Consider the following 72,089-nt stretch of genomic DNA (forward strand, 5'->3'; position numbering starts at 1 on the left):
TCTCCCCCTTCTTTCTGCCCATCGCCTCCTTCCCTTCTCTCTGTCCAATACCTCCTGCCCCTACTCTGTCCATCTTCCCCTCTCTTGCTCTCTGTCCATCTCTTCTGCCTACCTCCCTCTCCATGCCCTCCTTCCCCCACACTGTCTGTCACCTCCTGTCCACCATCCATCTCCTTCTTCCAACTTCCCCATACACATTCCAATCCTACCCACTCTCTCTCCATTACCTTCTCTTCTACTCACTGTCTACCCCCTCTCAGTCCACCATCTCCCTCCTCCTCTCTTCCTGTCCCTCAAACCCTCCTCCTGTTAGTCTCAGTCTCTCACCCCTGTCTACCTCCTCATCACCCTCTCTATCCAGTTCCTCCTCTTCCTCCTCCTCCTATCTCCTACACCTGTCTCTATCTGTCCAGTTCCTACTCCCATCTCTGTCCATCTCCTCCTCTGGGTTGTGAATGGGGCAAATATGAGAAGGACGCTGACGTGAGGGCCGAAGGAGGTACAACTGTGGTGTCACCGCCAGACACCACACTTGCTAGGTGGTAGCCTTTAAATCGGCCGCGGTCCGCTAGTATACGACGGACCCGCGTGTCGCCACTGTCAGTGATTGCAGACCGAGCGCCGCCACACGGCAGGTCTAGAGAGACTTCCCAGCACTCGCCCCAGTTGTACAGCCGACTTTGCTAGGATGGTTCACTGACAAATTACGCTCTCATTTGCCAAGACGATAGTTAGCATAGCCTTCAGCTACGTCATTTGCTACGACCTAGCAAGGCGCCATTATCATTTGCTATTTATCTTGTGATGCATGTACCGTCAGACCGATGTTCACGAATTATGAATTAAAGTTAAGTATTCCATCAGCTACGTACTTTATTTGCTACTATAAATTCCCTTAATGTTCCAGACCTCACGCCAGCCTGCATGAGCTTAACGTGTGCCTTTCGGCTACCAATCATAGTGGCTTGGCTGTCTTGCCAAGTCACAACAACAACAATAAAGAGAACAGGAGGAGTTATACAGACAGGGCGCTGTATGTATAACTACTCATGTTCTCTTTCTTGTAGTACTTCCTTTGGACATCCCCTCACTGTCCTTCTCATATTTCCTCAATTCACATCCCATACTCTGCTCCTCTGTCCATCCATCTTCTCCTCTCGATCTCTCTTTCCATTTCCTTGGCCTACTTCCCTCTTTCTGTGTTCTCTTCATCCTCTCTCGGTCAGTGTACCTCTCCCTTTTATCCATCTAACCCCTTATCCCTTTTCACCTCCTAGCTCCCGTTTTCATCTTCTAACTGCTGCCTATACTTCTCTTCCCCTCTTCCTCTCCTTCTCTCTGCCAATGCCCTCCTCCAACCTATTTGTTCATCTTCTCCTCACTTTCTATCAATCCCTCCCCTCTCCCTGGTCTATCTCGTCCTTTCACTGTGACATTTTCCCCTCCCCCATTTCACTGTCTATCACCTCCTCCTGTCTTTGTACCTCTCATCTCTCGGTACAACTCCTCCTCCTCCATCTCAATGTCCATCTCATCCTTCCCCCTTTTTCTGTCCACCTCTCCCTGTCCATCTACAGCCCCAGCTCTCTCGGTCCATATCTTCCTCCTCTCCCTACCTCTGTCCATCATCTTCTCACTCTCACTCAGTCCATCTCTCTCTACCCTCCCTCCGCCCAACACCTCCTCCTCCTATGCTCTGTGCATCTCCTCCTCCTACCTCTCTCTTTCCATGCCCTCCTTCCCTCTCACTGTCCATTTACTCCCCACCTCCATCCATCTCCTCTTGCTCGTCCCCAGCTCTCTGTCCATCCCCTCCTCCATTCTCTCCCGATCCATCACCCCATCCCTCCTCTGTCTCTCCATTGACCCCTCCTTCTTCTCTATCTGCCTATCTCAATTTCTAGCCCTAACTCTAGATCTCTTCCTCCACCTCTGTCCAGATCCTTCTCTTCTCCACCCTCGTCCAACTTCTGCTCTTACCTCTGTCCATCTCCCACACCCAACACTGACTGTCTGTCTTCTCCTCCCCTCTTTCACGTCAATGCAGTGAGAAGACTGATGACAAAAGAAAAAAAGAGAAACTCCTATACCTCCTCCAATCTCTGTTCATCTACTCCTCCTCTTTCTCTTTCCATCTTCTGCTTTCCTATCTCTCTGAACATCACTGCCACCCCCATATCTTTCCCCTCCTGCTCGCCATCTCTCTGTCCAATTTCTCCTCCTCCTCCTCTGTCCATCTCTTCCTCCTCTCTCTCTGACCATCTCTTCTTTCATCTTCCCGCTTTCTCTCTCCTTCTCCCTCCTTTCTTTCTGTCGATCAAACCATTCCTCTACCTTCCTGTTCATATCATTTTTCCACTTCTATCTGCCTATCTCCTCCTCACTCCCTCTGTCCTGTTCCTCCTCCTCTACCCCCCCCCCCCCTTTCTCTCTCTGCCTATCTCCTACACCCCCTATATATGCTTTATGTATGGTTCACCATACAAGAACAAACTGCATTCTTCCTAGACTCTCCATACACCACGAGCTTGTCGGCTTTTTCTGCACTGTTAGATCCCATCGTCCACTCAGGACCTACAGCTTGGACTGTTACACGATAACTGTTGGACTGTCACACAATAACTGACTAGCAGGTCGCAGTGCACTCAAGGAAAGCACAAGCACACTGTAAGCAAACATAACAACATATCTAGCAAGTACGCAGGTTGAAAGACACAAAGGATTGTCGATGTGGAAACTTTTCAAAATACAATATCCCGTAAACGACTCGCTCTAGAATGCTGCAACAAACACTAGTGACATTCTAATTCACGCTACATTTAGTCTGTTTATGCAACACATATCCACAGAAGAAGCAGGTTTTGTTGACAGAAAAGGAACACAGGAACACATACTGAGCATACAAGAATTAATCGAGAAATCGCGAGAGCTCTGTGTTTCTGTCTTCATCTACGTCCTTGACTGTAGGAAAGCCTTGGACTGTGTTGTCTGGGAAAAGTTGTGGTAAGTTCTTTCAGAATTTGGTGTTCCAGCACACTTGACAGCACTGAACATAAGTCTACACCTCGCAGCGGTGAAGACAAGTGCTGACAAGTCTGATTTCTTCAGTGTATCAAAAGTTGTCAGACAGGGTTGTGTTCTATCTCCCAAGCCGTACAACATCTGTGCAGAATATTTCATTAGTAATGCTCTTGATGGTTGGACTAAAGGTTTCCCAAATGGTGGTAGAACTATTAACAACCTCCGATCTGATGATGACGTGCTGATAGCCAGCAGCCAAGATGGACTTGCTGAGCTATTGAAAATGTAAAGGACATTGGTCTGTCATATGGACTGGACCTCGGTCTCAGCAAGCCCAAACTTACAATGACTTTCCGAGGAGTACATGTTCAACTATAGGTCAATTAAAGGAAATGGAAGTTGTGCATTATTTCATATATATTGGGTCAACCATCTGCGACATGGGAAGATATAAGATGAGATAAGAAGACACGTCACACAGGGCGAGTGGCTATGAAGAAGCTCACCAAGATCTGGCAGGGCAGAGCGAGAATGAACAACACAAAGTTTCGGTTTTTTGAAACATTCATGTTTTCCGTCTTCTATTATGGATGCAGTACGTGGACCCTTAAAGCCAGAGACAAACAGCGCATCAATGCATTTAAGCTTTGGTGCTGGCGCAGGATGGTGAGCATATAATTGACTGCAGGAACAGGAGAAGTGTCCATTATTGAGCTTCTAAATACCTCCACGCGCATTTATTCTCGTGTCAGCCAATAAATTCTCCAGTTCTTTGCTCATATTGTGAGAATATATGGAGAAAATATGGAGAAATATAGTGGAAAGGAAGATCGAGGGCAAGAGACCGAAAGGAAAACCAGTGAAGAGGTAAACTGATCACATTTTGGGTCTGCCTCTTCAGCAGGTTCTAAGATATGCTGGTAACTATCCATGACGGAGACTCTTGGTTCAGGAGGTCATGACGCTCAGCAACGAGCGCAACAAGTTGGGATAAATGACAATAGGCAGTGCTCGATTTAAAAACGTGCGAATTTGCACAAAGAATACGCTTTCTAGGTATTATTACAGTCTGTTAATTGGCTAACAGTACGAGCCCCTGACTACTAATCCATTCCATGAAAAGTACACATCAATAGCACTTGCCATTTTCTCAATATTTGCGGTGCGAGTTTTGGATGATTACCACTGTATATGTCCATCTTGACTCACCTCACTCTACTGGTTCCATACAACTACTTGTGGCACATACATAACACGCCATTACGTCAACGGTGGATGGTCACATGGCCTCCTGGTACCAGTTCTGTACCATTAACAGCCCACAGAGTGCCCAGTGTTCAAGCAGGTTCTCCCAACCCTTTCACAATTACACAATTACTAGTATATGGGAAGCAGAATGATAACGATCCAAATCTGAGTATATATATATTGGCCATTAAAATTGCTATACCACGAAGATGACGTGCTACAGACGCGAAATTTAACCGACTGGAAGAAGATGCTGTGATATACAAATGGTTAGCTTTTTAAAGCATTCACACAAGGTTGGCGCTGGTGGCGACATCTGCAACGTGCAGACATGAGGAAAGTTTCCAACCGATTTCTCATACACAAACAGCAGTTTACCGGCGTTTCCTGGTGAAACGTTGTTGTGATGCCTCGTGTAAGGACGAGAAATGCGTACCATCACGTTTCCGACTTTGATAAAGGTCAGATTGTAGCCTGTCGCGATTGCGATTTATCATACAGCGACATTGCTTCTCGAGTTGGTCGAGATCTAATGACTGTTAGCAGAATATGGAATCGGTGGGTTCAGGAGGGTAATACGGAGCGCCCTGCTGGATCCCAACGACCTCGTATCGCTAGCAGTCGAGATGACAAGCATCTTATCCGCATGGCTGTAACGGATCGTGCAGCCACGTCTCGATCCCTGAGTCAACAGATGGAGACCTTTGCACGAACAGTTCGACGACGTTTGCAGCAGCATGGACTATCAGCTCGGAGACCATGGCTGCGGTTACCCTTGACGCTGCATCACAGACAGGAGCGCCTGCGATGGTGTACTCAACGACGAACCTGGGTGCACGAATGGCAAGACGCCATTTTTTCGGATGAATCCAGGTTCTGTTTACAGCATCATGATGGTCGCATCCGTGTTTGGCGACATCGCGGTGAACGCACATAGGAAGCGTGTATTCGTCATCGCCATACTGGCGTATCACCCTGCGTGATGGTATGGGGTGCCATTGGTTACACGTCTCGGTCACCTCTTGTTCGCATTGACGGCACTTTGAACAGTGGACGTTACATTTCAGATGTGTTACGAGCCGTGGCTCTACCCATCATTCGATCCCTGGGAAATCCTACATTTCAGCAGGATAATGCACGACCGCATGTTGCAGGTCCTGTACGGGCCTTTCTGGATACAGAAAATGTTCGACTGCTGCCCTGACCAGCATGTTCTGCAGATCTCTCACCAACAGAAAACTTCTGGCCAATGGTGGCCGAGCAACTGGCTCGTCACAATACGCTAGTCACTACTCATCATGAACTGTGGTATCGCGTTAAAGCTGTATGGGCAGCTGTACCTGTACACGCCATCCAAGCTGTGTTTGACTCCACGCCCAGGAGTATCAAGTCCCTTTTTACGGCCACAGGTGGTTCTTCTGGTACTGATATCTCAGGATCTATGCACCGAAATTACATGAAAATGTAATCACATGTCAGTTCTAGTATAATATATTTGTCCAATGAATACCCGTTTATCATCTGCATTTCTTCTTGGTGTAGCAATTTTATTGTGCAGTAGTTTATATATATATATATATATATATATATATATATATATATATATATATATATATATATATATATATATATATTGGGTGGGGGAATAAAGAAACTGGTATAGGCATGATATTCAAGTATAGAGATATGTTAACAGGCATTACATGGCGCTGCGTTCGGCAACACCTATATAAGACTAAAAGTATCTGGCGCAGCTGTTAGATCTGTTACTGCTGCTACAATGGCAAGTTATCAGGATTTAATTGAGTTTGAACGTGGTGTCATAGTTGTCGCCATCTCTTAGGCAGCGATGAAGTGGGGATTTTCCTGTACGACCATTTCACGAGTGTACCGTGAATATCAGGAATCCGGTAAAACATCAAATCTCCGACATCGCTGCGGCCGGTAAGAGATCCTATAAGAACGGGAACAGGGATGACGGAAGACAATCGTTCAACGTGACAGAAGTGCAACCGTTTCGCAAATTGCTGCAGATTTCAATGCTGGGCCATCAACAAGTGTCAGCGTATGAATCATTCAACGAAACATCTTCGATATGGGCTTTCGGAGCCGAAGGCGGGCTCGTGTACCCTTGTTTAGTGCACGACACAAAGGTTTAAGCCTAGCCCGAGCCCATCAACACCAACATTGGACTGTTAATGACTGGAAACATGTTGCCTGGTCGGACGAGTCTCGTTTCAAATTGTATCGAGCGAATTGACCTATATGGGTATGGAGACAACATCATGAATCCATGGGCCTTGCATATCAGTATGGGACTGTTTATGTTGGTGGAGGCTCCGTAATGGTGTTGGGCGTGCGCAGATGGAGTGATAGGTGATCCCTGATATGTCTAGATACGACTCTGACAGACGACACGTACGTAAGCTTACTGTCTGATCACCTGCATCCATTCATGTCCATTGTGCATTCCGGCGTGGGTAATTCCAACAGGACAATGCGACACTCCACAAGTCCAGAATTGCTACACAGCGACTCCAGAAACTCCCTTTTGAGTTTAAACACTTCATATGGCCACCAAACTTCCCAGACATGAACATAATTGAGCATATTAGATGCCTTGCAACGTGCTGTTCAGAGGAGATCTCCAGCCCCTCGTACTCTTACGGATTCATGGACAGCTCTGCAGGTTTCCTGGTGTCGGTTCACTCAAGCACTCAAGCACTCAAGGACTACTTCAGACATTAGTCGAGTCCATGGCACGTCGTGTTGCGACTCTTCTGCGTGCTCGTGGAGGCTTAAACTAAGTTGGGCTGGTGTAACAGGTTCTTTGGCTCTTATATATATATATATATATATATATATATATATGGTGGTCCACTGATCGTGACCGGGCAAAATACCTCACGCAATAAGCGTAAAACGAAAAAACTACAAAAAAACGTGTAGTACGTAAAGAAATATGAATGTTTTACTTGGAAATCTTTCTTCGCTTTGTGATAGATGGCGATGTAATAGTCACAATCATATGGCTCACAATTTTAGACGAACAGTTGGTAAGTTAGGTTTTTAAATTAAAATACAGAACGTAGGTACTTTTGAATATTTTATTTCGATTGTTCCAATGTGATACATGCATCTTTGTGAACTTGTCATTTCTGAGAACGCATGGTGTTACAGCGTGATAACCTGTAAATACCACATTAATGCAACAAATGCTCAAAATGATGTCCGTGAACCTCAATGCATTTGCCAATACGTGTAACGACATTCTTCTCAACAGCGAGTAGTTCGCCTTCCGCAATGTTCGCACATGCATTGACAATGCGCTGACGCATGTTGTCACGCGTTGTCGGTGCATCACGATAGTAAATATCCTTCAACTTTCCCCACAGAAAGAAATCCGAGGACTTCAGATGCGGTGATCGTGCGGGCCATAGTATGGTGCTTCGACGACTAATCCACCTGATATGCTTTTAAATACCGCTTCAACCGCACGCGAGCTATGAGCCGGACATCCATCATGTTGGAAGTACATCGCCATTCTGTCATGCAGTGAAACGTCTTGTAGTAACATCGGTAGAACATTACGTAGAAAATCAGCATAAATTGCACCATTTAGATTGCCATCGATAAAATGGGTGCCAATTATCCTTTCTCCCATAATGCCGTACCATACATTAACCCGCCAGGGTCGCTGATGTTCCACTTGTCGCAGCAATCGTGGATTTTCCGTTGCCGAGTAGTGCATATTACGCAGGTTTACGTTGCCGCTGTTGGTGAATGACGATTCGTCGCTAAATAGAATGCGTGTAAACAATCTGTCATCGTTCCGTAATTTCTCTTGTGCCCAGTGGCAGAACTGTACACGACGTTCAGAGTCGTCGCAATGCAATTCCTGGTGCATAGAAATATGGTACGGGTGCAATCGATGTTTATGTAGCATTCTCAACACCGACGTTTTTGAGATTCCCGATTCTCGCGTAATTTGTCTGCTACTGATGTGCGGATTATCCGAGACAGCAGCTAAACCACCTACTTGGGCATCATCATTTGTTGCAGGTCGTGACTGACGTTTCACATGTGGTAAACGATCCATTTTAACACGGGTAATGTATCACGACGCATATACCGTCCGCACTGACGGAATGTTACGTGATACCACCTACTTAATACGTTTTCGACTATTACAGCGCCATCTATCACAAAGCGAAAAATGTGGTCCAACTAAAACATTCATATATCTTTACGTACTACACGAATATGTAATTAAAAATGGGGGTTCCTATTTAAAAAAAGGCAGTTGATATCCGTTTGACCTATGGCAGCACCATCTAGCGGTCCAACCAAAGCGCCATCTGGTTTACTCCTTCAAGCTATACGAGTTTCGTTCTTTGTTGTTTTTTTTCGTTTGATGCTTATTTCGTGAGATATTTGGCCCGGTCACTATGAATGGACCACATATAGAGTATTGGTGAAAGGGTTGAAACAATCTACTTGAACACTGGACTCCGTAGGTGGTGTAGAACTGGTAGTAGGCGGTCACGTGACCCTCCGCCATTGACGTAAACTATGGCACTGGAGGGGTATGAATGTGCCAGTAGTTGTATGGAAGCAGCGGAGTAAGGTATTTCTACATGGAGAGCTGAGAGTATATGGTAGAAAGGTGCTACCGTATTTAGTCGTGCCTGCGACGACGCCGTGAACGAAATGATTTGTTGGTGTATGAACGCCGACTATCCAACTTGCCGAGAAGTAATGGAGTTACTGTCGGTGTTATACACTCCTGGAAATTGAAATAAGAACACCGTGAATTCATTGTCCCAGGAAGGGGAAACTTTATTGACACATTCCTGGGGTCAGATACATCACATGATCACACTGACAGAACCACAGGCACATAGACACAGGCAACAGAGCATGCACAATGTCGGCACTAGTACAGTGTATATCCACCTTTCGCAGCAATGCAGGCTGCTATTCTCCCATGGAGACGATCGTAGAGATGCTGGATGTAGTCCTGTGGAACGGCTTGCCATGCCATTTCCACCTGGCGCCTCAGTTGGACCAGCGTTCGTGCTGGACGTGCAGACCGCGTGAGACGACGCTTCATCCAGTCCCAAACATGCTCAATGGGGGACAGATCCGGAGATCTTGCTGGCCAGGGTAGTTGACTTACACCTTCTAGACCACGTTGGGTGGCACGGGATACATGCGGACGTGCATTGTCCTGTTGGAACAGCAAGTTCCCTTGCCGGTCTAGGAATGGTAGAACGATGGGTTCGATGACGGTTTGGATGTACCGTGCACTATTCAGTGTCCTCTCGACGATCACCAGTGGTGTACGGCCAGTGTAGGAGATCGCTCCCCACACCATGATGCCGGGTGTTGGCCCTGTGTGCCTCGGTCGTATGCAGTCCTGATTGTGGCGCTCACCTGCATGGCGCCAAACACGCATATGACCATCATTGGCACCAAGGCAGAAGCGACTCTCATCGCTGAAGACGACACGTCTCCATTCGTCCCTCCATTCACGCCTGTCGCGACACCACTGGAGGCGGGCTGCACGATGTTGGGGCGTGAGCGGAAGACGGCCTAACGGTGTGCGGGACCGTAGCCCAGCTTCATGGAGACGGTTGCGAATGGTCCTCGCCGATACCCCAGGAGCAACAGTGTCCCTAATTTGCTGGGAAGTGGCGGTGCGGTCCCCTACGGCACTGCGTAGGATCCTACGGTCTTGGCGTGCATCCGTGCGTCGCTGCGGTCCGGTCCCAGGTCGACGGGCACGTGCACCTTCCGCCGACCACTGGCGACAACATCGATGTACTGTGGAGACCTCACGCCCCACGTGTTGAGCAATTCGGCGGTACGTCCACCCGGCCTCCCGCATGCCCACTATACGCCCTCGCTCAAAGTCCGTCAACTGCACATACGGTTCACGTCCACGCTGTCGCGGCATGCTACCAGTGTTAAAGACTGCGATGGAGCTCCGTATGCCACGGCAAACTGGCTGACACTGACGGCGGCGGTGCACAAATGCTGCGCAGCTAGCGCCATTCGACGGCCAACACCGCGGTTCGTGGTGTGTCCGCTGTGCCGTGCGTGTGATCATTGCTTGTACAGCCCTCTCGCAGTGTCCGGAGCAAGTATGGTGGGTCTGACACACCGGTGTCAATGTGTTCTTTTTTCCATTTCCAGGAGTGTATAACAGGGCGTAAAACAACAAATGGATACGAGTGTCACTCCATGGCGATGATAGTTGGTATCAGAGCCGACAGGTAGTGCTGTTGTCAGTGAACGGATGTACATCTCAATTACTTTCTGAAAAAACGTAGAGAAGGAAGCTGCACACTAAGGGCATTAACCCCTTAACCTGCAACCACGTATGAGACTCGTCGTCCGGTATTCGGGTCAGATGTAATTAGAACAAGCCTCGCCTGTGGTACGTCGGTCGGGTAAAGTTTGCACGAAGAATAAATAACGCAGTGAAACAACATGGGACTGCAAGAGATGCAAAGTTCCATTACAACAGGCCTATGTTCCGAACGATAATTGAAGATTACGGACTTGTGTTGTTGCTTTTCGTAAGAGTTCTAATTATGTGAATTGTGAGTGTTTTCAGGAGTTAGAGATGAATGGTATTGTTTTATACTACATTGTATTGATTGATAATAAATATTTTGTGGTATTTCTAACACACTTATTTCATGAGCTTGTGATTACGTATCGAATGGCCCACAGAGTTAAAAGAGCTGGATCTTGTAGATGTACTTATATTCCGGAAGTAGTGCGCGATTTGTACAACGTCGGATCGTTTTTCGAGCCGTGGAATGACGCGAAGGCCGTTGGCACTAATATCGTAGGTTAAGGAGTTACGTACCATGCCGTATCGTATATCGCGGGGTAGCCCATGAAGCTGTACATCTTGTATGGATCAAAGAACATAGAAACTGGACATTATTTGACAATAAGTACAAGAGGGGGATAAAAATCTGGAAACACCAGAAGCAAAACACATTTCCTTGCCTAATACGTTGTAGAAAAACCTTTGGTATTCAAAACCACCTCAATTCGTCTCGGAATGGGTAAACAACGGTTTTGTATGGTTTTAAAGGGAGTCTTATACAGTACCAGGAGACTACTGGTGTGTTTAGGTAACGATAGTGGAGGTGGGTAGCAATGATACACCCTTCTCTCCAAAGTACACCACAAAGTTTCAGTAATATAGATATCTGGTGACTGCTGTGGCCATGGGAGGTACAACGATTCATCTTCTTTCTCACGAAACCAGTCCTGGATGATGATAACTGTGTGAACACGGACTGTGTCGTTTGGAGACACAGAATCACCGTTGGGGAACAAACATTGTACTATGGGACATGACCCTTGGCAGTAATGCGACCTTGCACTGTAGCCATGCGGCTCATACAGTACCACGATATGACTGGCCAAACCATCACCGAACCCCGGCTATGTTTCACTCTTGCAACGAAAACCTGGCCCGAAGTTGAACACAATGTGAAACAAGACTCATCCCACTACATTACTTTCGTCCATTGTTCCATATCCTTTCGTCACGACGATATCCTGTTACGGTCATTTGCATTAATGATTCGTGGTTTTCGAATTCCAACTCGTCCTGCAATTTCCTGCTTATGGTGTTGTCTTCGTGTTGTTTTGGTGTTGATAGCGTTCACGAGTGCAACATTCAGCTCTGCAGTGACTTTTGCAACTGTCATCCTGTTATTTTTCATCACAGCCCTCTCCAACGACCGCTTGTGACGATCACTCAAGAAACACTTTCGTCCGGGTGATGATTTTCCGCTTTCCCTGTACGCGGTATACACTATGTGATCAAAAGTATCCGGACACCTGGCTAAAAATGAATTATAAGTTCGTGGTGCCCTCCATCAGTAATGCTGGAATTCAGTACTGTGTTAGTCCACCCTTACCTTGATGACAGCTTCCACTCTCGCAGGCATACGTTCAATCAGGTTCTGGAACGTTTCTTGGGGAATGGGAGCCCATTCTTCACGGAGTGCTGCACTGAGGAGAGGGGTCGACGTCGGTCGGCGAGGCCTGGCACGAAGTCGGCGTTCCAAAACATCTTGAACGTGTTGTACAGGTCAGGACTCGGTGCAGGCCAGTCCATGACAGGGAATTTATTGTTGTGTAACCATTCCACACAGGCCGTCCATTATGAGCAGGTGCTCGGTAGTGTTGAAACATGCAATCGCCATTCCCGAATTGCTGTTGGATAGTGGAAAGCAAGAAGGTTCTTAAAACATCAACGTAGGCCAGTGCTATGATAGTGACACGCAGGACAAAAAGGGGTGAAAGCCCCGTGCATGAAAAACACGACCACACCACAACACCACCGCCTCAGAATTTTACTGTTGGCACTACACACGCTGGCACATGACGTTCACTGGGCGTTCACCATACCTTCACCATGTCATCGGATCGCCACCGTAGTAGTCAGTCCACACGACGTTTTCCTACTGTTCAGTCGTCCAATTTTTACGCTTCTTACAAGAAGCGAGACGTCGTTTGGCATTTACCAGCGTGATGTGTGGCTTACGAGCAGCAGCTCGACCACGAAATCCACCTCTCGCCTAACTGTCATAGTACTTGCAGATGATCCTGAAGCAGTTTGGAATTCCTGTGTGATGGTCTGGATAGATGTCTGCCTATTACGCTTTACGACCCTCTTCGACAGTCGGCGGTCTCTGTTATTCAACAGACGAGGTCGGGCTGTACGCTTTTGTGTTGCTCGTGTCCCTTCACGTTTGCACTTCACTGTTACATCGGAAACAAGGGAGTAGGGATGTTTAGGAATATGGAAACCTCGCGTACATCCGTATGACTCAAGTCACTGCAAATCACCTGACCACGATCGAAGTCCGTGAGTTCCGCGGAGCACCCCAATCTGCTCTGCTCATGTCGGGCGATCTGCCCAATTGGTTTGAAGAACATTGTGGACAGTTCGTGCAAGTGATTTGGCCAAATCACTTGCTCCAACTGTCCACAATGTTCTTCAAACCAATTGGGAACAATTGTGGCCCAGAGACATGGCGCATCGTTCTTTGAATGGTTCAAATGGTTCAAATGGCTCTGAGCACTATGGGACTTAACATCTATGGTCATCAGTCCCCTAGAACTTAGAACTACGTATACCTAACTAACCTAAGGACATCACACAACACCCAGCCATCACGAGGCAGAGAAAATCCCTGACCCCGCCGGGAATCGAACCCGGGAACCCTGGCGTGGGAAGCGAGAACGCTACCGCACGACCACGAGCTGCGGGCTTCTTTGAATGGCTGCGAGTGGTCTCCAAGTAGCCGAACATAACCTTTTACAGTCAATGATTGGTTCTCTTGGACCATTCCATGCAAACACAGCCAACACCATTATGGAGCGACCACCAGCTTGCACTGTGCCTTTTGACAACTTGGATGAATGGCTTCGTGGGGTCTGCGCCACGGTCGAAACCTACCATCAGCTCTTACTAACTGAAATCCGGAATCATCTGACGAGGCCACGGTTTTCCAGTCTCCAATGACTACTGAGGTCGCTGATATGGAGTACCTGGCAGTAGGTGGCGGCACTGTGCACCTAATACGAAAAACGTATGTCTCTGGGGGTGTCCGGATGCTTGTGATCACATAGTGTATATCTCCGATACGGCACCTTTACACCAAAAATTGCGGCTACCTTTGGTAGTGAAGCACGTGCCATCGAAGCACCAAGAATTTGGCCTGGTTCGAATTCACTTAGCTGCGACATAATGCACTCACTACTACGCAGTACACTGACCTGACCACGTCTTACACTTGCGAAGTACTGAGGCCATTGCAGACGCGCCGTTCATGGTAAATCAGCAGGCTTGGCTAGCATCTGTATCTATGTTCAACCATGCGCTCCTCTCGGTGTTTTTGTATTTTTGGCCAGCGCTTCTGTGCAGTGTGGTCCAAAGTGTCGCGATTTTATCTCTTTTCAGACGATGGGAGGCATCGAGTGCATCGCTGAATAGCAAGACTGTTTAATTGTGTGGAGCTTGTACTTCGGGCATGAGATGGTGCTGTCATGTGTAGGTGGTCTTTCTCGACCTCCGGTTTAGGCTAGTGATTCAGGTTACGTGAACATGAACCAGGATGTTTATTTCAGCACGCTCGCTGAACAAGCGTCGGTGTTTCGACTTCATGATAAGTTTGCCGTGGACACATCCGTCTTCCAAGTTGTCAGTGGCTGTTTTCACAGAGTTGCACGCTTACGTCCGTGTTTTGACGGTCACTCAGGCACCATGTCGCACCTCGACTAGCCCATTAAATCATCCGATCTTCGTTTCATAGAAGACTGGCTCCAAACACTATGGGACTTAACATCTGAGGTCATCAGTCCCCTAGACTTAGGACTACTTAAACCTAACTAACCTAAGGACAACACACACGTCCATGCCCGAGGCAGGATTCGAACCTGCGACCGTAGCAGCCGCGTGGATCCGGACTGAAGCGCCTAGAACCGCTCGACCACAACGGCCAGCACAGAAAATGTCTGGGAGTGTCTGGAACAGTGGATGAAACGGAGCAGTCAACATATTCCTAGTTTGGTAGTTCTGTAGGGTCTAATTATCAATGAGTAGCTCCCGTCACATATGGAACACATAAAGAACCTTGTGGGCTGTCTTCCTTCCCGAATTGAGGTCATTATAAACGCGAGAGTCGGTGATGTGCAGTATTAGGGTGATGTGACCACGTGCGTGTGCTTTAATATTAATAAGTGACCATTAAAATTACAACAAAAAGAAGGACGCAAATAATGAAAATTTTGTCATTGTGCGTTTAGAGCAGAATAGGGAGGAAACATGATTGTATCTCTGGGTGTGTTGGCGGTATTCAGGATGCGAAATTCAGCACAAAGAGCTGCCATTTCTGTCAGCAACAATTGTTCACTGTACAGTTTGTGAGGCTCCTCCTCTTTCTAACACCACTGTGATTAAAATGCATAATTCGCTCTCTTAAGCAGCAACGTGCACTGACGTGACATGGCACTGTGAAAGCTAGTGGTCGCTCCATAATGGTATTGGCTGTGTTTGTATGGAATGGTCAAAGAGAACCGATGATTGACTGTAAATGGTTATGTTCGGCCACTTGGAGACCACTCGCAGCCATTCAAAGAACGATGCGATGTATATGGACATATACAGGCGGCAGTACCGCGTACACACGGTATAAAAGAACATTGCATTGGCAGAGCTCTCATGTATACTCAGGTGATCCGTGTGGGAAGGTATCAGTCGTGATTTTGGCCACACAACTAGAAGTAACTGTCTCTGAATGTGGAATGGTAGTTGGAGCTCGACACATGAGACATTACATTTCGGAAATCGTTTTGGAATTCAATATTCCGAGATCCACGGTGTCAAGAGTGTGCCGAGAATACCGAATTTCAGGCGTTACCCTCCCACCACAGACAAGGTAGTGTCCGACAGTTTGCCTTCAACGACCGACAGCAGCGGCGTTTCTGTGGAGTAGTCAGAACTAAGAGACAACCAAAACTGCGTGAAATAACCGCAAAAATCAATGTGGGACGAGTGACGAACGTATCTGTTAGGACAAAGCGGCGATATTAGGCTTAAATGGGCTACTGTAGCAGACGACTGACGCGAGTGCTTTTGCTAGCAGCACGACAGCACCCGCAGCGGCTCTCCTGGCCTTGTGACCACATCGGTTGGACCCTAGACGACTGGAAAACCGTAGCCTCGTCAGATGATTCCGGATTTCAGTTGCTATGAGCTGATCGTAGGGTTCGAGTGTGTCGCAGACCCAACGGAGCCATTGATCCAAGTTGTCAAGAGGCACTGTGCAAGCTGGTGGTCGCTCCATAATGGTGTTGGCTGTGTTTGCATGGAATGGTCCAAGACAACCAATCACTGACTGTAAAAGGTTATGTTCGGCTACTTGGAGACCACTCGCAGCCATTCAAAGAACGATGCGCCATGTCGCTGGGCCACAATTGTTCCCAGTTGGTTTGAAGAACATTGGCCAAATCACTTGCACGAACTGTCCACAATGTTCTTCAAACCAATTGGGCAGACCGCCCGACATGAATCCCATCGGACATTTATGAGACACAACCGAAACGTCAGTTCGTGCACAAAAATCCTCCACTGGCTACACTTTCGCAGTTACGGACGGCTGTATAGGCGGCATGACTCAATATCTCTGCAGGGGAGTTCCAACGACTAATTGACTCCAGTTCGCGTCGTGTTTCTGCATCACGGAGGGAAAAAGGAAGTCCGACACGATACTGAGATGTATCCCATCGCTTTCGGCACCTCAGTGTAGTTCGGTACTGTGGAGAGAAGGGTGCAGTTCCCACGGCTGGAGCGCAGGCTCCTACCCGGGCAACGCCACATGGAACTGAAAGCATGCCAATGGGGTGGAGAGACCCATGAAAGAAAATCTAACTTCGTGATTACAAACTGCTACCGTTATTATATTAAATGGTAACACTTTAGCGCCTTTTTTGATATAATACACCACTGGACAGTAAACTTGCTACATCAAGAAGAAATGCAGATGATAAACGGGTAATCATTGGACAAATCTATTATACTAGAACGCCAGCTGGAGTGGCCGAGCGGTTAAAGGCGCTACAGTCTGGAACTGCACGACCGCTACGGTCGCAGGTTCGAATCCTGCCTCGGGCATGGATGTGTGTGATGTCCTTAGGTTAGTTAGGTTTAAGTAGTTCTAAGTTCTAGGGGACTTATGACCACAGCAGTTGAGTCCCATAGTGCTCAGAGCCATTTGAACCATTTTATACTAGAACTGACATGTAATTACATTTTCACGCAATTTGGGTGCACAGATCCTGACAAATCAGTACCCAGAACAACCACCTCTGCCCGTAATAACGGCCTTGATACGCCTGGGCATTCAGTCAGACAGAGCTTGGATGGCGTGTACAGGTACAGCTGCCCATGCAGCTTCAACACGATACCACAGTTCATCATGAATAGTGACTGGCGTATTGTGACGAGCCAGTTGCTCGGCCACCATTGACAAGACGTTTTCGATTGGTGAGAGATCTGGAGAATGTGCTGGCCAGGGCAGCTGTCGAACATTTGCTGTATCCAGAAAGGCCCGTACAGGACTGCAACATGCGGTAATGCATTGTCCTGCTGAAATGTAGGGTTTCACAGGGATCGAATGAAGGGTAGAGCCACGGGTCGTAACACATCTGAAATGTAACGTCCACTGTTCAAAGTACCGTCAATGCGAACAAGAGGTGACCGAGACGTGTAACCAATGGCACCCCACACTATCACGCCGGGTGATACGCCAGTATGGCGATGACGAATACACGCTTCCAATGTGCAATCACCACGATGTCGCCAAATACGCATGCGACCATCATGGTGCTCTTAACAGAACCTGGATTCATCCGAAAAAATGATGTTTTGCCATTCGTGCACCCAGGTACGTCGTCGAGTACACCATCGCAGGCGCTCCTGTCTGTGATGCAGCGTCAAGGGTAACCGCAGCCGTGGTCTCCGAGCTGACAGTCCATGCTGCTGGAAACGTCGTCGAACTGTTCGTGCAGATGGTTGTTGTCTTGCAAACATCCCAATCTGTTGACTCTGATATCGAGACGTGGCTGCACTATCCGTTACAGCCATGCGGATAAGATGCCTGTCATCTCGACTGCTAGTGATACGAGGCCCTTGGTATCCAGCACGGCGTTCCGTATTACCCTCCTGAACCCACCGATTCCATATTCTGCTAACAGTCATTGGATCTCGACCAACGCGAGCAGCAGCGATACGATAAACCGCAATCGCGACAGGCTACAATCTGACCTTTATCAAAGTCGGAAACGTGATGGTACGCATTTCTCCTCCTTACACGAGGCATCACAACAACGTTTCACCAGGCAACGCCGGTCATCTGCTGTTTGTGTATGAGAAATCGGTTGGGAACTTACCTCATGTCAGCACGTTGTAGGTGTCGCCACCTTCGCCATCCTTGTGTGAATGCTCTGAAAAGCTAATAACTTGGATATCACAGCATCTTCTTCCTGTCGCTTAAATTTCGCGTCTGTAGCACGTCATCTTCGTGGTGTAGCAATTTTAATGGCCAGTAGTGTAAGTGCCAGGTGCAGTCTTCAAGCCATTTCAGTTTTACTGTCGTAAATGAACTATGAAATAAACTCTATTACGAAAAAAATGACGTTAACATTCTGCCGACAATCTACGAATAATTCCGAAGTCATACGAAGTGTACTAGAGCCTGGTGTTGATCACCAGGAATTTCAGTCGGCGTTAGGATGCAATCCAAACCTGTTCTCTGCATCACCAATGCTCTTGAGTTTTTGCAATATTTGAGATTAATTGTATCAAACACAGTCACTGTGTGTCATTTTATGGTGTTTGTCAACAAATGCACCGTAGTCGAATCCCGGGGTATTGTTTAAAGTAGATTACCTAGCCGCCAACACAATCGTAGCGACATAGGTAACCAGCTTGCATCATGAGTGTAACCAACCCCTTAATTTCGTGTATACAACTGAAATCCAAAAATCACACCAGTTCTACGCACCGGAGGAAGACGCCGTGTGAACTCGTTGGATTTTAGAATCAATAAATACAAAAATACTTTAAACGATTCCAGTATGCTACGAAAGTTGTTACCAGGGACTGGTGGCTAGGCTGAGAAATTTTTACGAAGATTTAGTACCGTCAGGGAATTCTGCAAGTTCAGACACGGTTTGACATATTGTTCATGGCTGTAGCAGTTTTGGTTTACCAGTAGCGTAATTTAAAGTGTTTTTGTATTTATTGATTCTAAAATCCTACGAGTTCACACAGCGTCTTGCTCCGGTGCGTAGAACTGGTGTGATTTTTGGATTTCAGTTGTATACAGGAAATTAAGGGGTTGGTTACATCCATGATGCACAACGGTAATTAGGTAGATAATATCGGAGTGGGTGTTATTCATTATTATGTTGGATGGAAGGTTATCTAGAAGAGGTGCAATGCATTTTACAAGTTTTAGCAGGCTACCGGAATGCCATATATCATATTCGAAATGGCTGCTATTAATTTAGAACAGATATTTCTCACACTGTAACACGTAAAACAAAAGCCTGTTCATTACACCTTTAGTAAGATGTTCTGTTTTGGACATTATAGTACTTTCTTAAATTCATTTTGTGAAGGCATGAAGAAGAATTGTAATGATGAATCTTATTCCTTATACAACATCTTTGAACTACTCTTCTCACATATTGTTCTAAGTGGAGTTTCAGATTGTCAGCATTTTTATTTTCCGTTTTCATCGTATCATTTTCCTACTTAACTTACTCTCCGAATAATTTAAAGTCTTTTGTATGATTGCCGTTGATCACAAAGTCCGTGGACGCTATATAAAAGATGCGTCCATTACGCCTCTAAGGCTGAGCTTACCCAAAATTTCCGGATTAATTCGTCCTGACTGAATTTAATCGGATCTGATTTCGTAGCCTGGTAAACGGTTTCAAATATTTTATGTTTGAACGCCAGTGTTATAGCGCATCATTCCTCTAGCTTTGCAACCAATAGTAGCTCGGAACTCGGTGCTTCTTACGAGTATGCGCAGTAAGCCTGTTTGTTTCACGTGCCGAACTGTGGTGTCTAGAGCGTGGATACGGTTTGTAAAAGCTGGCGTATGATTTGTTTCTACTCCTCGCCAGCGTACTGAAACACAGCTTGGAATGATAAGTCATTCGGCAGTTCCCCAACAGATAGCACTACTTCGCATCGTCTAGCACGCTAGCAGCAAGCCAGGCCGAATGAGAAACCATTAACTCTTAATTTAAATGTTTACTTGAAACACAAAAAAGGCATTCATAATTCATAGAAAATAAATGTGAATGTACAATTGGATGCTGTATATACCTCATGTATTTTCATTGCTCCTCAGATTAAAATTTAGTAGCCTTGCTTATTTCAAATGTTGCTAGTTCTGAAACGTGTCTGTAGGTTTTCATATCAACAATATTAGACGTGCTTATGGTGAAACCTGGAACATTAATTCTGTAGTTAAAATGTATTAAGTAGTGACAATGATTAACTGATTGTGAACTATATTTCGGTGAGCCTGTCACGTGTGAGGTGACATCGACAATTTGTCTAATATTGAAATCGTTATCTTGTAACGCATGGTATTGCTGACTACCTCAAACTACCATGGACATATTTATTTCGTCACTAGATCCACTGAATTTTTAATAGAGAACCCTGCATTCTTCTCTCATCTTTCTTTGAAAGATAAACTCCTGGTGAAAGAACGAAAGCCGACGGAAAGTCTGTCTATTAAAAAATCTTATAGAAAATTTCCAAACACAATGGTACAACTCAAAACCGTGATTAAGTGGCAGGGTTGTAAAGATCGAACTTTTCTTGTTATTATTGTGTGCTATTTGTAACAGGTAATGACGGTTTTTAATGGCGTAAGTGGGGAGTAGGCGAAGAGAGAATTCAAAATTTCCTTTTGAAAGCGAAAAAGTACGAATGTTCCATTTCACATATTGTAGCAGGTGTTAACATACAAGCAGCTAGGTACAGTAAGAACTGAACATGCTCTTTCAGAAGCAACACGCCTGAAGGCTTGATCGAAACAAGTATTATGAAGAGACTTATTTCGAGTATATGCTTTTTAGCACGGCAAGAGTTAACTTTTCGAGGTCATGACGAATCTGAGGTGTTAGCAAATACAGGAAATTATTTAGAACTATGGGATTTCTTAGCAGGAGGCAACCAGTACATGAAAGATCATTTAGCATTCGATGGAGTATCTAAAGGCACTTCCTCTGACACACAGAATGAATTAATAGCTTGAGATACGGATGTTGCTAAAGAACAAATTTCAAGTGAAATTAAAAATGGTTCTTTTATATCAATACAAGCCGACGAAGCAACGGATGTCTCAACTAGAAGTCAAATGAGTGCAATTTTTCGTTTCTCAAATAACGAATCAGGAGACACGCAAGAGTAGTGTTTTACGATGTATACAAAGACAGGAGTGCATAAGGCTTCGCCACTGTTTTGTTGCAAGTGCAAAGCAGTTGGAACATTGATAAAAACAAATCAACTTCGCGAACATATGACAGCAGTAGTGCAATGGCAGAGAAAAATTATGGTGCCCATTTTGTGAAACAAGCATATCCTCATGCCCTCTTTATCTACTGCTATGCACATCAGTTGAAATTTATCCTCCTCTATGCTTGTAAAAAAATTACGCACGTAATAATTTGTGTGGACAATCTATCAGGATTTCTCGCATTTTTATCCGTTCCAATAAAAGAAGTGAACTTCTGAGGGAAAGGGCATATAAACTACCAAGTCCTTGTGAAACAAGATGGAATTTTCATTCACGCACTGTACAGACTATTTCCTCACTAAATAGACCTGAGAGCACCATTTAACGATGTGATAAACAAAAAAGGATTGGATGATAATTCTTTACATCAATCAATTCGACTAAATAGTATACTGGATAATCAAACTTTTCTTTTTCTACTGCAGCAGTACAATTCAGTTTTCCAGGATACAAGTATCTCGTTTGACATCTTACAAAGTAAAACTGTGCACATAAAACGCTGTAAGCTCGAAATTGAAAACTGCATTAAGGCTGTTGAAAAACTAAGATGTCAGGAAATCATTCTGAAATCCTTAGTGGAAGCTAAGAGGCTTATAAATCCAGCAGGAGTATCCGGAATTAATTTTAACGAAGCAAAATCAAGTATTCGGAAACTGAGAAGGCTACCATTCGAATAATTGACACAGTAGCAGTAAACATGGTAACTAGATTCCAGTTTAGTGAAACAGCTTTTTCAGATCTTGTAAATGAGGAAAAGTTCTCAGGTTGTAGCAGACCAAACAATGTCCCGATACATGAAATTGAGAAACTATTTAAGATATATCCTTTCTTTGGCAGTGAAAAACTGAAAGGACAACTTACGTTTATTTACAGCAGTGAGAATAAACGTCTACGGCCTCAAAACCTCCTTAAATCCATTATAAACAATGAATTAGAAAACGTCTTCTCTGAATGTATGAAATTACTGTCGTTTTTCTTGCAATTCCAGCAACCACTGCGTCTTGCGAAAGGAGCATGAATACATGAAAAGGCGTTGAAACCTATCTTAGCAACACAATGCCAAATACAGACTGTCAAACTTGGCGATTTTGCCTGCAGAGAAGAGGACTTTGAAATTTTCAACCAAACGGCAGTACTCAATATCTTATATTATCGATGTTTACTCCCAGCGAAAGGACAGGAGGATAGAACTAAATTATAAAAATAAGTTTCCTTTAATTTACGTCTATGGTCAAGATCTTTTCTGTTTAACAGATTACCGGTTTCGGTCTTTAATGACCAGCATCAGATCTGTCTCACAAAACAAAGTCCTTATGAGACAGATCTGATGATGGACAGTAAAGAGCGAAGCCGGTAATGTGTTAAACAGAAATGTTGTGACCATAGACGTAAATTAAAGGAAACTTATTACATATACGGGTCACTGTGTTTTTTTCGCGACGATGTCGCAGCTTGTGTAATTTATAAAAAGATGTAACGGTGAGTTACTATATGTTACATTTTTTATCAATATGTAGCTGTTTAATATTTTTATGCATTCATTTATAACAATTTCTGTAGAGTTTCAGTCCTATTAGAAATGTATAATTAAGTTACTTTTGCAGTGTTTCTATTTTACAAGTTTTTGTTATAATGTTTTTTTCTTTTTTTTCGAAATTCGTAATTCGCAGCCTTCCCTACAAAAAAATTCCACGCTTCGCCACTGGGGTCGACGCCTTTATAAATACGTGTGGGAATATGTATGATAAATGTCACAATTGCAACAATGCCAATCTGGAGAATTTGTACTCGACTGAGTAGTCCAGCTTTGTATTTTAAAATAGAGATCCTTATATAATAAGGTAATATGTCCACGAAGTGATAGCGACAGGTGCACGTGCCATGGATACTCACAAAAATCAATGCTGAGATGCGACAGGACTCATTGAAACCAACCATCCCAATAGTGAAATGCAAGGCGACTCACCGAAATCAAGCATCCCAATCTAGAGAGCCAAGGAGACTTACAGATATCAGGCATCCCAATGGGAACAGAAGGCCATATCATCCACATCATTCTTTCTGGATCACACTGAAAATAGTTTCTAACCAGACATTGAAATGGCTAATGATATTGTGTTGTACAATGAAATTTCAAACACTAAAGTAAATTTTGAACATTAATCGCTAGAAAGCACAAGTTTACATTTACGAGGAGCGTTTGAAAAGTCCGTGCAAAAATAAAAACTATTTACGTGTTTGGCGTAAATCTCTTTTATTTTTCGACACAGTCTCCTGTTAGACTTATACACTTCGTCCAACGCTGTTCTAATTTGTTCATCCCTTCCGAATCATAGGAATTGTCCAAGTCTGCAAAATAAATATTAGTTGCTACAATCACCTCATCGTTTGAATAAAATCTTTGTCCCGCCAGCCATTTCTTCAAATTGGGGAAGAAATAGCAGTCTGAGAGAGCCATGTCTGGAGAATAGTGGGATGTGAAACGAGTTGGAATCCTATTTCCATTAATTTTGTGACCAAAACTGTTGAGGTGTGTGCTGTTGCATTGTGTGATGGAAAAGGACTTTTTTGCGGTCCAATTGTCGGCGTAGTTTTATCCTTTTCCAGAAAGTTGATGAGGATTATCCCTTGCGAATCCCAAAAGACGGTCGCCATAACCTTTCCGGCCTAGTGAATGGCCCTCGTCTTTCTTGGTGCAGATTATCCATTGGTAACCCAGTGTTTGGATTGTTCTTTGGTCTCAGCAGTATAGTAAAGTATCCATGTTTCATCCACAGTGACGAAACGACGCTTAAAGTCCTGCGGATTCTTCCTGAACAGCTGCAAACCATCCTTGCAACACTTCACACTATTCCGTTTTTGGTCAAGCGTGAGCAATCGCGGAACCCACCTTGCGGATAGCTTTCTCATGTCCAAATGTTCATGCAAAATATTATGTATCCGTTCATTCGAAATGCCCACAGCACTAGCAATCTCACGCACATTAACTCTTCTGTCATCCATCACCACATCATGGATTTTATCTATCATTTCTGGAGTCGTAACGTCCACAGGGCATCACTTGTGCCCATATGGCACAGGGCATCAAAAAAATGGTTCAAATGGCTCTGAGAACTATGGGACTTAATATCTATGGTCATCAGTCCCCTAGAACTTAGAACTACTTAAACCTAACTAACCTAAGGACATCCCGAGGCAGGATTCGAACCTGCGACCGTTGCGGTCACGCGGTTCCAGACTGAAGCGCCTAGAACCGCACGGCCACTACGGCCGGCCCACAGGGCATCACTTGTGCCCATATGGCCACCCCGAAAATTTTCAAACCACTTATAAACTGCTCTGATCGAAGGTGCAGAGTCACCGAAATGTTTATCAAGCTTCTCTTTACTCTCCTGAGGCGTTTTGCCTTTCAGAAAGTAATGTTTAGTCAACACACGAAATTCTTTTTCGTCCATTTTTTGACAATCACTTGACTTCCTTGATTCACACGAATGCCAAACACACAGAAATAGACCAATATGGCTGAAACTTGGTGTACGTTCTTTCCAAAGATGCTACTAACTAAACACGACCTCGATACGCGCCGGTGGTGCCATCTCTAAGACTTTGCACGGACTTTTCAAATGCCTTTCGTACATCCTAAATGAAATGTAGAATCAAACGCTTCAGCTCTTAATTATAAAAAATGGAACAAATGTTTTTTGTTGATTGCAGTGCCATCTATTGCAATTGGAAAACATTGGAGAGGGCAAGAAAGCTGTCAGCTGCATCAGGACATTATACGGAGTCAGCGGCGATGAGTGAAAATGTGTACTGGACCGGGATTCGAACATGGGGTCTTCTACTTACTAGGCAGCTGTGCTGACCACTGTACCGTCCGTGACCCAGCATTATAGCAGTTGCTATAGTGCTGGACCACTGCGTGGGCTATCTCGCCATGCTTCACAGCTGATCCACATACCTATCGAGCGCCACCTATCTGCAGCCCCTATCCATTTCCTCCATATTCGCCCTCTGAGATTTCCTCAGTAGGTCGGACGCATCTGTGCATCTGCACTGAAGGAGATGTATCCATTGCCCAGCTAGGCCCATCAGAATATATGAATGCATAGTGTCTGTTCTTTTGGACATGTCCAAAGGAACAGACACCACACATTCATATAACACTGGTTGGAGTAAATTGTATGCATTTTTGATGAAGAATCGGAATGTGCAATAGAAAAGTTGTTTTTCATCTGAAAATTCAAAGTTGACCCAGCCCATGCAGAAGGGGTGGTCAGGAGGTGGCCCGTTGTGGCACAGACAGGGGTCCCTTTACTAGTATTAGCTTTTCACTGAGAACACTTTATTTGCATCATGTGTTGGTTTCAAAGTATCGAGTTTTCTCAACTAAAAGCAAACACCCTGGACCTACAGAGTTTAATGGGTGTAAGTGCAGACATTTTCATATGTGGTACCTAAACACGTAAACACATCATTGCGTTAGTTGTTTTTTCTCTATGTTGAACAGTCTTCCCACAAAAACGTCACAAACTTTATGACCTGATGCTTTCTGCAGGCTGTAACTACGCCTGTCACTATAGACGAATCGTTTTGCGGTCATGTGTCCACACTTTACACCTGACCTGCTACCTAGGGGAAAATAAGCATTAATGGATTCCTCTTACCATATGTACTTGACAGTAATAATCAACCTATAAACATACAACTTGTAAAAGCTATAATTATCAGACTGCAAATTATGTAAATATTGATGGAATGGTGTTCACTACACCATCATCAGTCACTGCACTTCTACCTGTTCCGTCCTGTGGTCATAGCTACAAATGACTGCAGGATGTTGATCATGAGATCTAATTAATGAGAATGCCCAACCATAAGAAGAGGTTTTCCTGAGACAAGCAATATCCATCTTCCACACTGTGTGTTATGCCATGAGTTTTTAGATCAGCAGCACCATTAAACTACATTATTTTTTAAATAAACAAACAAATATAGCAGTTGCTGTAAAGTCAATATGGCTAATATGTTGTGAATCTAAGACCCAAATAAAGATGGCTTTAGTAGACATACACCTTGTTTGTAAGAGAGCTCAGCACCAACTTCCCATTTGTTTGAAGTGGTTCTCCTTCGAAAGGGAATTAGTTAAGGTGACACTTCCGTGTAAAATGAATTTGAAACTGCATTGTTGTTGGCTGAATGTCAAATTCAAATATAAACAAGTGGATTCAGTCTTAAATGGTATTTCTGTCAGAATGCAAGTCTTTTAGTTTGCAATCATTATTTACAAGTGTTAGAATTAAATAGATTTGCAAGAAGAAGTTCATAGAGCTGACATTTATAAAAAATAAAAGTACAATTTGTTGTGTCTAGACAAGACAGCCTAGACACAATGAGAGGAAGCCGAAAGGCACGCGTTTAGCAGGCAAGAGATAGGTCTGTAACAAGATACGTAATGAATGCTATAAAGAAAAGTATGTAGCTTCTGTAATACTTAACTTTAATCCATCCTTTTGGTACATCTGGAGATTGTGGCGATACAAGTGAGACTCTTTAGATACATGCAATGTTACTAATGGCGCCTTGCTAGGTCGTAGCCATTGACTTAGCTGAAGGCTATCCTAACTATTGGCTCGGCTAATGAGCAATGCTTTGTCCGTGTAGTCGCTAGCAAAGTCGTCCGTACAACTGGGGCGAGTGCTATCCCGTATCTCGAGACCTGCCTTGTGGTGGCGCTCGGTCTGCGATCACACAGTGGCGACACGCGGGTCCGACATGTACTAATGGACCGCGGCCGATTTAAAACTACCACCTAGCAAGTGTGGTGTCTGGCGGTGACACCACACAATTTTCCTGTAAAATTAAAAAAAAAATTAGCTAATTTATGATGCATGTCATGCACTTTCATTTTTCGTACATTGATGATGTGTGTTTGTGAGGGTATTAATGTGTTAATTTGGCTATATTAATTAATTAAATATTACTGCCTGTATCTCCAGAATGCTGGTGTTAGAATGGACCCATTACTTTTTTGTGGTTGCAATAACCGCCATGAAACCCATATTAAGTTGCCCATGAAGAATATTTATTTATTAGTAAACGGTTTTGGACTGATCCGATGGTGGACAAACAGTCCGAAACCGGTCGTCAATAAATAATTGTTTACCCTGTGTAACTCTAGACGGATTTCATAACAGTTATTGTAATTAAGTATTAATTAAAAATAGCCTTTTGATTTATTCATACACCTGTACCAAGGTAGTTTGATAGCCCGTGTCATGTGCAGTAAGACACTCGCTCTATGATGCAATCAGAATCATGAAATATCAGCAATGGAAGTCCCTGCCTATCACATTAATAAAGCCCACTCCCACAAAGGTTATTATGTCACTATAAACTACGAATAGTTCTGTCTTACGGAAAAGACAATGTAATTTGGTGTGTACACGAAGCAGAGAATTGAATGCATACATTGAGTTCGCTCACAATTCACAGATATCCACGTGAGTAAATATTACTGGGCTTGTATGCTATCAGAACAACCAGAAAACTTCAAGTATAATCAAATATTGCTGGAAGCATATGTTAATTACTTTCGCAATTTAACTGCAGCATTACTTAAATTTCCGTTACAAGTCAAGTAAAGTCCATTCTTCAGGAGACTGTTATCGACTTTGAACACACATTCGATCTATTACGTGTGCAGGTCAACAGTTAACTGCTACTCCCTTGCAAATAATTTTTCTCGGGGGCAGGAAGACAGTACACTGTGTTCAGCAGAATACCGAGGGTGGGAGAATATCTGCCCGGGAGTGCTGTGTGGATGACGGCAGGCTTCACGGCGAATGTCCGGCGCAACACGGCTCTCGCCCACGGCCGGAAATTAAAAAGTCTGGCGCCAGTGCCGGCGGTGGCCGCCATGAGCGCTGGCGTCGCCCTCTCCGAGGCTTTGTCTCTCAGTTCCGCCTCTCGTCACTCGCGGCCAGCGCTTAAGCGGACGTCGGCCTTCGTTCATTAACTGCAGTCTGGCTTTCTGGCAAACAACAGCGAATAAATGTTTCAATCCTATCCCCACACGAGGCCGTAAATTTGACGTACAACAAAAGACCGGACGTTCTCTCGTAGCACTAAAGGTAGAACAATGAACGAACCTCGACAAACCCCGGAACGTTTCCTTTTATGTGGTTAGCGATGGATTTATCTTGTTTCATAAGTACTCCTTTTTCTTTTTTTTTCTTTTTGTAAACGACCACAAACTCTTGGTTTCTGCTCATACTGACTGGAAATTTTTTCGTCGCTCACGAGGAATTCTGGTGACGGAACTCGACTCGAAATGAAAACGGTGGAGAAACGCGTCTAGTTGTTTACCGATATTCACCAGTAACAGTAACTAGTGCAAACAGCTACATAAAGCGCTTCTTCTGTGTGTAGTATGATTGCACCCAAGAGAGCAATATCATAAATGATGTACAGGTTGTCATCATTGAGCCGGCCGCGGTGACCGAGCGGTTCTAGACGCTTCAGTCCGGAACCGTGCGACTGCTACGGTCGCAGGTTTGAATCCTGCCTCGGGCATGGATGTGTGTGATCTCATTAGGTTAGTTAGGTTTAAGTAGTTCTAAGTTTTAGGGGACTGATGACCTCAGATGTTAAGTCCCATAGTGCTCAGAGCCATTTGAACCATTTGTCATCATTGTGGATTCTCGACTCGACTCGAAATGAAAATGGTGGAGAAACACGTGTAGTTGTTTACCGACATTCACCAGAAACAGTAACCAGTGGAAACAGCTACATAAAGCGCTTCTTCTGTGTGAAGTATGGTTGCACCCAAGAGGACAATATCATAAATAATGCACAGTTTGCGATCATTGTGGATTCTGTAACGCAACAACTGGGTAAAAAATTTAAGTGGCAGTTAAATACATGATGAAGAAAATAGCGATTGTTTCATCTATACTGTACTACATCGGATAAGTCCAGGAGAATTGGAATACTTTTTTCCTCAGCATAAAATTTGTTAGACTTTTAACTTTTTTGACTTCTGGTGGCATGTTTCTATAGTCTCATGTAAATTTAGGTAGAATGCATTACTGAGGCACTGCCACTTAAAACACAAGAAGTATGATAAAACGGAAATATACATTAGTGGCCCATTTCAAGCACTGGTGTGTGGGTGAGATGGACCAGCGCGCAGGAGGAAACGGACCATATAAAACATGACTATACACGAAGAACAGGGTGAATTACTATTACGTGTATGTACGTGTGGCTGGAGTAACATTTCTTAAACCAAGTTTGTTTGATCAGCTGCTGTCCAGTAACATCTATGTTTTAGATGTGCCCTGATTTGCCAAACAAGTCGTTTCCGTGCGTCACAGTTTTAAGAAGTCTGGAATACTCTTTAATAGTTGCTTGGTTCACCCCTTTGGCTCGAGCGACTAAAACGCCTTCCGTCTTTCTTATAACGAAGTTTGATTACGTTTAAGAAATGAATTTACCCAGTAGTAATCGGCTTTTTTTTATTGATTAGTGAAAGTATGTGGTATATTTAGCCTTTCTGTATATTCAGATGCCTTACATCTTAATCTTAATTTCTCCGTCTTAATATGATCAATGAGGTTCGGTTCATTCTGAATCTCCAGTGGATGGTGAGGTCCCATATTATCCTTAGAATAGTTTTTTTTTTAATACTACGGTCTTCCATTTAGCGTGGTTTTAGAAACACAGAAAGCTGTAGCTGCAGCATGAACACCCACGAAATTACTCCGCACAGCATTCGTAGCCTTCATCAACCCATCTTTAATCCATGTGCCTCGCCCACTAGATCCGGTCCTTTTGTGATTAGTTTACATTACTTTTAGAAAGAAAGCCAACTATGAAAAAGACTTGTTATTCAATTCATTTTCAGAATACAAATTAATTTTTCGTGATCATCTAAGTTTTATTTAATTCTGGTCCTTATCTTGCTCATTACAACAAGATGGTCCATCTCTCCCAACTGTATGGGAAAGGTACGACTTCTGTCTGCAGGTAGTGAACTCGGTGGTCCTTATGGGTCAGTCTCGTGCCTACATATGTTAGTCAAGCTCGCAATAAAAAAAGGAATGCATCAATATCGTACAAAATAAGTCTTCATACTAACATTAAGTAACCACACGATAAAACATCTCGGCTTACCTGAACAGGGAAAGTGGTATTTTTCCAAAACTAACGTGAATATAATAGCAACACCACGTTCGTCGGCAAAGGAGTTAAGTTGCAAATAGTGAGGACTGCTCTCTATAGGCGCATTTGTGAAATACGCCTCTGGTCCGTCTCACTCTATGGACCAACTCTTCCAGACTTACCCCATGCAAATAAGGCGAGCTTGAAATTGAGTTTAGGAGAGTTTCGGGTTGCTGTGACTGAAAAGAGGAAGTATCGTGCATTGAGATCGAAATGTGTGCAAATACACCTCAGATATGCGCAATCCTTAAGTGAAGTCTACACGACTAAACAGCAGACAGTAGGACAGTTCTTCGATGCTCTAATGGTTATCGTTGTTTTCGTGCATAGGGGCCGACGCGAGACCAGAAAAGCTGTCAACATTAACGGATTAACAAAGAGTAAGACATGGAACAGATGTATCCGAAGATCACTGAAATGCTAAGAGCTTTTTGACATCACAGGAATTTAACCGAAGTGAGCATTCCTTACTCCTTCCAAGTTATTCAAACAAGAGATTTATCTCTGCACGGAAGAATCTTCACTGCCTAACTCACAAACCGGGGATTGGACGTCAGTACCTTACTGAAACAAAAATTCGACACTGAAGGAGAAAATATATTGTCGCTATCGACGAAAAGTTGGTTCTACACTTGTAGCTGAAACTGAAATAACAGCCTAACGGATGCAAAAGTCCAGTTTCCCCAAGATGAGACTACGTTCAACGAACTTAGTCAAAGGTCGAACAAGTCACAGTCTTTGTTTTCTTTCATCATGGAATCGCGATAGCACATGAAGTGACGCGAGAGTTACTGCAGTTTAGTATAGTGACCGAGTCCACAAATTTGGCAAAAAACTACGCAAAACATGACATTATTTCGGTGTTGGGCCACTCTCTCTGCATGACCATGCTGGCATGGACAGCGAAAATGTACACTACTGGCCGTTAAAATCGATACACCAAGAAGAAATGCAGATGATAAACGGGTATTCATTGGACAGATCTATTATACTAGAACTGACATCTGACTACATTTTCACGCAATTTGGGTGCATAGATCCTGAGAAATCAGTACCCAGAACAACCACCTCTGGCCGTAATAACGGCCTTGATACGCCTGGGGATTGAGTCAAACAGAGCTTGGATGGCGTGTAGCCGGCCGGGTTGGTAGAGCGGTTCTAGGCGTTACAGTCTGGAACCACGCGACCGCTACGGTCGCAGGTTCGAATCCTGCATCGGGCATGGATGTGTGTGATGCCCTTAGGTTAGTTAGGTTTAAGTAGTTCTAAGTTCTAGGGGACTGATGACCTCAGTAGGTAAGTCCTATAGTGCTCAGAGCCATTTGAACAATTTTTCTCATACACAAACAGCAGCTGACCGGCGTTGCCTGGTGAAACGTTGTTGTGATGCCCCGTGTAAGGAGGAGAAATGCGTACCATCACGTTTCCGAATTTGATACAGGTGGGATTGTAGCCTATCGCGATTGCGGTTTATCGTATCCCGACATTGCTGCTCGCGTTGGTCGAGTTCCAATGACTGTTAGCAGAATATGGAATCAGTGGGTTCAGGAGAGTAATACGGAATGCCGTGCTGGATCTCAACGGCCTCGTATCACTAGCAGTCGAGGTGACAGGCATCTTATCCGCATGGCTGTAACGGATCGTGCAGCCACGTCTCGATCCCTGAGTCAACAGACGGGGACGTTTGCAAGACAACAACCATCTGCACGAACAGTTCGACGACGTTTGCAGCTGCATGGACTATCAGCTCGGAGGCCATGGCTGAGGTTACCGTTGACGCTGCATCACAGACAGGAGCGCCTGCGATGGTGTACTCAACGACGAACCTGGGTGCACGAATGGCAAAACGTCATTTTTTCGGATAAATCCAGGTTCTGTTTAAGCACCATGATGGTCGCATCCGTGTTTGGCGACATGGCGGTGAACGCATACTGGAAGCGTGTATTCGCCATCGCCATACTGGCGTATCACCCGGCGTGATGGTATGGGGTGCCATTGGTTACACGTCTCTGTCACCTCTTGTTCGCATTGACGGTACTTTGAACAGTGGACGTTACATTTCAGATGTGTTACGACCCGTGGCTCTACCCTTCATTCGATCCTCAACCCTACATTTGAGCAGGATGATGCACGACCGCATGTTACAGGTCCTGTACGGGCCTTTCTGGATACAGCAAATGTTCGACTGCTGCCCTGACCAGCACATTCTCCAGATCTCTCACCAACTGAAAACGTCTGATCAATGGTGGCCGAGCAACTGGCTCGTCACAATGCGCCAGTCACTACTCTTGATGAACTGTGGTATTGTGTTGAAGCTGCATGTGCAGTTGTACCTGTACACACCATCCAAGCTCTGTTTGACTCAATGCCCAGGCGTATCAAGGCCGTTATTACGGCCAGAGGTGGTTCTTCTGGGTACTGATTTCTCAGGATCTATGCACCCAAACTGCGTGCAAATGTAATCACATGTCGGTTCTAGTATAATATATTCGTCCAATGAATACCCGTTTATCATCTGCATTTCTTCTTGATGTCTCAATTTTAATGTCCAGTAGTGTAGGTCACCTCTGCAGATTTCCGTTCCATTCAGTTAATTTCTTTATGGTACATCGTCTCGTATTTTTTTTTCTTTTGCCTTCGGTGTGGCTTCCACTGTCGCTTCCAAAATTTTCTTTACCAGGCCTTTGTGTCTTAGTATATGCCCAGTCTGTTTATTTCTCGCTGCTGTTTCATATATCTGGTTTCAACCCCCCCCCCCCCCCCCCTGCCCACTCTCCGAATCCTCAACGCACTTCTTTGTAGGTAACTGTGTTCCCCCTACCCTTCTCATGAATTCCAGCTAATGGCGGAAGCTTTGAGACAAAATCATGCAGCTCAGAAATCTAGTAGTGGCACAAAGGTAGCTGTAGGCACAATAAGCGAGTCTACGGCCATGCTATCGTCATGTATGTTGTTATCCGTCGACGGGGGCGGCGGCATCGGAATTGAATCCGTAGCTTGTGGAACGAGTGTGTCGTCATCGCCCTGTATTGGAGGACGGAGCCGCGACCCAACAGTGGATGTCGGCTGTCGTGGTGAAGTGGTAGCTGTCGTGAGGGCTGCTGCATAAGTCACAGGAAGCAGCGTCGGCTGCGATGGCGGCTCCGCGTCAGCCAGCGGCAGTTGAGTGATTCGACGTTGGATACATTCTGATCTGAGGTGTCCCTCCTTCCCACAACCAGAGCAGGTCTTCGGTTGCCCATCGTAGATGACGATGGCACGGCAGCCACCGATATTCAGATATGAAGGTACATGTCTTTTAAGTTCTATTCGGACCTGGCGGACTCCATTCAGCACAGGATATGGAATTTCGTCCATTTTTCCGCAATATGATCACGGACCGTGCCGTAGGGGCGCAGCGCTGTCACGACGTCCTCCGCCGGTAATTCGAAAGGAAGTTCGAAAATTCTGATCGTGCGAAGTCCTATGCCAGAATAATCGACGTGCACAGTCCCCACATTGCCATCAGCATGGCAGAAACGGAGGCCCTGTTTCGTGTCCCGAAGGATCCGTTCACATGTTGCGTCGTTGATGATCTTGACATATACGATACTACTCACAGTGGACAAGTAAATGCCGAGAATGTCAGTCGCCGGGATTTTAACTTCTTCTCGTAGAAACCGTAGTGCTTTGGGCCGTGCAAATTCGTTGCGGAACGTAAATTTGAGCGTCGATTTTCTGTATTGGTGCGCCATGGTGATCTATATGCTGAGTACGGCACGCGCGAAAAGGCCGAGTACGATGTAAACAACACAAGCGTTCGCTCCGCGGCAGGAACGCAAACAGCGCGTCCTCACCGCAGCACAGCCAAAGGCCAACTATACCATCTGAGCTACCGAAGCACGACGCACGCCCCGTCTTCACAGCCTTACTTCTGCCAGTACCTCGTCTCCTACCTTCCAAACTTTACAGAAGCTCTCCTGCGAACCTTGCAGAACTAGCACTCCTGAAAGAAAAGAATATTGCGGAGACATGGCTAAGCCACAGCCTGGGGGATGTTTCCAGAATGAGGTTTTCACTCTGCAGCGGAGTGTGCGCTGATATGAAGTTTCCGCAGGAGAGCTTCTGTAAGGTTTGGAAAGTAGGAGACGAGGTACTGCCAGAAGTAAGGCTGTGAGTACCGGGTGTAAGTTGTGCTTCGGTAGCTCAGTTGGTAGAGCACTTGCCTGCAAAAGGCAAAGGTCCCGAGTTCGAGTCTCGGTCGGGCACACAGTTTTAATCTGCCAGGAAGTTTCATATCAGCGCACACTCTGCTGCAGAGTGAAAATCTCATTCTGGAGTAATAATAATAATTTTACAAATAGTATTCCGCTTACTATCACTACTTTATATGCAGCAATAGAGTTCCAAAGAAGAAAAGTGGATTTTCTTAACTTTCATTGTTACTGAAAGTGGTAAGTGTCGTACAACACAACTGACTAAGAAAGAGGAGAACTGCAAAACAAATTTCAGTCTGAGGATTTGAAACATTCGTCTCGCAAAGAGGTGAGGCGTTTTTTGCAGTAAGATCTTAGTTCTGCAACGGTACTTCTATACAGCCAGTCAGATAGTCAGACCGACGACAGAACTGAACCACTGCTTAACAAGTGTTTTTGTAAGTGACTTTATTCATGAATGAATTACTCTTCCGTCAGTATCTCCCACTGAATCTCACTCGATCATTTACTTTTCCTGTACTGAAGAGCCAAAGAAACTGGCACACTTCCCTAATATCGTACAGGGCCCCGCGAGCACGGAGAATTGCCGTAACACGACGTGGCATGGACTCGACTAATGTCTGAAGTAGTGCTGGAGGGAACTGACACCATGAATCTTGCAGGGCTGTCCATAAATTCGTAAGAGTACGAGGCGCTGGGCATCTCTTCTCAACAGCGCGTTGCAAGACATCCCAGTTATGCTAAATAATGTTCATTTCTGGGGAGTCTCGTAGCCAGCGGAAGTATTTAATCTGAGAAGAGTTTTCCTGGAGCCACTCTGTAGCAATTCTGGACATGTGGTGTGTCGCATTGTCCTGCTGGAATTGCCAAGTTCGTCGGAATGCACAATGGACAAGAATGGATGCAGGTGATCGGATATGATCCTTACGTACTTGTCACCTGTCAGTGTCGTATCCAGACGTATCAGACATATTACTCCAATTGCACGCAATTACAGAGCCTCCACCAAATTCAACAGTCCCCGGCTGACAAGCAGGGACCATGGATTAATGAGGTGTCTCCACACCCGTACACGTCCATTCTCTCGACGCAATTTGAAACGAGATTCGTTCGACCAGGCAACAAGTTTCCAGTCATTAACTGACGAATGTCGCTGTTGACAGGCCCAGGAGAGGCGTAAAGCTCTGTGTCGCGAAGTCATCAAGGGTACACGAGTGGGCCTTCGGCTCCGAGAGACCATATCGATGATGTTTCATTGAATGGTTCGCAAGCTGACACTTGATATCCCAGCATTGAAATCTGCAGCAATTTGCCGAAGGGCTGCACTTCTGCCACGCTGAACGATTATCTTCAGTCGACCTTAGACCGATTCTCGCATAATCTTTTTCCGGCACAACGATGTCGGAGATTTGATGTTTTACCGGATTCCTGATATTCACGATACGTTCGTGAAATGTTCTTACGGGAAAATCCCCACTTCATCGCTACATCGGAGACCCTGTGTCTCATCGCTCGTGCGCCGACTATAACAACACATTCAATCACACTTATATGTTGATAACCTGCCATTGTGGCAGCAGTAACCGATCTAACAACTGCTCCAGACACTTGTTGCCTTATAAAGGCGTTGCCGACCGCAGAGCCGTATTCGGTTCGTTTACATATCTCTCTGTTTGAATAAATGTGCCTATACCAGTATGTTTGGCGCTTTAGTGTAGTTTTATATTGCCATTCCTCTTTAAATCGCTCAAGACGATTAGTGTGAAGTATTTACTAGCTGCTACTGTTTATAAAGATTTATCGCGAATAGCATTATAGAACAGTAATGGGTATCAAAATATCCACGGGTGTACTGCCGGTCTACAGTGTCCAACGGGCACAATATTTCGGCGATCACACATGTCGCCATCATCAGGTGAATTGACGGACTGAGCTCCTGTGAACGTGCCGGCACGGAGATCCGTACGCTATGGCTGCTCAGGAGGAACTGTGTTCGGTCGCGGAGGCGGCCGATTTAAATACTCTCCGCCCGCGGCGCGCTCACTCCGCCGTCCGCGCCCCGCACCACGGTCGCGCGGTGGAACAGATTGCGACGGCGTCTGAGATGACGTCGGTGTGATGGCTCTGTCCGCCGTGGTCGTCACAACTATACATTTGCTCGATTTACTCTTGATTATCCCAATCGCTGGTTCCCAAGCCTTGCTAACATTATAGCCACAGTCACGGTTTATGAGGTCGTCATTGGTGCGAATTTCGATGGCTATAATCTTAGTAAGGCTTGGGAACCAGCGATTGGGTTAATCAAGAGTAAATCGAGCAAATGTATAGTTGTGACGACCACGGCGGACAGAGCTATCACACCGACGTCATCTCAGACGCCGTCGCAATCTGTTCCACCGCGCGACCGTGGCGCGGGGCGCGGACGGCGGAGTGAGCGCGCCGCGGGCGGAGGGTATTTAAATCGGCCGCCGCCGCGACCGAACGCAGTTCCTCCTGAGCAGCCATAGTCTGCGGATCTCCGTGCCGGCACGTTCACAGGAGCTCAGTCCGTCAGTTAACCCGATGATGGCGACATGTATGATCGCCGAAATATTGTGCCCGTTGGACACTGTAGACCGGCAGTACACCCCTGGACATTTTGATTGTCAAATACGCCGGGAGAAACTCAAGAATCAGTAATGGATATCCTTACTTATTTATGTACAATACGTGAGATTTATTTGCGATCGGGGATAACAGCTAGCTCCTGGGCCAATAATCGATCCCTCATAGAACATTCTCCATTTCACTGCAGTTTTCTGGCGTTGCAACCTTGCTATAGACAACAGAACCGTTGCAAAAAGTCTCCTCGATCTTTCGACGTTATCCATTAAACAATTTACTTTAACAGTAACGACCCTTCAACACTCGCTTCGAGTGCTTTCAAAATTACTGTTACATCTGTCGATTTTGTCTAGTTAAGAACGACGTGTTGAATTCTGTCTGCTAGGAAGTACAGAATCCAGATAACAGTCTTGTTCGATACTCCATTCACCAAACGACAGTACTTGTCTGTGCAGAATTGTTTCCAGAGGCAAGGAACATGGTTTTAAACTGGACACCTCTGTCTATGCTGCTATGGATTTTAAATGTCATCACACAAACTGCGACTTTCGAATTGTATAGTGCTGTATCTACAAACAACTAGTGAGTATTAAGTTATAAGGTGGATAATTATGTGTACTTTTAGATCCAGCAGGCTTACTTCTGGAAAAAGCACATTTGTTCCATCAGCTGTGCAATTTTATATATATTCTGTACCGGTTTGGATTGTTACAGTCATCTTCAGGGAGAAAACTTTAACGTAGGAAAAACCGAATATTGAGTATACACAAGTATCATAGCAAATGGAGGAACTGAAGGTCATTTTTAACCATAATTCTTACACATTGTACATCAATCGTTCAACCATACGTTTCCGACATATGTATGAGCCATATAAGTGCAGAAAATATGTAATTGTCGTAATACTCTGTCTTAACACAATCCATATACACAAACTGTGTCTTGGTAGAACCACAGTAGTGCACAATTTGTGGTAACTCCAGATTTATATATGCTTATGTGGGCGTCGTTAAGACAGTCTGTTATAAAAATTATATATGTTCTGTATTTCTATGGCTCATATGTAACGAGAATGTATGGTTGATCCATTGATGTACACAATGTGTAAGTATTAAGGTTTAAAAATAACCTTTTTTAATTTCTCCGATAGCTACGATGCTTGTGTATAGCCTTTTTTTATTTTTGTGCTTTACAGTTTTCACCTTTATTGTAACAATCGAACCCAGTAGGGAATAAACATAAAACTGTACAGCTGATGACACAATTTCTTTTTCCAAAATCAGCTAAATTTCGATTACGCGATAAGTCACACAAATCTGAGGGCTGTAAATTCAACTAAATACTTAGGGATTATAATTACAAATAACCTAAATTTGAACCATCACATAGATAATATTGTGGGTAAAGCAAACCAAAGAGTGCGATTCATCGGTAGAACACTTAGAAGGTGCAACAGTTCTACCGAAGAGACTGCTTACACTACGATTGTCTGCCCTATTCTGGAGTATTGCTGTGCGGTGTGGGATCCGCATTAGGTGGGACTGACGGATGACATCGAAAAAGTACAAAGAAGGGCAGCTCGTTTTGTATTATCACAAAATAGGGGAGATAGTGTCACAGACATGATACGTGAATTGGAGTGGCAGTCATTAAAACAAAGGCGTTTCTCGTTGCGACGGGATCTTCTCTTGAAATTTCAATCACTAGTTTTCTCCTCCGATTGCGAAAACACTCTGTTGGCACCCACCTACATAGGGAGAAATGATCATTTCGATAAAATAAGAGAAATCAGGGCTCGCACAGAAAAATTTAAGTGCTCGTTTTTCCCGCGTGCCGTTCGAGAGTGGAATGGTAGAGAGACAGCTTGAAGGTGGTTCATTGAACCGTATGCCAGGCAGTTGTAGATCATTACCTACGAAAACATTTACTTCTGTAATTATTTTTGGTTTACTCACTTATTACTCTATCAGAGTGCACTGACCTCTCGAGAGAGCAATCAAGTCTTGGTGCTGCCACTACTAGATTTCTGACCTGCATGATTTTGTCTCAAAGCTTCCTCCATTAGCTGGAATTCATGAGAAGGGTAGGGGGAACACAGTTACCTACAAAGAAGTGCGTTGACGATTCGGAGAGGGGGCAGGGGGGGGGGGGTTTGAAACCAGATATATGGAACAGCAGCGAGAAATAAACAGACTGGGCATATACTAAGACACAAAGGACTGGCAAAGAAAAACTTGGAAGCGACAGTGGAAGCCACACCGAAGGCAAAAGAAAAAAAAATACGAGACGATGTACCATAAAGAAATTAACTGAATGGAACGGAAATCTGCAGAGGTGACCTACACTACTGGACATTAAAATTGCTACACCAAGAGGAAATGCAGATGATAAACGGGTATTCATTGGATGAATATATTATACTAGAACTGACAAGTGATTACATTTTCACGCAATTTGGGTGCATAGATCCTGAGAAATCAGTACCCAGAACAACAACCTCTGGCCGTAAAAACGGCCTTGATACGCCTGGGCATTGAGTCAAACAGAGCTTGGATGGTGGGTACAGGTACAACTGCACATGCAGCTTCAACACGATACCACAGTTCATCAAGAGTAGTGACTGGCGCATTGTGACGAGCCAGTTGCTCGGCCACCATTAACCAGACGTTTTCAGTTGGTGAGAGATCTGGAGAATGTGCTGGCCTGGGCAGCAGTCGAACATTTTCTGTATCCACAAAGGCCCGTACAGGACCTGCAACACGCGGTCGTGCATTATCCTGCTGAAATGTAGGGTTTCGCAGGGATCGAATGAAGGAAAGAACCACGGGTCGTAACACATCTGAAATGTAACGTCCACTGTTCAAAGCGCCGTCCATGCGAACAAGAAGTGACAGAGACGTGTAACCAATGGCACCCCATACCATCACGCCGGGTGATACGCCAGTATGGCGATGACGAATACACGTTTCCAATGTGCGTTCACCGCGATGTCGCCAAACACGGATGCGACCATTATGATGCTGTAAACAGACCCTGGATTCATCCGAAAAAATGACGATTTGCCATTCGTGCATCCAGGTTCGTCGTTGAGTACACAATCGCAGGCGCTCCTGTCTGCGATGCGGCGTCGAGGGTAACCGCAGCCATGGTCTCCAAGCTAATAGTCCATGCAGCTGCAAATGTCGTCGACCTGTTCGTGCAGATGTTTGTTGTGTTGCAAACGTCCCCATCTGTTGACTCAGGGATCGAGACGGTGGCCGCACAATCCATTACAGCCATGCGGATAAGATGCCTGTCATCTCGACTGCTAGTGATACGAGGCAGTTGGGAACGAGCACGGCGTTCCGTATTAGACTCCTGAACCCACCGATTCCATATTCTGCTAACAGGCATTGGATCTCGACCAACGCGAGCAGCAATGTCTCGATACGATAAACCGCAATCGCGATAGGCTACAATCCGACTTTTATCAAAGTCGGAAACGTGATGGTACGCATTTCTCCTCCTTACACGAGGCATCACAACAACGTTTCACTAGGCAACGCCGGTCATGTGCTGTTTGTGTATAAGAAATCGGTTGGAAACTTCCCTCACAGTCAGCGCGTTGTAGGTGTGGCCACCGGCGCAAACCTTGTGTGAATGCTCTGAAAAGCTAATCATTTGCATATCACAGCATCATCTTCCTGTCGGTTAAATTTGGCGTCTGTAGCACGTGGTGTAGCAATTTTAATGGCCAGTAGTGTACATTTTCTGGCGAAGGGGGGTCTGATACACATAAAGACAGACAATAAAAACTCGCCGCGTGCGGGCAGGCATTATGTTGCCGAAATGTAAGCCCACGATGGGTTGCCATGAAGGGCAAGAAACGGGGCGTAGAGTATCGTCGACATTCCACTTTCCTCTAACAGCGCTGCAGATGACAAGTAAAGGGTCCTGGTACGAAATTGAATGTCATCCAGACCATCACTCCTGATTGTGGGACCTTATGGCGGGTAACAGTCAGGCTGGCACCCCACCACTATCTGGGGGGGCTCTCATACACGTCTCCACTGGTCATCAAGCCTGAAATCTCGCTGACTGGAGTATAATTGTCTTTGTGATGAGACTCACTTCGATCTGAGCCCCGATGACCAGCGAAGTCGTGTCCGCAGGAGCTCCGGGCAGCGGTGGGACACCAACCTGGCTTTCACCCACCAAACGGCCCGAGTGGTGATCTGGGGTGCCATTTCATTTCGTAACAGGACCTCTTTGGTTGTGATCCGTGGCACTCTTACAGCACAGTCATAAGTCGTCGATATTTTGCGCCTCATTCTGTTCCTCTACATGGCAAATCACACTGGGCATACGTTTTAGCAAGATAATGATCATACGCACACGACACAAGTTTCTAGTACTTATCTCCACGCTTACGTAACTCTACCTTGGCCAGCGTGGTCGTCAGGTCTCTCCCCAGTTGAGAAAGTCTGGAGCACTACGGGCAGGGTCCTCCAACCAACATGGGATTTCGACGATCTAATATACCAATTACACAATTTGGCAGCATAACCCTTAGGATACCAACAAATCTCTATCAGTCCCTGACAGGCCGAATAACCGTTTGCATGAGAGTTAGATGTGAACCAACACGTTACTGACTTGCTCAGTTTATGAAGCTCTTTCACTTGAATAAATCATCCAATTTTCCTGAAATTGTAATTATTTGTTTGTATATACTTGCGCATTACATCTACCAATTTCCGACCCATTTGGATAACTCCTTCATGACTAAAGGAGCAAACTATGTACAGTCCCACTCTCCATTGTTGTGAGATATATCCAAGTTGGCTTCGATGTCGTCATCCAATATGGCGTCCAGTGGACTTGGCAACAATACGTCACCGAGAGGGCGGTCATGAAGTCATCCGAGGAGGTGAGTACTGTTATCCAAGATGGCATCGATTATATCATCCAAGTTTGGGCCTATAGACTTGGCAACGGCACATGACGACATCCAAGACGGCGGCCGAGATGTCAGCTGATGACGCGAGTACCGTTATACAAGATGGCGGCTTTGGTGGGAAATTGAGTTATGTACTTCTATGGGTAACCTGGAAGTCCCCCCCCCCCCAACAATTGCTTCCGACTTATTGCAAGATGGTGCGTTATCCTCTTGGAAAATGAGTGGGAAAATTTGAATTTTGGAGAGAATTTTGTTCTAAGAGCTTACTCCAGCAGCTGAGGGAAGTTAATATGGTTAGTATGGTTATTAGAGACTGCTCATTATGTCATTTAGTTCGAATATAATTTTTTAAACTTGTTTACAGTTGTTGAAATTTGTTTAAATGTATTATCTACCTACAGCATTAGTGGCTTATTGTGGTGGTACCACCACAGGAGGCTGAGATATCAGTGCTTGTTGAGCTGTTGTAGTGGGAGGAGCATGTGTTCAATTAGTGATATGTTGGTGCCACACAGGGCAGTTTTAATAGCTGTATTACATGCATTCATTCAGCTGAGGAGCGCATCCACAGCTCACTGCATTAAGAATGGAAGTGAGCATTAATGCTTGAACATACACTCCTGGAAATGGAAAAAAGAACACATTGACACCGGTGTGTCAGACCCACCATACTTGCTCCGGACACTGCGAGAGGGCTGTACAAGCAATGATCACACGCACGGCACAGCGGACACACCAGGAACCGCGGTGTTGGCCGTCGAATGGCGCTAGCTGCGCAGCATTTGTGCACCGCCGCCGTCAGTGTCAGCCAGTTTGCCGTGGCATACGGAGCTCCATCGCAGTCTTTAACACTGGTAGCATGCCGCGACAGCGTGGACGTGAACCGTATGTGCAGTTGACGGACTTTGAGCGAGGGCGTATAGTGGGCATGCGGGAGGCCGGGTGGACGTACCGCCGAATTGCTCAACATGTGGGGCGTGAGGTCTCCACAGTACATCGATGTTGTCGCCAGTGGTCGGCGGAAGGTGCACGTGCCCGTCGACCTGGGACCGGACCGCAGCGACGCACGGATGCACGCCAAGACCGTAGGATCCTACGCAGTGCCGTAGGGGACCGCACCGCCACTTCCCAGCAAATTAGGGACACTGTTGCTCCTGGGGTATCGGCGAGGACCATTCGCAACCGTCTCCATGAAACTGGGCTATGGTCCCGCACACCGTTAGGCCGTCTTCCGCTCACGCCCCAACATCGTGCAGCCCGCCTCCAGTGGTGTCGCGACAGGCGTGAATGTAGGGACGAATGGAGACGTGTCGTCTTCAGCGATGAGAGTCGCTTCTGCCTTGGTGCTAATGATGGTCGTATGCGTGTTTGGCGCCGTGCAGGTGAGCGCCACAATCAGGACTGCATACGACCGAGGCACGCAGGGCCAACACCCGGCATCATGGTGTGGGGAGCGATCTCCTACACTGGCCGTACACCACTGGTGATCGTCGAGGGGACACTGAATAGTGCACGGTACATACAAACCGTCATCGAACCCATCGTTCTACCATTCCTAGACTGGCAAGGGAACTTGCTGTTCCAACAGGACAATGCACGTCCGCATGTATCCCGTGCCACCCAACGTGCTCTAGAAGGTGTACGTCAACTACCCTGGCCAGCAAGATCTCCGGATCTGTCCCCCATTGAGCATGTTTGGGACTGGATGAAGCGTCGTCTCACGCGGTCTGCACGTCCAGCACGAACGCTGGTCCAACTGAGGCGCCAGGTGGAAATGGCATGGCAAGCCGTTCCACAGGACTACATCCAGCATCTCTACGATCGTCTCCATGGGAGAATAGCAGCCTGCATTTTCTGCGAAAGGTGGATGTACACTGTACTAGTACCGACATTGTGCATGCTCTGATGCCTGTGTCTATGTGCCTGTGGTTCTGTCAGTGTGATCATGTGATGTATCTGACCCCAGGAATGTGTCAATAAAGTTTCCCCTTCCTGGGACAATGAATTCACGGTGTTCTTATTTCAGTTTCCAGGAGTGTATGAAGAGGAAGAATACGGTCCTGTAAATAAATGCTTTGCATTGAGATGCATTAAAGATGCATGACACAATGCATGGAAACATATGTCTCTGCTGGAACTAGCTGTCATTTCTAAAACCTATGTATAAGCTCCCACCACACAAGAGACAACTGCCTCCGATTCAGCAGACCAAGGAACTGAGTTAGTTCGCGAGTTCACCACTAGAGGGCGCATTGATAGGTCACGTGATTGTGCAGTTCAGTCAATATGAGCACAGCATCATGTTGACGTCACATGTTTTTCCCAACGCACATCCGCTCTAGCGTACCCTATTGGCAGGAATTTCGAATTTTGGCGGAAATTTCGAATTTGGGCGGGAATTTTTTTTTGTCGCAGGGCTGTGCTGATGTGCCCACCTCACCTGGGAATTGGCGGGAAAAGGAATCAGCCTGTTCTGGGCTGCTGGAGTGAAGAAGGAGTGTACTTTATTTATTTTTGGAACAAGTTATTTAGGGACTGATTTCACGTAGTTTATTTATTACCCTGATGCAAAACACTCGCCATGACGTGCTTGGGGTCACTACATACGGTTTACAGACCTGCAAATTACTAGTAAATAATGCAGTACACTGATATACAGACGCGAAAACAACTCGTAAGTTACCGAAATAATGCATTGAACAGCATACGAACATGCAAATTACTCGTAGATCAGCGAAATAATGGATGTGTAACGCTATGCAAACATGCTCACAACTCGTAAACACCCGAATATAATGCAGTGCACACTCAGTGCACGTAAAAAACGCAATGTATCGGCAACTCGAACCCTTATTCTACTGGATGGAAAACCCAAGTGCACTCCCTAACACATGGAAACTGTCCACATGCGAGAGAGGAAAGTTAGGTTAGTGTTTTTTATTTATTTTGGTCAGGAAACTGATGCAAATATCGATCCTAATTGCATGCCGGCCGTTGTGGCCGAGCGGTTCTAGGCGCTTCAGTCCGGAACTGCTCTGCTGTTACGTTCGCAGGTTCGAATCCTGCTTCGGGCATGGATGTGTGTGCTGTACTTAGATTAGTTAGGTTCAAATAGTTCTAACTTCTAGGGGACTGATGACTTCAGCAGTTAAGTCCCATAGAACCACTTACGTAGAGTGGAGTTTGAGTTTTTCTGACACTGGTTTCGAGTGGTATCGGTCATAATTAGACAACTATATGCATAGCGCTGCACAACGACGGCATAAAATCACAAGACAGCTCAAAAAACTGACGACACCATACAACTGGTGTTATACTGCCGGGAAAAAATTTCGCAATACCACTCGAAACCAGTGACAGAAAAACTTAAACTTCACTCTACACCTACAAGCTAGGGGGGAAAAGGCTGCGGTGTAAGGTGCTATCCTTATTCTTTTTGGTGGGAACTATGTTCAACTGACTAGATGCTGGTGTTGGACAGAGAGGAGTTTAAAAAGTATATTACCTGTAAGCATACAGCACCTGTCGCTGCTTGATGTCAGAGTTCACTACAGACATCTACTAAAAGTCACCCCACAGCTCAGCTAATGGAAGCCAATACATGCTATCACAGGTGATGGAAAAATGCACCACAATTCTAATTACACTTCGAAATTGTCCTTAAAAAACCAGCACTTATATTGAATGGGTCATAATGCAGCACATGTACTGGAGAAAATCGTCGTCCTAAAAGACTGTAGAGGGGGTGCGTTCTCCTCCAAGTACAATCACAAACTGCTGAAAATCGAGGCCCTCTACCCTCCAACCACCTATGGCATGGATGGACCGAGGGAGGGAGCTACTTCACCAGCACAGCCTGTGACAGGTCCTGGCTGCTGTCTGCCTTGAGATGATTGTCCTTCACGAACACAAAAGCTGGTATAGTTAACAATTGGAGACAAAAGAGCGCCTTGGTTGTCTAAATTGTAGTGACACAGCCACCCCTAATGGTTAGGGGGCGGAGCTGCGGTGACGAGCTGTCACAGACCAGACAGGTCCTCAACGCCTCCAATAGGCCTCCCGTTCTGGGATGGAAAACAGTTTGGTTTAACATCACGTAGGACGCTCCAGTAGGGACGAAGCGGAAGCCGCAGCCTCGTAGAGAACTCACCTGCCGTTCTGTGCTGGATTATTTAACATCAACTCGTGCTCTGTTTGTAACGACAACTGTACATATAATAATTTTTTTCTTTATGAATTTAGATAAATTAATGTAAGCAATGTTTTGAACTTTTTTTTCGGTTCGTATCGTTATGTTAAACAGACTGTGAGCAACTTTTGAAATGAATATTATTATTTATGTTAGATTTCAAATAATGTGGTAATCAAAGGAAAGTGTATTTAATGTTAAAACTATTGTAAGATGTGAAAATTGTAATTTATACACTTGGTCCATACGTAGGTAATGCATTAGGATATGTGTAGTAGAAAACCTGTGGTGAATACCCTACCTGTAGGGGAGCGGGAAAAGGTGGAGGCAGGAGAGGCGGGAAAACGCACACTGGCGCGGTTCGGCACAACGGGCACAGTATAACAGTCGGAGTTGGGCATCGTTCGGAAGTACACGTACTGTACCGAGGAGGCTACCCAGGAAAAGTGGATTCCATTGAGCGTCGGATGAACCGATTCCGACAACTACTTGGCATGGCTATATTCTGAGGCACAAAGTTGGAAAGATAACGACGCTAAGAAGAAGGAAAGTGCCGCTGCAGTGAGAGCCTTTGCCGTGCTTGCATGTGTGCCGTGCTGCCCGCTATCTCGCTGCCCGCCAACTGCCGCACCGACTTGCACAGGTCAAACATCTATTTCATCTTTAGAAGTGTATCTGTGTGGACCAGTGTCGAAACTGTTTCTAACTGTTCAATAATAACGTGACTTTTACCAGAATTGCCTTAGCCATTACTGATCCTGATCACTGTCCTAGACAGGGTCCTTACCTCGTATTGTGCAACCCGAATATCCTGAACTGAAAGTTTAATGTTAGTGTTAATAAAAATTATCAGCAGATTAATCTATGCCATAAAGTTCTGTGTGTTATTGCAAATGTTGGTAAGAATAAAAGCATGACTAAATTGGAAGAGAGTTTTTTGAATTGGGTTAGGGATGTTATTTAATTAATCTGAGACAGAAATAATGACAGTTAAATTATTCAGAAGTAAGACAAAAGAGTAGTTATCCATAGATTGCTAAATTTGAGTGTAAATTTGCCTTCAGTACTTAATAGTTTCAGTATAACGACCATATCAGTTTCAGGGTCCCCCCTCCCCTTCTCTTGTCCATTCTTTCAAACCTTGAAATGTGTTGATCAGATTTGACCAGTAAAGCTAAATTCTATATTAATCCTAAGTGTATTAGTGTTTTTCCATCATTAATAGTGATATTGTGTGTGTACTTTCAAGATTGTCGATGCTAGGGCAATCTATGCCCGATTTCAGTCTGCTCAACATACAAAATGCAGTTCGTAGTAATCATTACTGTGTGGAGTTGTGTAAATTTAGCTCGTCCAAATTAGTACAAAAAGAGAAAACTTTAGTTCAGTGGATTTTTCTGGTTCCAAACTTTGCCATATAACGCATCATTACTACGTGTTACTATGCTTGTACATGCACCCACTTGTACAAGGAAAAACTTACTCATTGCCTAGGTAGGCTGGCGACCGAATTGTTAATTATAGGTAGCATCTACTGTGTGTACTTCTTGTCCATGCGAAAGAGTAATTATACTTTACATTTGCTTGACTGCATCACTGTAGTTATTGACTGAGTATAAGTCAGATCTTGCTCCTATTAGGTACACGCGGTCAACTAATGTACTAAAATCCTTGTTTATAAGGTGAAGCCCGTGAACTTATTACAGTACAGGCTTTATAGAGATAACGTACGTCCGAGAAGGGCGGTAGCGTTACATGTTGTTTATAGACAATGCTCCGTCCCATCCAGAAGAGGGGACTGAAGGGACCAGACTGCTATGGTCATCGGTCCATCCAGACGAAACGAAACTTGCTTGTGGAGACATAAAAGCAGTTTTCCTGCCATCAAATGTAACTTCATTTCTTCAGCCTATGGACCAGAGTGTGTTTTAGGCCATTAAACAAAAATACAGAAAAGTGCTGCTTCACACCTTACTTGAAAAGGATGAAAATGAAACCATAATCATGCAAAAACTTAAAAAAATAGTATAGGACGAAAATGAAATCACTATCCTGCAAAAACTTAAAAAAATTAGAATGAAAGGTTCGATTTACTGGTTGGCTGAAGCGTATGATACCATCACGGAAAGTCCATTTTCATTTAGTTTTATGAGCTACCGCCGGAGGAAGTGAATGGCGTGAACTCTGAAAACTAGTTTTTCAGAACAACATTCACCTCAGTACAGAACAGTTGAACTGCTGTTAACGCACAGAGCTTGGAATGCACTAGTTCTCGACCATAGTAATTTTTCTCGTCTTCAAAACGTGTTACAAGGTCGTCTTTTCTCCAAACTATCCTATAACGTATGTAAGAAGCGTCAGAAAGAGCCAAATCAAATCGGAATAAATGAATTTCCAGCGGATAATGAAATATCTATAAGTACTTGCGATTGCCAGCACAGTAGAGGCCCACTATTCCGAACTAATTGGAGGCGAACACTGTTCGGTTTGGCGGTAATTCGGAATAGGTGGAATTCATGAATAATATCAACGTGTTCAGTTGTTAAGGTGTAAATTAAGTGCGGGGACATCTGCCAGTGACCTTCGACGACTCATAGCGCAGACGGCTTACCTATCCCTCTCCCTCTCGCGTCCCAAACACACTACCGCAAATTTATTGTTAAGCTTTGTTCGATGAGTGTTGAGTTACTTCACCGAGCCACTGTGCCTTTTTATTTATGTTCATGGTGCTTGTTAAACATTAAACATGGCACGTGAACGAAGTCGTTGTTCGTGTACTTTAAAACAAAAACTTCACATGTTAAGCGTAAAAACTGCTACAAAATTATGTCTAGAATATGGTGTCGGAAAATAAACGATTAATGACTGGAAAAAAATTACGTTAAAACTGAGCAGTTTTGTTCCGCTTCAAATGACATAACTCTTGAAAAGTGGCAAAAAACGACTGTGTCTTCATATGCAAAAGTTGGTGTGGCCTTATTCCAGGGGTTCAGTCAAGAAAGAGAGAAACGAATTAAAATTTCTGGCTCTTTGGTAGAAGACAAGGCGCTTCAGCTGAACTAACTTATGGATGGTGGCCCAATAATTTCAGCCAGCTGCGGTTTCTTTGAATCGTTGGAAAAAAAACACAGAATTAGATACTTCACGATTGCTGGGAGAAGCTGTCAGCTGACAACGAAGCAGCTGACAATGACTTTAAAAAAATGTAAAGGCCTTGTTTCTTCTCAAAACTGCTCACAGCAGAAAGTTTACAGAGCGGATGAAACGGGACGGAATTTTAAGGTTTTGTCTACCAAGAAGAGAAATATGCCCCAGGGCTTAAAATGGACAAACAACGTCTAACAGTCTTAGCTTGCAGCAACGCCTGGGCAACAAGTTAACTTCCGTTGATGGTAATAGGCAAATCGGCGAAACCACGAGCGTTCAAAAACATTAATACAAGTCACTTACCGAGTATTATAATAATAAAAAAAATGCTTGGATGGAGCGCGACTTGTTCAAGGGGTTTGTCCCTAAAGTGACAGCGTTCAGTGCACAAAGTGGATTGCCTAACCGTGCTCTGCTGTTTATAGATGATGCTCCGTCCTATCCAGAAGACACGAAACTTGCTTGTGGAGACATCAAAGGAGTTTTCCTGCCTACGGACCAGGGTGTGTTGCAGTCCATTCAACAAAAATACAGAAAAGTGCTGCTTCACAACTTACTTGAAAAGGATGAAAATTGACAATCCTGCAAAAACTTAAAAAAAATTGGAATGAAAAATGTGATTTACTGGTTGGCTGAATCGTGGGATACCATCACGAAAGGCGCATTACGAAAATCATGCAAAAATCGCAGGCCTACACTGGATTTTGTGGAAACAACTTCTCCACCAGTGAAGGACTGTGAATTTCTTCCAGTAGTCAAGAAAATCCCTGACTGTGAAGACACAAAAGAAAGCTGCGTTGCGGAGTGGACTACTGTTGACGACAATGCCCTCCAGAGTACGGAGACGAAGACATTGCAGCAATGGTGGAGGTCTCATCAGCTCAGATCGACTCGGAGGAATGCGAGGAGGGGGTGAATGCTCAGGCTGAACTCACATCACACACAGACGCGGCAAGTGCTCTTGACCTCGCCTTACGCTACGACGAACACCACGCTTCATCGATGTTTTGTTCCTGCGGCGGCGGCCGCGGCGACGGAACATTTGATCCTCATGTCTATTCAGTGCTCTTCGTCAGAAAATAAGACCGACTTTACATCTTAAGTGTGTGGAAATTGGTAATTTTTTGTGTTTAGCACTGATTAAAAATGATCCTACAAAATTGAATAAATGGAGCCGACATGTACTTACGTACTGTACTGTAAGTAACCAGCTTTCATTCCAGTATGGCTTCTTCAAGCTTAGGCTCTATCTATGTCTCTATTTAACTTTTTTGCATCATAATAAATGTACGTTTTTTCACGAATCTTTTCTTAATTTCTCCTGTTTTTAAGTTAAAAAAATCAGTAGTTTCTCTGAACTGTATTCGGATTAGGCGAATTTTTGGAATAGCTGGGTTCGGAATATCGCGACTTTAATAAACTTAACTAATTAGATCACGATTTTTTATGTTAAATTGCATGCTCAGCTAAATGAGAAGCCACTGCAAAAGCGGGATGGACTCTGCTGTCGAAGAGGGGATGGACTGCACGGACATAAGAACGTAAAACCCCATGGGGTCATCCCCCAGCCCCATTAGCAGAAATGATGCTCGCCACCATTGCGACGGGAAACGTCAGGCTGGTGTAATGTCGTGTCAAGCAGTGTTTTGAGCAACGAGGGTTAGTAAGAAAATCGCTCCTGACACAGAGCATCTGAAGTCAGACAGAGCAGATTACAATTCCAGGATGTGCTGGACAACAGAGTCTGTTTTTGACAAACTTTGTGGTCACGGGGTGCGTGCTCCTTAAAGACAGGGTCTCGAAGAACTTCCGCTGAAGAGGGAAACACTAGGTAGTCAAACTTCGCTGAAAAACACCGTTTGTTAAGATTAAATGTCAGAAATTTGTGTAGGAATCCAAGGTTTGGGGCTCCTTTGAAGATCGTGGGATGGTGACACCTACTCAGGTGCTACTAACCCGAATGTTTAAGGAAATGTAAGAAAAAGCCTATAAAAACATCGAATTTAGAAGTGCTAGTAAGGAGCGCAACGGTGCATACAGAGGTCCTGCGTTTTGTCTAGTTGCGGCGGGGCGGGTGCTCTCTCACTGTTGTAGTTGTTGTTATGGTCTTCAGTCCTGAGTGATGCAGCTCTCCATGCTACTCTATCCTGTGCAACCTTCTTCATTCCCAGTACGTACTGCAGCCTACATCCTTCTGAATCTGCTTAGTGTATTCATCTCATGGCCTCCCTCTACGATTTTTACCCTCCACGCTGCCCTCCAATGCTAAAATTGTGATTCCTTGATGCCTTAGAACATGTCCTGCCAACCGGTCCCTTCTTCTTGTCAAGTTGTGCCACAAACTCCTTATCTCCCCAATTCTATTCAATACCTCCTCATTAGTTATGTTAATATGTTATGCTTCAGCATTCTTCTGTAGCACCAGATTTCGAAAGCTTCTATTATCTTCTTGTCCAAACTATTTATCATCCATGTTTCACTTCCATACATGGCTACACTCCACACAAATACTTTCAGAAACGACTTCCTGACACTTAAATCTATACTCGATGTTAACAAATTTCTCTTCTTCAGAAACGCTTTCCTTGCCATTGCCAGTCTACATTTTATATCTTGTCTACTTCGACCATCATCAGTTATTTTGCTCGCCAAATAGCAAAACTCATTTACTACTTTAAGTGTCTCATTTCCAAATCTAGTTCCCTCAGTATCACCCGAGTTAACTCGACTACATTCCATTATCCTCGTTTTGCTTTTGTTGATGTTAATCTTATATCCTCCTTTCAAGACACTGGCCATTCCGTTCAAATGCTCTTCCAACTCCACCGAGCGAGGTGGCGCAGTGGTTAGCACATTGGACTCGCATTCGGGAGGACGACGGTTTAATCCCGCGTCCGGCCATCCTGATTTAGGTTTTCCGTGATTTCCCTAGATCACTCCAGGCAAATGCCGGGATGGTTCCTTTGAAAGGGCACGGCCGACTTCCTTCCCCATCCTTCCCTAATCCGAGCTCGTGCTCCGTCCCTAATAACCTCGTTGTCGACGGGACGTTAAACACCAATGTCCTCTTCCTCTTCCAACTCCTTTTTTTGACTCTGACAGAATTACAATGTCATCGGCGAACCTTAAAGATTTTATTTCTTCTCCATGGATTTTACTACCTACTCCTAATTTTTCTTTTGTTTCCCATACTACTTGCTCAATATACAGATTGAATAACATCGGGGAGAGGCTACAACCCTGTTTCACTCCCTTCCCAACCACTGCTTCCCGTTCATGCCCCCCGACTCTTATAACTGCCATCTAGTTTCTGTACAAATTGTAAATAGCGTTTCGCTCCCTGTATTTTACCATTGCCACCTTCAGAATTTGAAAGAGAGTATTCCAGTCAACATAGTCAAAAGCTTTCTCTAAGTCTACAAACGCTAGAAACGTAAGTTTGCCTTTACTTAATCTATTTTCTAAGATACGTCGTAGAGTCAGTATTGCCTCAAGTGATCCAATATTTCTACGGAATCCAAATTGATCTTTCCCGAGGTCGGCTTCTACCAGTTTTTCCATTCGTCTGTAGAGAATTTGTGTTAGTATTTTGCAGCCGTGTCTTATTAAACTGATAGTTCCGTAATTTCCACATCTGTCAACACCTGCTTTCTTTGGGATTGGAATTATTGCATTCATCTTGAAGTCTGAGGGTATTTTGCCTGTCTCATACATCTTGCTCACTAGATGGTAGAGTTTTGTTAGGCCTGGCTCTCCCAAGGCTGTCAGTAGTTCTAATGGAATGTTATCTACGCCCGTAGCCTTGATTCGACTTAGGTCTTTCAGTGCTCTATCAAACTCTTCACGCAGTATCATATCTCCCATTTCATCTTCATCTACATTCTCTTCCATTTCCATCATATTGCCCTCAAATACATCGCCCTTGTAAAGGCCCTCTATATACTCCTTCCACCTGTCTGTTTTCCCTTCTTTGCTTAAACTGGGTTTCCATCTGAGCTCTTGATATTCATACAAGTGGTTCTCTTTTCTCCAAAGGTCTCTTTAATTTTCCTGTAGGCAGTATCTATCTTACTCCTAGTGAGATAAGCCTCTACATCCTTACATTTGTCCTCTAGCCATCCCTGCTTAGCCACTATGCACTTCCTGTCCACCTCATTTTTAGACGTTTGTATTCCTTTTTGCCTGCTTCATTTACTGCATTTTTATATTTTGTCCTCTCATCAATTAAATTCGATTTTTCTTCTGTTATCCAAGGATTTCTGACAGCGCTCGTCTTTTTACCTACTTGATCCTCTGTTGCCTTCACTACTTCATCCCTCACAGCTACCCATTCTTCTTCTACTGTATTTCTTTCCCCCATTCTTGTCAATTGTTCTCTTATTGTCTCCCTGAAACTCTGTACAACCTCTGGTCTAGTCAGTTTATCCAAGTCCCATTTCCTTAAATTCCCACCTTTTTGCAGTTTCTACAGTTTTAATCTGGAGTTCATAACCAATAGAGTGTGGTCAGAGTCCACATCTGCCTCTGGAAATGTCTTACAATTTAAAACCGGGTTCCTAAATCTCCGTCTTACCATTATATAATCTATCTGAAACCTGTCAGTATCTCCAGGCTTCTTCCATATATACAACCTTCTTTCATGATTCTTGATCCAAGTGTTAGCTATGATTAAGTTATGCTCTGTGCAAAATTCGACCAGGCGGCTTCCTCTTTCATTTCTTACCCCCAATTCATATTCACCTACTACGTTTTCTTCTCTTTCTTTTCCTACTATCGAATTCCAGTCACCCATGACTATTAAATTTTCGTCTTCCTTCACTGTCTGAATAATTTCTTCTATCTCATCATACATTTCTTCAATTTCTTCTGCAGAGCTAGTTGGCATATAAACTTGTGCTACTGTAGTAGGCGTGGGCTTCGTTTCTATTTCCCTTTTTAAATTTTCTACCCTACCTGCCCGATTAAGGGATCTGACATTCCAAGCTCCGTTCCGTACAACGTTAGTTTTCTTTCTCCTGGTAACGACGTCCTCCTGAGTAGTCCAGTCCCCGCCCGGAGATCCGAATGGGGGACTATTTTACCTACGGAATATTTTACTCAAGAGGACGCCATCATCATTTAACCATACAGTGACGCTGCATGCTCTCGGGAAAAATTACGGCTGTAGTTTCCCCTTGCATTCAGCCGTTCGCAGTACCAACACAGCAAGGCCGTTTTGGTTAGTGTTACAAGGCCAGATCAGTCAGTCATTGAGACTGCTGCCCCTGCAACTACTGAAAAGGCTGCTGCCCCTCTTCAGGAACCACACGTTTGTCTGGCCTCCCAACAGATACTCCTCCGTTGTGGCTTGGTACGGCTATCTGAGGCACGCAAGTCTCCCCACCAACGGCAACGTCTATGGTATGGTTCATGGGGGGAGGGGGGGGGGGGAGAGCTCTAACACTATGCTTTACAAAATCTGTCTACGTACCTGGATAGACTTCAGGTTGTCTGCCCATTCACTCTGAGATTGTAGGTACTGGTTGAGCCGACAAAAGCAACGTTGACGAAAATTCGACTACATACCTACCACGCAAAGGCCACATAACTGCAGTGCATGGGTAGTAGCTAAAAGTTAAACTATCGAGCGATCGGGATTTTTGCGTGAGTCGTTTGAAAAAAGTCAAAAATTTCCTTTTAGTTGGTTTATTGTCTTTAAAACGCGAAAATGGCTATCAAATCCGTATTTAATATCCCAGCATCAATTATGCAATGTCACTGACTGTAACAAATTCGCAGCCAAAAGTAACCAGTAGATATTTAATCCTACCCGATGTTCTAAACGCCCTAAACAGTCACTGCCCCACGATTACTTGCAAATTAACGCTTTCAGTCGTTCAGTAGGCTTTTAAAAAGAAGTACTCGCCATAATGTCTCGTAATCTGCATCAAACACGCCACGCCAAGTTTATGTACGACTTGAAATGTTCACAGGCGAATATCTCCTAAAATAAACGGTTTACAACTATCAAACTTTCACAAAATACTCAGCACTGTGATCGCTTTTTGTCAACGACATTAGACCCGATCAAACAGTCGAATTTCTTCGTTTTGGTACGAATTTGGCCAGAGCGCTTTAACGTAGGTGTTTACCAGAAGACGGCTCTCGAACGACTATCTGAGGCATGAAGCCCGACTCAAACGCACGTGAAATACTGAATTCCTAGTAGCTGGTATGTTAAGCTGCCAATCGGAACATCTAGAGCACTTCTATACAAACGCTATTTCAAATGTCAGCCAATCACATTATCAGAAGTAATTTAGGTAGAATTTTGATATTTCCGATATTAAATTAAATTTAATATAAATAAAATAGATGCATTACCACCATATAATTTATTAATAAATTTTACGCACAGCGCCTATCTGGTTGCCTTTTACGAAATCGAGCTAACTCGGAAGTTCAAAAAATGTGTGTGAAATCTTATGGGACTTAACTGCTAAGGTCATCAGTCCCTAAGCTTACACACTACTTAAGGTAAATTATCCTAAGGACAAATACACACACCCATGCCCGAGGGAGGACTCGAACCTCCACCAGGACCAGCCGGACAGTCCATGACAACTCGGAAGTACTTCACATTTTCCCTATGGCACAACTTTCTCACGCATTAATACAATATCACATTCTCACTTTACGTATGTCCTCCATTAATTCTTTTAGTCTCTTCAAAACACTCAAACGACCAAAACACGATGATATACGAGGGCAGTTCAATAAGTAATGCAACACTTTTTTTTCTCGGCCAATTTTGGTTGAAAAAACCGGAAGTTTCTTGTAGAATATTTTCAAACATTCCCGCTTCGTCTCGTATAGTTTCATTGACTTCCGACAAGTGGCAGCGCTGTACGGAGCTGTTAAAATGGCGTCTGTAACGGATGTGCGTTGCAAACAACGGGCAGTGATCGAGTTTCTTTTGGCGGAAAACCAGGGCATCTCAGATATTCATAGGCGCTTGCAGAATGTCTACGGTGATCTGGCAGTGGAGAAAAGCATGGTGAGTCGTTGGGAAAAGCGTGTGTCATCATAGCCGCAAGGTCAAGCAAGACTGTCTGATCTCCCGCGTGCGGGCCGGCCGTGCACAGCTGTGACTCCTGCAATGGCGGAGCGTGCGAACACACTCGTTCGAGATGATCGACGGATCACCATCAAACAACTCAGTGCTCAACTTGACATCTCTGTTAGTAGTGCTGTCACAATTGTTCACCAGTTGGGATATTCAAAGGTTTGTTCCCGCTGGGTCCCTCGTTGTCTAACCGAACACCATAAAGAGCAAAGGAGAACCATCTGTGCGGAATTGCTTGCTCGTCATGTGGCTGAGGGTGACAATTTCTTGTCAAAGACTGTTACAGGCGATGAAACATGGGTTCATCACTTCGAACCTGAAACAAAACGGCAATCAATGGAGTGGCGCCACACCCACTCCCCTACGAAGAAAAAGTTTAAAGCCATACCCTCAGCCGGTAAAGTCATGGTTACAGTCTTCTGGGACGCTGAAGGGGTTATTCTGTTCGATGTCCTTCCCCATGGTCAAACGATCAACTCTGAAGTGTATTGTGCTACTCTTCAGAAGTTGAAGAAACGACTTCAGCGTGTTCGTAGGCACAAAAATCTGAACGAACTTCTCCTTCTTCATGACAACGCAAGACCTCACACAAGTCTTCGCACCCGAGAGGAGCTCACAAAACTTCAGTGGACTGTTCTTCCTCAAGCACCCTACAGCCCCGATCTCGCACCGTCGGATTTCCATATGTTTGGCCCAATGAAGGACGCAATCCGTGGGAGGCACTACGCGGATGATGAAGAAGTTATTGATGCAGTACGACGTTGGCTCCGACATCGACCAGTGGAATGGTACCGTGCAGGCATACAGGCCCTCATTTCAAGGTGGCGTAAGGCCGTAGCATTGAATGGAGATTACGTTGAAAAATAGTGTTGCGTAGCTAAAAGATTGGGGAATAACCTGGTGTATTTCAATGCTGAATAAAACAACCCCTGTTTCAGAAAAAAAATGTGTTGCATTACTTATTGAACTGCCCTCGTAATAACTTTCGACAGAAGTTCCAATTACGTCAGAAATCTGTTGTAATGAAACTAAAAAGAATTCCCGAATTTTAGACTATGTGAACCCATCATCTCGGTTGTAGTTCCAACTGATACTATAGATGAATACATTATAGACCCTAACTCGGTTACACAATGCCTGCACGGTTATTATGTGTTTTAGTAAAAATTTATATCTCGAAACCTGCCGAAGTTACTGATTGGAAATTTTAGTAGCATGATTGTGTTATCAATAGAATTTGGTGCGCTAAGCATGAAAACATCGATTAATATTTAATAGTAGTTATTCGGATTCACAGTGTATGTGTAACGTTTTGCTCATTCCACGCAGCATTAGTGAAGTATTCGGCTCGCGCGGCGTCAGCTGTGCCCGTGAGAACCAAATCTACTCTTCTCCCGGCTCCGCGGAACGCTACACTTTCAAGGCAAGATGACAGTTCGTAATAATTTGGTACATTACATAGTGCACGAAAGTAGGCAGGCAGAAGGTCGGACACATTTTGGAGGGCAAAGACTGAAAAGTTTCTTAACTGGTTAACCATCTGAAGTACTAGAGTAGCGTTTTGTAAGGTAACTTCTTACTGGTCGACATTTACAAGAATTAGCATGCAGCCAATCAAAATTATGCAGTGTCGGGAAACACAGAGCACATAAGTTTCCTTGTCTGAGGCACTCTACATATACGAGGGTCACTCCAAAAGAAATGGACACTATTTTTTTTTAAATCCATCTTTTATTCTACATGTTTGAAAGTTATACAGTGTGTAGATAACTTCCTTTAGGAACAATATTTTCATTTCTCCAGATAATTTCCACCCCTCTCAACTGCCTTACGTCATCTTAGAACCAGCGCCTGTATACCCGCACGGTAAAATTCTGGACCAACCTGTTGGAGCCACTGTTTGGCAGCGTGCACAAGGGAGTCATCATCTTCAAACCTTGCTCCACGAAGAGAGTCTTTCAGTTTCCCAAAGAGATGATAGTCACATGGAGCCAGGTCAGGACTGTAAGGCGGGTGTTTCAGTGTTGTCCATCCGAGTTTTGTGATCGCTTCCATGGTTTTTTGACTGACATGTGGCCGTGCATTGTCTTGCAACAGCAAAACATCCTGCTTTTGCCGATGTTGTCGAACTTGAAGTTTCTTCAGTGTCGTCACATATGCATCAGAATTTATGGTGGTTTCACTTGGCATGATGTCCACAAGCAAGAGTCCTTCGGAATCGAAAAACACCGTAGCCATAACTTTTCCAGCAGAAGGTGTGGTTTTGAACTTTTTTTTCTTGGGTGAATTTGCATGATGCCACTCCTTTGATAGCCTCTTCGTCTCTCCTGAAAAATGATGGAGCCATGTTTCATCACCTGTCACAATTCTTCCAAGAAATTCGTCTCCACCATTCTCGTACTGTTCCAAAAGTTCGCTGCATACTGTTTTTCTTGTTTCTTTGTGAGGCAGTGTCACCATCCTGGGAACCCACCTGGCACAAACCTTTTTTAACGCCAACACTTTCAGTATTCTGCAAACACTTCCTTCCCCTATCCCAACGTAGCGTGACAATTCGTTCACTGCGATGCGTCTGTCAGCAGTCACCAATTCGTTAACTCTCTGCACATTTTCTGGAATGTGTGCAGTACGATGCCTGTCGCTGCGAGGACAATCCTCAATATTGCCGTGCCCACTTTCATCCCATTAACCTGCTTGCCCACTGACTAACTGTAATGCGATCGACAGCAGCATCTCCGTACACCTTTTTCAACCTCTTGTAGATGTTTCCCACTGTCTCGTTTTCACAGCACAGGAATTCTATGACAGCACATTGCTTCTGATGAACGTCAAGTGTAGCAGCAATCTTGAAGACATTCTGTGACGGCGCCAATCACGGGAACAGGTTGAACTAACTTTGAAAACAAGCGGGAAGGATGTATCTACACACTGTAAAACTTTCACACATGCAGAATGAAAACTGTATTTTTACAAAAATAGTGTGCATTTCTTTTGGAGTGACCCTCGTAGTTACTTGATGGGCAGGCAGCCTTCTCCACGCGCAGACTCCATTTCCTGGGCAGCTTCTCCACAGCCAGGGTTGTCTGCGGCGAGAGGCTCGCATCCGGCCGAGTTGAACTTAGCTGCAGACAGAGAGGGAGTGTTGCTGTTGAGCCAGTGACTGGTTTCGCAGTCAGTACAGCTGCAACTTGCAGATTATAAGCGTGGTGAGATTCAGCTGCAAAGCGAAACGAATTGTGTGGAATCATTTGTAATGATGGTCAGTAATTTCAGTCTTTATTCCAGTTAGAGATTCAACATGTTTTGAACTCTCACAATAGATGTGCACATCTATCCTTCTCTAACATTTTTATTTCTATGTACTAACTTTCATCAATCACGATATGACTCCTGCAATTTTTTTATGTCCAGGTACACGTTTGCATGAATCACATTTCAGATCCTCTATCCAAGTTTACCACGGCATTGGTTTACTCATTTCAATGATCGTTCAACTTATTTATTGTAATTTTACGACGTACCTGTAATAAACTGAGGTCATTGAGATCAGTGTTTAATTTTATAGCCAGGTGAATTGCTTTATCACTAATTTGATGGGTGATGATTTACTTAAGTCAGATGTTGCAGGTTCAAATTAATACACTTAATTAAAGATTCCTATTAAAGTGTTCCACCTATACGTTAGGCAAGAGCTAAACAAACACGTCAGCTTACAAAACGCTCGAAGAGACACGTTGCGGAAACCATGTTGATCCCATAAAGAAATAAAAAGAATTTGCTGCTAAAGTAGATAAAGTCAGAAGCAATTTCCTTTACTTCCTGGAATCTTGCATACCATGCCACGGTGATTTTGCCGAAAATTTATTACTTGCTTAGACGATAATACTAAACGTCATAATTAGCACTTTATGTTTATGGACGTGACGGAATTTGTGGTTTGCTTACTATCCATTTCTGAATTGGTAACCTGATATTGATCACAGTAACTGATTTCCTACGTCACGTCCGACGTAACACACAGTCGCCTATCCGAAGCTATACTTGCAGCTTGACTAGCGCGTATCGCTGCAGTCGGTCGCGAGTGTTCCTATTTCTGTGAGATGCCTGGAGCAAATATTGACGTTAGTGTTCAGCGGAAATGAAGCGCAGCGAGACGAAATTTGTTTGTATTCAATTCCGTAGCGGTCTCAGACGGTGTTTGTAGAGTCCCATTCTGGTGAGCCATTTGATTAGCTGATATCCCATCAGAAAATATTTTCCTGTTGGACAAGAGACGTCATGCTGACAGATGCGTCTCTTTCTCATGATGCTGAAAGACCATTCTACCGCACTGTTGCTACATTAAGCACGGAAAATCAAAGCGCGTACTGTAACTGTATTATTGTACAAGTATTTTTTGATACAGTTTGTGGCAATTCGAAAAGTTTCGTGCTGTTGTGTGTTTTTTTTAAATAATAATATAAAGCTTGATTTCAGAATAAAAATTACATTTATCGCGAATCTTTTGCCCAGCGCAAAGTCCCATGCGCTTTCTCGGAAAGAAAGCGCAGATGACTCCTATGTATAAGAAGGGTAAAAGAAGAGATCCGCGAAATCAGAGACCAATATCGTTAGCATCGATTTTGCTGCAGTATTCTTGAACATATTCTTGATTCGAAAATAAAATATTTCCTAGCTCAGGTCTGCAAATCAGCTCGGTTTCAGAAAGCATCGTTCATGTGAAACTCAGCTTGCCTCTTTCTCCCGTGATATACGCCGAACTATGAATGAAGGGCAACAAGCAGGTTCCATTTTTCTACATTTCCGAAAGTATTTGACACTGTGCCCCAGTGCAGACTGTTAACGAAAGCATACGGAATAGCTTCTCAGATACGTGAGTCGCTCGAAGACGTCTTTAGTAATAAAACCCAGTATAAGAAACGCAAAGTATATCTATTTCAAAAACCTGATAAAAATGCTCTTAACGCCTGTTTAAGAGACAGTCTTCACTCCTTCAGATCTGATCATGTACGTGTAGAAAAGTTGTGGAATGTTTTCAAAGTGATAGTATAGACAGTAGTTGAGAGATATAGACCGCATAAATTAATAAGTGATGGTACTGATCCCCCATGGTACACAAAACGGGTCAGATCGCTGTTGCAGAAGCAGCGAAAAAAGCATGCTAAATTTAAAAGAACACAAAATCTCCAAGATTGGCCAAGTTTTACAGAAGCTCGAAATATGGCAAGTACTTCAATGCGATGTGCATTTAATAATTTCCACAACGAAATTCTGTCTCGAAATCTGGCAGGAAACCCAAAGAGATTCTTGTCATACATAAAGTACACCAGTGGCAAGACGCAATCATTACCTTCACTGCGCGATAACAACGGTGAAGTCACTGATGACAGTGCCACTATAGCAGAGTTATTAAACACGGTTTTCCGAAACTCCTTCACCAAAGAAGACGAAGTAAATATTCCTGAATTCCAATCAAGAACAACTGCCAAGATGAGAAACATAGAAGTAGATATCCTCGGAGTAACGAAGAAGCTTAAATCACTTAATAAAGGCAAGGCGTCCGCTCCAGATTGTATACCAGTCAGGTTCCTCTCAGAGTATGCTGATAAAATATCTCCATATTTAGCAATTATATACAACCACTCGCTCACAGAAAGATCAGTACCTAAAGACTGGAAAATTGCTCAAGTCACACCAATACCCAAAAAGGGAAGTAGGAGTAACCCGCTGAATTACAGGCCTATATCACTAACGTCGATTTGCAGTAGGGTTTTGGAACGTATACTGTATTCGAACATTATGAAGTACCTCGAAGAAAACGATTTATTGACATATAGTCAGCACGGATTCAGAAAACATCGTCCTTGTGAAACACAACTAGCTCTTTATACTCATGAAGTAATGAGTGCTATCGACAGGCGATGTCAAATTGATTCCATATTTTTAGATTTCCAGAAGGCTTTCGACACCGTTCCTCACAAGCGTCTTCTAACCAAACTACGTGCCTACGGAGTAACGCCTTAGTTGTGCGACTGGATTCGTGATTTCCCGCCAGAGAGATCACAGTTCGTGGTAATAGACGGAAAGTCATCGAGTAAAACAGAGGTAATATCCGGCGTTCCCCAAGGAAGTGTTATAGGCCCTCTATTGTTCCTGATCTATATTAACGACATAGGAGACAATCTGAGTAGCTGTCTTAGATTGTTTGCAGATGATGCTGTCATTTACCGTCTTGTAAAGTCATCAGATGATCAAAACGACTTGCAAAATGATTTAGATAAGATATCTGTATAGTGCGAAAAGTGGCAATTGACCCTGAATAAGGAAAAGTGTGAAGTTATTCACATGAGCACTAAAAGAAATCAGCTAAATTTTGATTACGCGATAAGTCACACAAATGTGAGGGCTGTAAATTCAGCTAAATACTTAGGAATTACAGTTACAAATAACCTAAACTGGAACGATCACAGAGACAATATTGTGGGTAGAGCAAACCAAAGACTGCGATTCATTGGCAGAACAATTAGAAGGTGCAACAGGTCTACTAAACAGACTGTTTACACCACGCTTGTCCGCCCTATTCTGGAGTACTGCTGTGCTGTGTGGAATCCGCATCAGGTGGGACTGACGGATGACGTCGAAAAAGCACAAAGAAAGGTAGCTCGTTTTGTATTATCGCGAAATAGGGGAGATAGTGTCACAGACATGATACGTGAATTGGATGGCAATCATTAAAACAAAGGCGTTTTCCGTTGCGACGGTACCTTCTCATGAAATTTCAATCACCAGTTTTCTCCTCCGATTGCGAAAACATTTTGTTGGCGCCCACTTACATAGGGAGAAATGATCACGATAAAATAAGAGATATCAGGGCTCGCACAGAAAATTTAAGTGCTCGTTTCTCCCGCGTGCTGTTCGAGAGTGGAACTGTAAAGAGACAGCATGAAAGTGATTCATTGAACCCTCCGCCAGGCACTTTGTTGTGAATAGCAGAGTAATCACGTAGAGGTAGATGTAGATGTGGTGGGGGAAGAAGTTGGGTAAGGGAACAGCTTGAGTGGTACCTGGACGCTGGACCTACGTAGATTTCATTTTCCTATATTTCCAGAAAGTGTTTCATACGGTGGCCCACTGCAGATCGTTAGTGAAGGTCCGAACATAGGGACTATGTTACCAGTTATGTGAGCAGCTCGAAGACTTCTTAAGTAAGTGATCCCAGTACTTTGTCCTCGAGGGCGAGTGTTCATTGGAGACAAAGATATCGTCAGGACTGCGCCATGGAAGTGTGATAGGAGCGCTCTTGTCCTCTGTACACTTAAATGCTCTGACAGACAGGGTGAACAGCAGTCTTCAGTTCCTTTGTGATGGCGCTGTGGTGTATGGGATAGTTTCGTCCTTGAGTGAGACATTTTCTAGTTGCTCTGATGAACTGCAGCTTGCTATAAACGTATAAAAATTTAGTTAGTATAGATGAGTAGGAAAAATAATGCTGAAGTGATCGAATACAGGATTGGTAGTGTGCTGCTCGACAGAGTCAAGTCGATTAACTATCTAGGTGTAAAGTTGCGGAGTGACATGAAATGGAACGAGCACGTAATACCAGTAGCAGTGAAGGCAGTTGATGAATTTCGGTTCACTGGGAGTGTTTCAGTAAGGCGTAGCTCATCTATAAAGGAGGCCTCGTGCAGACCACTGGTGTGACCCATTCTTGAGTAGGCATTGCACGAGTGTTTTGGATTCCCACCAGGCCAGAATAAAGGAAGACATCGAAACAATTCAGAGGCAGGCTGCTAGGTTTGTTACCGGTAGGTACTACCTAGACACTTCATTAGCTCAAATGGGAATCGTTGGTAGGAATACGACGTTCTTTACACGGAACTCTGCTCTAGAGGCACCACCGTTTAGGATAGGAAAAGTTAGTTTTGTGCGATGTTCTGAGCACAAGTTACAGCCAGGTGCCGGCCAGATTACAGTAAGTTACGCTTACGAGCGGTTGCGAAGTGGAATGGAGGCCACAGGACCATCGAACCGCTGAAAACAGAAAAAGCAGCAGTTCGCACAGCGCAAGCTATAGGCAGAAGGGGCCCACTGGCGCAACCGGGGTGTGGCGCGTACGTGATGCGAAGCGACGAGTTAGCGAAACAGAGGCGAACAGTCGTGTATAAATAGGTGTTGTTTTCTAACGAGAGCCATTCAAGTGTGGCAGCTCTCCTGGGCGGCGGGGCGTGTCACTCCACCGGGCTACACGCTGCAACAGATGGGGCGACAGCGACCCAGTCCACGGCGGGTTGTTGGTTCGACCCTCTGAGGCCGACGCGGGTCTGCAGCCAGACAGGGCGGGCCACTCTTCGGCTCCCGACACACGCCAGAGACTTCTGAGGCTAGGGGCCTCAGATTCGGACGCCGGATCGCGGGCGGTCGTTGCCGCCGCATTCCCAGCTACTCCAGCCGAGGTAGAAGCGGCAGCGGGACCGGCCTACGGCTCCCGGCGGAGCAGCGCGGGGCGAGGACAGTGGTCGCTGAGTTGGCTACTGGCGCAGCCATCCTGACGTAATCGGAGCTCTACAGCTGGCGAACAAGGCCGGCACGACACAGCGTTGCGTTGCACAGGTCGCTGGGGCAGTGGCCTCAGCATTGTAGGGCCTGTGATGGCCCGAGGTGAACTAAGCACTGTAGTGGAAACGAATAAATCATTTGGAAAGTTCTCGCCGAGTTTTAATACGGCACCTCCTGGCAGTTACCCACAGCACTACTGAGAAAATTGGGAAAACCGGCATTAGAAGCCGACTGCACAACGATTCCACTGCCCCTAAGGTACATTTCGCGTAAGGACCATGAAGATAAGACTAGAGAAATTAGAGCACGTACCGAGGCACGTAGGTAGTCCTTTTTCGCTCGGTCCATTTGCGATTGGAATAGGAAAGAAAATGACGAGTAGTGACACGGGGTACCCTCCGCCATGCACAATACGGTCGCTTGCAGAGTGTGTACGACCAGTGTCGTCAAGTTCTCTTCAGCAACGAATGCAGTAGTTTCTGGCGACTGCTAATGGAAGTGGCAGACTATGAAGGTGGTGAGGTAAGACACATGTGCAACGTCCGGGTGGGTGATCACGTTAGTCCTTCTCTAGCTTAATTAACTTGGATGCAGACGGTTGAGCGTTGTAATTTTCACTCGTTGTTTGTCGTTCGTCGTTTTACAGCGTGTTTCTGAATACTTATCCCCAAATATGGAATACCTGTCATCATTCCGTAACTGCTGTGCAAGATCTGATATGTCCAGAATCTGTGTGTACTTGTAAATAGCTCCAAATAACAAATGAAATGTATTCGCAGTTGCGAGTATGGACAACCATCAACTGCGGAACTGAATAAGAACAGAGAAAATTTGTGCTGAACCGGGACTCGAACCCGGATTTCCCGCTTATCACGAGCAGTCGCCTTAGCATTTGGCTTTCCGTGAACGACTCACGGAAACATCCAAACTTCCATATGTCGTCAACCCTGTGTCTACAACGTGTACACTATGTACACTACTGGCCATTAAAATTGCTACACGAAGAAGAAATGCAGATGATAAATGGGTATTCATTGGAAAAATATATTATACTAGAACTGACATGTGATTACATTTTCACGCAACTTGGGTGCATAGATCCTGAGAAATCAGTACCCAGAACAACCACCTCTAGCCGTAATAATGGACTTGATACGCCTGGGCATTGAGTCGAACAGAGCTTGGATGGCGTGTACAGGTACAGCTGCACATGCAGCTTCAACACACCACAGTTCATCAAGAGTAGCGACTGGCGTATTGTGATGAGCCAGTTGCTCGGCCGCCATTGACCAGACGTTTTCAATTGGTAAGAGATCTGGAGGATGTGCTGGCCAGGCCAGCACTCGAACATTTTCTGTATCCAGGAAGGCCCGTACAGGACCTTCAACATGCGGTCGTGCGTTATCCTGCTGAAATGTAGGGTTTCGCAGGGATGGAATGAAGGTTCAAATGGCTCTGAGCACTATGGGACTCAACTTCTGAGGTCATCAGTCCCCTAGAACTTACAACTACTTAAGCATAACTAACCTAAGGCCATCACACGGGTCCATGCCCGAGGCAGGATTCGAACCTGCGCGGCTCCAGAGTGTAGCGCCTAGAACCGCTCGGCCACCCCAGCCCGCTCGAATGAAGGGTAGAGCCACGGGTCGTAACACATCTGAAATGTAAGTCCACTGTTCAGAGTGCCGTCAATGCGAACAAGAAGTGACCGAGAAGTTTGACCAATGGCACCCCATACCATCACGCCGGGTGATACGCCAGTATGGCGATGACGAATACATGCTTCTGATGTACGTTTACCGCATTGTCGCCAAACACGGATGCGACTATCATGATGCTGTAAACAGAACCTGGATTCATCCGAAAAAATGACGTTTTGGCATTCGTGAACCCAGGTTCGCCGTTGATTACACCATCGCAGGCGCTCCTGTCTGTGATGCAGCGTCAAGGGAACCGCAGCCATGGTTTCCGAGCTGATAGTCCATGCTGCTGCAAACGTCGTCGAACTGTTCGTGCAGATGGTTGTTGTCTTGCAAACGTCCCCATCTGTTGACTCAGTGTTCGAGACGTGGCTGCACGACCCGCTACAGCCATGCGGATAAGATGCCTATCATTTCGAGTACTAGTGATACGAGGCTGTTGGGGTCTAGCACGGCGTTCCGTATTACTCTCCTGAACCCACCGATTCCATATTCTGCTAACAGTCATTGGATCTCGACCAACGCGAGCAGCAATGTCGCGATACGATAAACTGCAATCTGCGATAGGCTACAATCCGGCCTTTATCATAGTCGGAAACGTGATGGTACGCATTTCTCCTCCTTACACGAGGCATCGCAACAACGTTTGACCAGACAACGCCGGTCAACTGCTGGTTGTGTATGAGTAATCGGTTGTAAACTTTCCTCATGTCAGCACGTTGTAGGTGTCGCCACCGGCGCCCACCTTGTGTGAATGCTCTGAAAAGCTACTCATTTACATATCACAGCATCTTCTTTCTGTCGGTTAAATTTAACGTCTGTAGTACGACACCTTCGTGGTGTTGCAATTTTAATGCCCAGTAGTGTATATTCCCGTATAGGGGAGACATTTTACTTGAAAGTCGCATGGCTGGTGTAAGCCGTTAAATACGATATTGCAGTGCCCGTGTTACTCCGAATTACGATGCAAAGTTCCTTCGGACGTGCACCCATGCGATTAAAGGTTGTAAGGACATGGTTGAGGACATATGGAAGTCTGGATCTGGCTTTGAATTGTGGTTCAAATGGCTCTGAGCACTATAGGACTTGACATCTGAGGTCATCAGTCCCCTAGAACGTAGAACTACTTAAACCTAACTAACCTAAGGACATAACACACATCCATGCCCGAGGCAGGATTCAACCCGCGACCGAAGCGGTCGCGCGGTTCCAGACTGAAGCGCCTAGAACCTCTCGGCCAGAAAGGTCGGCTTCTGAATTAAGCTCGGGGAGCCAAACGGCAAGACAATCGCTCACGATAAGCGGGAAATGCCGGATCGAGTCCCGGTCCAGCACAAATTATCGTTGTCTTCATTCAGTTCTACTTTTGATGGTTGTCCATATTCGCAGCTGCGAATACATTTAACGTATTTCGCAATGGCTGTCGTCGCTGCAGTACCCGTTGCTTCGGACATGTATGTCCGAAGGGACTTTGCATCGTACTTCAGAACAACATAGGCATTGCAATATCGTATAGCTCCAAATAATTCCCTATTTTAGGGGCCACATGAAATTATCGATTAACCTGCAGCTGACCCAAAACCAGACATTCCAGAGTAGACCAAAGCTACCGCGTTGCTCTCTCAATGTGCAGCCTGACTTCCTCTTGTCTAAATACGAAGGAAGTCAGTCTTTCTCATTCTTACCTGCTTATATTTTATTCTTCTGTCTCAGTTGCTTTTTCCATCGTCAACTCTTACGCTAACTCTCCCCTATTATTACAATTTCTTCTTCTTTTCTAGATCAGTCAACTTCTGTTCCAGGTTCGGTCTTTTCCGCTCTAGTGCCCAGCCTACCAGTTAAAGCATCATTCTGTTCTTTTAACAGGAACTGTAGTATGGCAGCTGATCAAGCGGTTTTGTGCTACGCTTAATTATTAACAGGCTGATATTTAAAAAATAATTTCGTTAGTTTTCAGAAGTTTTAGTAGCTTCAAGATTCCGTATAATTTACATCAGAACGCTCCTAATAACGTCTTGTAACACAGGCTACATTTTTTCACTCCCACTATACGTGTACTAAATCCAGTTGTCCAGTTGTGGCTCTGCTAGCGGTTGGTCCACTTTGTTTTCGGGACTCTAATGGCGTGCTACGGTGGTCCTGAATGTGTCTGCTGTTTATGCAGTCGCATACTACACAGAGGTATCTGCGTAGGGTGCTGCAGAGTAAGAACCTCTGTGTTCCGATATGTCGTCATACATTTGGCAGCCATAAACTGGAGACCTTCAGATAGTGACTACATCCGCCTGTAGTAATCTTCTATGCCACAGAGCGCCCTGATACCTGAGACTACCTCCCTCTTCCACAAAAACAGAGCCCAGATGGATATAACTCCGCCGGGCGGTGATTTAAGGAGGTGCGCCCCATTCACTCGGCCAGATGCGGTTCGTCAGCTGCAGCTGACGTCACCTCTAATTCAAATCGGCAACAACTGTTCCATTCTACAGTCACAGCAAGCTGACGCGGACCATCAGCTGCGCTGTTGTAGCCAGCAACTGTAAAGCCGATATTACACTATCAAATTTCTTTGTCAAAGATGTGATCAAATATTCGTCAAATGTAATTGACAAAGATATTTGACGTGGCGCTAAAAAGGCGTATTACACTGTCATAATATTTTTCGTCAAAGTTCAAGATTGCTGACAACAACAACTTGTTATTAACCGCAGCAGTTGCACGTACCACAATTACACTGTGTGCACATGCGGAAGAGAAGCGTGGGGAAAAATAGCAAACGTACCCGGGTGAAGCCGTGGGTTTTACGACGACATGATAAAAGCATTCAACAAAACTTGTTATGTGAGCTTATAGTCGAGAACGTCAAGTCGTACGTCAATTAATTAAGAGTGGATGAGCATACATTTCTGTGTGCGCTCAGTGAAGAGTCTCGTCATATCACAAAGCACAATACTCACTCAAGAACTGCTACATCTGCAGAAGACAGGCTCACTGTAACACTCCGATTCCTTGCTACAGGAGAGGGTTAGGTTAGGTCAGGACTCCAATCTTCTTAATCTGTTTTTGTATTCAGGATGTCTCACTTTGTAAAGCGCCTCATCAGCTTCATACATCTCTATTAATTTTGTAGTTGTCGGCATACACCAATTGTATTTACCGGCAATGCTTATTAAAACCCCTCAGATGGCAGAACCCTGCATCGATGCTAGCGCTCTACGTGGTAATATGTCACATTGCAGTGAACAGAACACAAGCGACACCTTTGATGAAATCTACAGCGGGGCCCTAGATTTGATTAAATATTTAACGACATTTGACGAAGTTCCCTATTACACCATAAAATTTCTTTGACAAAGATATTTGACAAAGAAATTGGACAAAGAAATTTTCATGATCAAATCTGAGCCAGAGATGGACTGTTGGATACAACAGTCCAGAATAGTTCTCTTTCAATGTGTGATGTAACAGTACTGTTTAAGACTTTTAACTGTAAAGCCATGCATCGTTCAACACTAAAAGTTGAGTATTATGTATAAACGCTTTAAATAAATGTTTATTACTTGTTTCACTTTGTATAACCCATATTACCTGTTTAGATACATATACAAAATATGATCTACCAACAAGAAGAAAATTGCAAAAGAATTGCGAGGTTTGGTCTGTATCTCCTTACCAAATTTCATTGTTAGAACTGCAAGCTAAACCAGACAAACCAAGAAGAGACAAAATACCGGTAACGAACAACGAAGAATCTGTAGAACTAATATGACCTTAACCATGCCATCATCTTCAGGAACAATCAGATGTAAATTCAAGGAGGGATCTGATGCTCTGAATTGTCCAGGTTGTGGTGAAGTCTACAAGGAGCCTATCATCAAAAACTGGATTAAGTATGGTAATTGCTCCCTATGGTAGCATAAACAATGCGTATGCTATGAAGAACATGCTGAATTTTCTTGTTATTTATGTAAGTGCGTACTATTTGATTACATGTCGCGCGCTCCTACCAGAAGATGGGGCTAAAAGTACGAATGAGTAGCGTCTTACGTATGTTGCCTTTTAAGATCTGTGTTAAAAGATAGCAGCTGTAGCTGATATACACTGAAGCGCCAAACAAACTGGTGTAGGCATGTGTATTCAAATGCAGAGATATGTAAATAAGCAGAATACGCCGCTGTGGTCATCAACGCCTATATAAGACAAGTGCCTGGCCCAGTTGTTGGATCGGTTATTGCTGTTACAATCGCAGGTTATCAAGATTTAGAGAGTTTGAACGAGGTGTTATGGTCAGCACACGAGCGATGGAAAACAGCATCTCGGAGATAGCGATGAAGTGGGGATTTTCTGGTACGACCATTTCACGAGTGTACCGTGAATATCAGGAATCCAGTAAAACATCAAATTTCCGACATCGCTGCAGCCGGAAAAAGATCCTGCAACAACGGGACCAACGACGACTGAAGAGAATCGCTCAACGTGTTAGAATTGGAGCCCTTCCGCAAATTGCTGCAGATTTTAATGCTGGACAATCAACTAGTGTGAGCGTGGGGACCATTCAACGAAACATCATCGATATGGTCTTTCGGAGCCGAAGACCCTCGTGTGCTTCCTTGATGACTGCACGACACCAAGCTTTACGATAATTAATTGAATCCCTCAGCTGCCGACAGGTGTTGTTGATATACCTTGATGGGAACAGCTGAAAAAAGTGTGTGCCCCGACCGGGACTAGAACCTGAGACCTCCTGCTGACATGGCAGGCCGTGGTACACGCCGCACTAGCAGTGAGGTCTCTTCACGGCACTGCCAGTGCGTCGAGGCCCAAACCCCTCCCTCCCCTTTTCTCATGTCCCCTGTTGGGTCATAGCACTAAGTGTGCAGAAATCTTAACACAAAACTCCCATTCTCCGATGTAAGAAAGACAAAGAAACCTCTTCTCTGAGTAGAAACTGAACACTGATAAAACTTAGCAATTCATCTTGAATTACACAAATACTTTGAAAGTCCAACATGAGT

This window comes from Schistocerca piceifrons, chromosome 3, assembly GCF_021461385.2.
Source record: "Schistocerca piceifrons isolate TAMUIC-IGC-003096 chromosome 3, iqSchPice1.1, whole genome shotgun sequence".
Classification (NCBI taxonomy): domain Eukaryota; kingdom Metazoa; phylum Arthropoda; class Insecta; order Orthoptera; family Acrididae; genus Schistocerca; species Schistocerca piceifrons.